At 43.9% G+C, this 71,746-nt stretch overlaps 2 protein-coding genes and 1 non-coding gene across 3 annotated transcripts; all 3 read right to left on the bottom strand.

Moving 5' to 3' along the window:
* Window positions 1-16,087: 16,087 nt before the first annotated feature.
* TMEM242 (transmembrane protein 242) lies at window positions 16,088-44,674 on the bottom strand. Its single transcript, XM_036084196.2, has 4 exons — window positions 44,340-44,674; window positions 43,670-43,770; window positions 38,391-38,528; window positions 16,088-16,611 (listed from the first exon to the last, which is right to left on the bottom strand). Exons 1-4 carry the CDS (start codon window positions 44,425-44,427, stop codon window positions 16,513-16,515), a joined length of 426 nt encoding a protein of 141 aa, XP_035940089.1. The 5' UTR covers window positions 44,428-44,674; the 3' UTR covers window positions 16,088-16,512.
* On the bottom strand, window positions 22,669-38,524 carry LOC118530608 (L-lactate dehydrogenase A-like 6A). The gene is made up of 2 exons (XM_036084195.2): window positions 38,391-38,524; window positions 22,669-25,084 (listed from the first exon to the last, which is right to left on the bottom strand). The coding sequence occupies exon 2, from the start codon at window positions 24,255-24,257 to the stop codon at window positions 23,130-23,132; it is 1,128 nt and encodes a 375-aa protein (XP_035940088.2). The 5' UTR covers window positions 24,258-25,084; window positions 38,391-38,524; the 3' UTR covers window positions 22,669-23,129.
* A 20,607-nt stretch (window positions 44,675-65,281) lies between the features above and the next one.
* LOC118530612 (small nucleolar RNA U3) lies at window positions 65,282-65,493 on the bottom strand. Its single transcript, XR_004914730.1, has one exon. It is a non-coding gene; the product is annotated as a small nucleolar RNA U3 (small nucleolar RNA).
* Window positions 65,494-71,746: the final 6,253 nt, after the last annotated feature.

Genomic DNA, 71,746 nt, shown 5'->3' with positions numbered 1-71,746 from the left:
AGAGCTCTTATTGTTTACATATTCATATCTTAACAGAGCAGATCGTAAGTTTCTGTCTTAAGCAGATGATAAAAAAACTGGATTATACTGAAGATCCCTGGTTCCTGTTAAAACAGAGACTGCCAAGCCTCACCCCAGCCTTTCCCGTTCAGTAGCTCTGGGATCGGGATCGATGATTTGCATTTCTAACTGGTTCTCAGGTGCTCCAGCTGCTGGCTCTGGAACCACACTTGAGAATCAGCACAGTTAAAACACCCATGCTCACACGGCTCACACGTGCGTGCTCACACGGCTCACACGTGCGCACACACACCGCAAACACATGCATAAACACTTGCAGGATGGAGCAATCCTTTTTTATGTAAAAATGCCTGTCAAAATAGAGCTTGGAATGTGAAGAAATAAAAATACAATAAACTGGTGAGATAGAAATATTAAAATCACTTTAGCCAGCTGAGAAGAGTAGCATCCTAATACTGGCCCAGAGATGTGAATTTGGGGCTTCCACTGAAAATATGAAAGTTTGAGGTTAAAGGAAACAGAAGCGGCCCTGGGTGGGGGGTGGAACAATTCTAGAACATAGAGGCCACAGTGACGGGCTGGGGTGAGGACCCGGGAAGAGAGGGATTCCTGCCCGAGGAAGAGGCCTGGAGGGCTGAGCTCCCAGGGGCAGACCAGCTTGGCCACGTTACGGTATGTCGATGCAGCCACCACCCGGGTTCAGACACAACCAGCGCCCCAGGTTTGGGGGGGCGGACAGGTGGGCAACTGAGTCAGAGGCCACCCTGGGGCCTCTGGTGGCCTGGGCTCGGAGCCGCCCCGGGGTGTTGCCAGGATTAAATGAGCTACACTGCATGTCTGCTTTAAAGTGCTCTTCTGGCTAAAGGGCCCGAGCGCAGATGTCTGCCCCTGCAGGGAAGAACAGGCCGCTTCAAGTTGTGTGTAACTATGTGTTCCTTTGTCCCAGACTAGAAAGAAGAAGTGTGGGAGGGCTGTGGGGTCGAAGCCCCTGCCCTGCCCCAGTCGTCCACCGCCTCCCCCTCAGCGCCTGGGACGCCCCTTCTGGCAGGCTGTTCATCCGAGGGCCTTTCCATTTCCAGACCTTCTGCTAAAGGTACAAGTGTCCCCAGGGCTTAGGTAAACACCGGGCTGTAGCTTCCAGGCCTGCGCGCCCCTGTTGCCCACCCCGATCTGGGATGTTCCGGTTAGCCCCTCGCCCTACAGCCCAGGAGTAGTTTTTAAGCTATTAAATCAGCCTTCCAAACATCCAGGGAGCAGCCAGAAAATGCAGGTGTCAAAATAGACCAGGTTTGGGGACCTCAGTATTCAGATGGAAAGAACCCTCATTTGAAGCCAATCCTAATGGTTCTAGACACACAGAATAGGGGCGTTTACCAAGAAGATACACTAAGACCTCAAAATTTCTTGAAACAGATCCTTCCTTGCCCTCACGACACATCCAGGACGTTAACGCAGGTCGTGTCCTATGGGTCAGAGGGGGTCTGCTTGAGTGGGTTTCCTACACCTGCTGCACCTAGACCCCCCCCCAGGGGAGTGTTTGGAAATCCCAGTGCCCGGAATGCACCCCAGACCAATGAAGTCAGATCTCTGAGGGGGGACCTGGGCATGTGCATTTTCAAATGCCCCAGCTGATTCTAATGGGCAGCCAAGTTTGAGAGTCAGTGGCCTGGTCTTGTTCAGGGTGAGAGAAGCCTGGTGAGCTTCTTCCTCCACCTGCTGGCTCTGCGGCTTCAGGGAAGCTGCCTGGAGCCTGAGTGGCTCAGTGCCCTCACCTGCGAAGTGGGTGAGTCAGGCTTCCTTCACAGGGTTGTCACGGGCATGGCAGGGAATGTGTGAGCGTACCCAAGGCACTGTGGTACCTGGTGAAAGGGAGATGCTATTATTTGTAATTTAAGAAACTGAGGCGCAGGGGCTTCATGTACACCCGTGTCTGGGTCCTGTTTCCCACGTGGAAAGTGAAACGGTCAGAGGAGAAAATGTCTCCGGTTCCTTTGAGCTCCAACACTCTGGGATTCTGCAGTCAGAAGGGCTGAAATGAGTCATGTCTTCCTCCCCACCCCCCGCCCCCCCAAACCTGGGAAAACGATCTGAATCCATGCTCAGCAAACTAAAGCAAAACAGCACATCGCCTACTGAGTGATTCTCCTCCCCACCTCCCCGAGTGCTCCTGGCCCCTCATTTCTGTTGCCTCTCCACCTCCTGCCCTTCTTTGTCACCAGGCCTTTCATGTCTGGGGCGGAAAGGACAGGGCCTAGGAGTGACCAGTCGAGGCCATGACCCCCAAGGCAGTGCTGCAGGCAGACCAAGGCTGGGGGGCTCTTGGACCCCAAGAGAGGGTGTTGACAAACATCTGGAGCAGGGGTGCTGGACCTTTGGGGTGGCTAATTATTTCTGGGGGCTGTCGTGTGCGTCATGGGGAGTTCAGCAGCATCTCCATGCACTAGATGCCAGGAGCAGTCCCCCCTCATGACAGTTAAAAGTGTCTCCAGACATTGCCACATGTCCCCAGGGGGGCAAAATCACCTGTTCCCCCCCCACCCATCCCAACACCACGATCTGGAGGCCCATCTTTCCTGTCCCACATGCAGAAAGAATGATGTTCCTTCATGTGTCAGTAAGATTCATTTTGTATTGCTCATATTTAAAGTCACACAAGAGAGAAGAAGCGCTCTCCAAAGGGCAGAGTTGTTTCAACTCAAAGGTGGGCAGGGAAGATTAGAGAAAAGGTACAGGAATGGGGTGTTCTTCAGAGTGCTCTTGAAAGGGACAGAGTGAAGCCTTGGGAGCTGCGGTGGGGAGGAGACCTCACCAACAGAGTTGACTGAGGGTGTGAGCAATGCTGGCCTCGGGGGCCCATGACCCTCCTGCTCCCAGAAACTTTCCCAGTCAGAGCCCTCGGCTGGGCAGGGCCTGGGGACTCCTGGGTGCGTTTTTCACTGCAGCCCCTCATAGAGAGATGTTCCCCTTGCATTGAGTGGAAACGCAGGTGACAGGGGCACTTGGGTGGTTCAGTAGTTAAGCATCTGACTCTTGATGTCGGCTCAGGTCATGATCTTGGGGTCCAGGGATGGAGCCCCCTGACCAGCTCTGAGCTCACTGTGGGGTCTGCTTGTCCTTCTCCCTCTGCTCCTCCCCCCACGTGCTCTCGCTCAAATTAAAAAAAAAAAAAATCTTAAAAAAAATAAAAAGCAGGTGACAGAGGTCAGTGAGAGGATGTGATTCCTATTTTGGAAAAATAGTATGTATCTCTCTACACACACACACACACACACACACACACGGGGCAAAATGTGACTGTAGATGCACCAAGATGTTAGTATGGTTAGGGGCAGAAACTGGGATTTCAGGTGGCTTTTTTCACTCATTCGCTTGTCTGTCATTTTTCTACGCTGAACATTGTAGTTACTGGGAGGAGGTAAAAAATCACTCAAAGGCAAACAGCTGGGAAAAGGCACGTGAAAACCCAAATTGCCAGAAACAGCGCCTGGGACACCAAGAGGCGGTTAAGAGAGGTGGGCCTGCCCCTGCAGCTAGGGACCCTCAGTGCGGAGGCCGCGCGACGTGCCGCCCCGGCGGGGAGGGGGGCGGTCCTAGGAAGGAGAGCGCGGAGGGCAGTGCGCTGGGTCGGGGGCAGCCAGGGGCCTTGTCAGGGGCGCACAGACGCTGCGCACCTTCGGGGACCTCGGTCCGGGCCTGGGGGGCGGGAGGAGGGCAGACCGCGGACACGGACCCCGGGGGGGGGGGCCGCACGCGTGAGCACGCGGCCGTGACCGCGCCTCTGGGCCGCGGGGGTCCGGAGGGTGCCCCGTGGGCGCCGGTCGCGGGATCGGGGCGGAAGAAGGAGAGAGAGAGCAAGGCCTCGTTCCGGCCCATTCCGCGGAGGACCTGGCGGGACTCGGGGAGCAGGGCGGCGGCTGCCCCCGGCTGCGAGGAGCCTGCGCCGCGGCCGCCGAGTCCCCAGACCGACAGCCGCCGCCCCGGCCCCGGCCCCCGACGGCGCCCCGGCCCGCCACACGCCGCGGCCGCGGGGCCCGGGCTCGGCCGCCCTCTGCTGGGGGAAGCGCGCAGGGCAGCCTCGGGTCCGGCCCGCGTGCCCTGCAGCCGGGGGGCTCCCCGAGGCACAGGGAGCACAGAAACGAGGGAAGACGCTGCACGGGGCTGGGGGACGGGGCTGGGGGTGGACGTGTGCACTGGTCTTAGAAGGAAAGGGCCTTGCGCTGCATCAGAGGAGGGCAGGAGAGGCTGACCTCGGCGTCGCACGGGGTCCCCCGACGTGAGGACATGTGCTCAGCATCTACTGCATGCGAAGTGCTGAGTGCGAGGGGGGCACGGGGAGGCGGAGGAGAGCGACGTGCACCCGACTCCTCCGGGAGCTGGCGCGGTATGAGAGGGACAGGCGGGCAAACCAGCTCAGTGGGGCGGCCGTGGGTAGTACAGGTGGCCGCAGAGAGCGGGCTCTGGGTCAGCTGGTGGGAGTGGAGCGAAAGGGTTGGGGGGGGGCATGTAGCCGCTTCCTGGGGCAGCTGCAATGGAAATGTACTTCCTCAAGGAGAAATTGATTCTGGAGGCCAGAAGCCACACTCTCTGTCTCCAGGGGGACTCTGTTCCATGCCCTTCTCTTAGCTTATGGTGTTCCCAGAAATCCTTGATGTCCAATGACTTGGAGACACATCTTTCCACTTCTGTCTCCAGCCTCACATGGCCAGCTTTCTCCTGTGCACCTGTGTCTCTTCCCCTGTTCTTAGGACACCAGTCATACTTGATAACATCTGTGAAGTCTCTATTTCCTGGGTGTTCAGGAATGTCCAGAGAGGAGCTCGGGGCTCCACTCCAGAGGCCGAGAAAACAGGGAGAGCCCGATGATCTCATCTAATCTGAGCGTCCCCGGGGAAGGCAGGACCCACAAAGGAAACACTTCCAACAGGTGGAGGCTGTGATTCTGGAAGGAGGCAGTTGGGGCCTGTCTCCTTCCCCACGAGGGACTGGACTTAGGGACTGTTTGGGGTTTAGATCAACAATATACTATAGGCAATAATTTTTTATTCCCAAAATTTAAAAAAAGGGCTTAATCACTTTTTCTAGTTAGAAGAGTGATCCATGCTCACAGGGGAAAAAACAAATCAAACAGTACCAAGAACATAAAGAAGGTTTTAAAAATCACCCAAACCTCAGCACCCAGTGGTAACTGCATGCAAACAGTTCGATGGCACTTCTCACGTTGAGAAGAATGCCACATGGCCAGCCTGCCTGAGCTGTGGCTTTTGCCAGCACTTAATAAATTTGGTTTTATAGATTCTTGTTAAGACTGTGCTTCTCTCAAAATTTGACCAGCAATTAGGACTTGCCTCTGCAAGTGGCAAGAGCTTTGCTCATGTAGCCCAGAAGATGAGGAAAGTGGCATCTTTATCGGCGAGCCTCGGTGAGCTCAGGGGGAGGAGGACCCAGGGCCAGGAGGCCAGGGACAGAAGCAGGAGATACCACCAGGGTGAATAATCAGGATCATGGCTGGAAGAACCAGCCTGTGACTGAGGGAGAGGGTCACACTCCAAGTTCAGGGCCAAATCGGGTGTGGACAGGAGTCGAAGGGAGAAGGTCAGAACAAAGCTCGTGAAAGACCCAGCTGTCAGTGGCAAGCTCTCCGGCACATGCACACACTTACTTTTGAACAACTTTCTATTCTGTGCTATTTTATCATATTCTATGCTGTGCCACGCCATTCCATTTCATTCCATTATTGCTTTCTATTACAACTACGAAATACTGATAGCATTAACTGGTAAAGTATCTAATCTCACAGGCTATGACTTCAAAAACTCAAGCCTGTAACAAAGGCCCATCCGTCCCTTTCTCACGTCCCTAGGTCAGAAGGTGCCTTTGTCCTGACCCTGGGTAGCTCAGGAGTCTCTCCTCAGTTAGAAGCAGAACGCCCTCTAGAGTTAATCGCATCCTTCATTTACCTCTCTGCACGCCCACCCTATCCTATCACCCAGGATGTCCCTCCTTCCTGGGGTCCCTCTCAGGGCGGCAGAAAGAAAAGGAACGACATTGGAATCTCTCTGCTAAAGTGTAAATTCCCCAAGACCCATCTTCTCCAACCAGAAGCGACTCTGTGCTAAGTTTCCCCGCCCCCGCACTTCAGCGATTCCCAGCTCGCTAAGAATAATCCCCAATTTTTAAACAATACTTAAGATACAGGTGAGGTGTTGCAAACAGCAATTGCTCCAAGTAACAATGTTTATAAACTGCTTTCCCTTGAAAAGTTTTCAGTTGGGAGTCCAGGATTACAGCAACCCAGGGTCTCCTGCAGAAACAGAAATTTTTGAAAACGTGTCGGTGCATAAAAGGTTTTATGTTGAATTTATCACAAATGCCACGTCAGGCCTTCAGATAACTCTAGAAATAAGAAAGCGACAATGGGAAGGTTTCAGCAGTATTTATTTTTTATTTATAATTTATACCCTGTCAGCTTCTAGAAAGGATTAGAGGTGGCATCCAATACAAGACATGTGTACAACATTAGGTTGCTAAAATGGGACTAGAAAATGGAAAAGTCATGCAGAAGGAGGAGGAAGCGAGGAAGGTGATAAAATTACTAGGACTCTAGGTTCAGCGTCGTGCTGAGCTTCCTGGTAGCTAAAGCAAGGATGGAAATGTGAAGCCCGTGTCAGCTTCATTATCGGAGTAAAGAAAAGCAAATCACAAGCAGTCCATTAGCGCTCTGAGGGACATCAGCGCTTCTCCGGCACTGTGTTCGATTGGTGGCAATTACAGGGGCTCTGGAGGAACGTGCCAGGAGGGTCCAGCTCTCACAGCCCGAGGCTAGAGGGTCAGGGTCAAGCACACACAGTGCACAGCTGAGGGAGGGCCTGGGCTCCGGTGGGGCGCGGGGGGCTGCAAAGGGGCAACCAGCCCAGCCCTGGACCCATCTTCTCCCAGAGGCCTGCCCCGCAGGTGTTCATAGCCCTAGGCCGGAGGCATGGCAGGGGTGCTGGTGGTGGCCTGGGGATCACTGGCCTCCTAGAGCTCTGCCCTGGGGCGGCGGGGGGGGGGGGGGGCGGGGGGGCGGGGCTGCAGCTGCACTGCTTGCAAGCTGCAATGGCCTTTCCCTCCTGGCGGGCCGCCAGGGCAGGTGGAGAGGGGGCTTTGCAGGTCAGAAGCGCAGTGGAATCCCAGCTCTGGCGTCCGTTAGATGTGTGACCTCGGGCGGGTTATTTCTCCTGGCTTGAGCCCCAGCCTGTGACCTTGGGAACAGTTCCATCCCCGGCCAAAGCCCCAGTTTCCTCTCCATCTCCTGGGGTGTTTATGAGGATTAAATGAGTTTAAAGATGCGCGTCTTCAGAACAGTTCCCCCCACACGGTAAATGCCATGCAGGTGCCAGGGTTCTTCTTCTTATTTGGATCCGTGGCTGTTCCTCCCTAAGTGGGTCTCACCCGAGTCCCCCTGCCTGTGGGACTCCGGAGTACAGAACCAGACCCGGTGCTCAGCGGGCGAGTGGCGCCGCCGCCTGCGGGACCGGACCCCCCCTTCCCTGGGCCCCGGGGCAGCTCAGACACCTCACCCCAGAGAGGACGCGGGGTCCCGCTCAGTTACAGCTCTGCCAGGCGCTCCCAGCTTCTCTCTTTTAAAAAAGAGGAAAGTTAGTGCCAATGAGACCTACCTATTAACGTGCAATCCTCAACCCACACCCTGCCGGCCCCCGCCCCTCAGGGCTCAGCAGTGTCTCCGGTCATTGGCGCCTCCTGCTGGTCGCCTGCGGTAGGTGCCTCCCCAAGGCAGGCCAAGGCCGGCTTCCAGTCCAATCTTAAAAAGGAGAGACTCTAATCATGGTATGGCCCCACCCAGCACCCACCAGCCACTTAATAATCGTGCTTTAAGTGAGTAAATGAATGAATGAAAGGAAATGCCAATTTCCTAAGATCACAAGCTCGGAAAACTCCATGGACTTCCCATTGCTGTTAGGCAAAACCCAAACTTCTCATCTGGCAGCCCAGCCTTGGATAAACTGACTCACTTCCCGGCCAGGGGCCCACGCCTCCTGCACGCCTCTCCTGCCCTCTGCACCCAGCTCCAAGGCCCGCCCTCCCCTGTCCTCTCCAGCTCATCCTCTCTGACCAGGTCTGGGGGAAGGACTCTCGTCCTCACTGTCCCCTAGGGGTAATCATCCCCATCTCGGCTATATTTACGTGACCTTGTCTCCTTTCCCAGTTATACCGTAAACAGTTGGGGACTGAGACCAGCCAGCCACTTCCAAGTGCTCCCTGCTCATTTCCGACGACCCCCTGAGCGTGTCTGGGGGTCCGCGTTGCCTGTAACCATATCACACCCGGGCCAGGGAGTGCAGGTGCTCATTGCACACCGGCAGCCAGATGAGAGTGAGGCTCCTGCCAGGCTGCCCCGGAGAGCATTCTAAGGGGACGAGGGAGGGGAAGGTGCAGAGTCAGGGCTTGGAGAGTGACAGCCACGCACATGTTTTGGGGGCAGGTGAGAGCAGAATCAGGAGGGTGGGACTAACTGTAGCTTTTGCAGGAGCTTGAGAAGGGGGCCTGTGGTAGGAAGTGAAGGATTAGCAAAGGTGCTTTCCTGCGACGCCTCCTCTCCCTAGAGCCGTGCTCAGACAGAGAGACAGAATGGGGCCCTGGTTCTCACTGTGGGCCTGATCCAGCACGTCAGCCTCCCCTGACACTTGACAGAAATGCAGATTCTCAGGCCCCACCCAGCCCACTGAATTGGAGGCTCTGGGGTGGGGCCAGGACCTGGGTTTTCTCAAGGGCTCCAAGTAAGGTTTGAGAACCATGGGTCTCGGCAGAGTAACGAAGGTGCACAAAGCCCTCTTTCCCCAATCCGAGCCCTTCCCTGCTCCCCTTGTGGCTGCCCAGCGGTCCCTGAGTGCTCAGGGGCATGCCAGGCTGGAGGGCGGGCTCTCTCCTGATGGTGCCTGGCTCACCAGCAGGTGTGGCCCCTGAAGCCCAGGCCAGAGAGGGCCCCCACCCTCCCCCCGAGGCTAAGATCCGGAGGCCCCAGCATTGGGAGGGTGGGGAGCATAGGAGAATGCTGCAGGAGGAGGCCCACGCTGCTCTCCAGGATCAGATCGAGTGTGCCTGTAACACAGGCAGGCTGCTTTGTTAAGCACTCCCCAGAACATGGTGATGTGGGAGTTCTCCTTCCACCCATTTTAGAGATGGAGACACTGGGCCTGCATGGGTCATTTGCCCAAAGTCATCCCAAGTGTAAGCGGAGGGGCTGGGCTTATGGTTAAGGTTGGGAGGTTGGAGGAGGGTTGGAGGGGCTTTGGAGGGTGGAGGCAGGTGGGGGAGGACCTAGGTGAGGGGACGCAGATCTTCCCTCACCACACCAGCTCCAGGAGATCCTCCTCAGGGAGGACAACCTGGTTACATGGGTACTCTGCGATTGTGAAGAATTTTTTAAATGTTTATAATGGCGTTTGTCATAAAGGAGTTTTAGCTGTGGAGAAAATGTTTATTGGCCTATCACAGTACTGAATCGACTCTTAGTAACTCACTGTGAACAAGGACGAGGTTTGGGAAGTGACTCCCCAGGGCCGGGAAGGACGCTGCTAGCTGAGGAAGGCTCTGGGCAGAGCTCCTGGGCCACACAGGGGATCCCACACTATGAGCCTCCAAAGAGGCTTGCAAAATCACGCATCAACCGGCCCTTGTTCTGAAAGGGGAAAAAAAAAAAAAGACAAAGCTAAGGCTACTTTAACCTGCCAACATGCTGCTCACTTGAGTCTCCTTTTGGAGAGCTAGGGCTGATCCTGGGGTAGGATCCACCTGAATAACCCCGGGAGAAGATAGATGTGAGCAGGTGTCCACAGGGGGTGGTGCAGGACACCTGACGAACACGAGAAGTGATCAAAAACCCAAGGACTGTGACTGCCCCCGGCCCCCCTGCCCCCCCCACGCCTTGACCTTCTGCCAGGTAAGGTGCTGAGAAGACTTCCCCCAGGTTGGAGTAAATGTTCCTCCGCTTATGCATAGGATCACGCTCCTGTCTTGTTTTGCCAGGTGTTCGTGAAGGGGGTGGAGGAGCGCCTGGAAGACTAAGGAGGCGGAGAGAGTCCAGCTGAGTCAGAAGCCAGGCCGAGAGGGAGGCCTCATCTTCTGGCAACTACGGAATAAACAGAGAAGGAAAAGGAGACGAGCGGAGGCTGTCCGGGAAGCTGCTTCCAAACCAGAGGTGCCTGGCATTCAGCAGGGGTCGCCTGAAGTGACCGAGTGGCAGACGGAACACTTGAAGGCACTCGGAGCGACCTGCCACCTGGGGCCTTGGGAATGGGTCCCCGGCCTACCGCCGGGAATGCCTCCTGCTCGGACAAGGCGCCCGCCTTCTGGCCCGCCCTGTGGCTGACACCCCCCACCCCGCCCCCGGGGTATGAGCACTGACCAGAGTGAGGCGGGGGGGACCTAGCTCCTGGGCCAGCGAACAGCTGATCTGGGAGGGTGATGTCCAAGTTCGGAGCCTCGGAGAATCAAGTCATCGCACCGGGTCAGGACGGCTCCGGGTCCGTTAAGACTCGGCCTGTCGTGTGCTGGAGAGAGCTGTTTTTAATTTCCATTCTTAAAGCCCAGGCACGGAGTGGGGCATCACACGTGGCTACCGGGTGGGAGGATATTAACCTGCCAGCGGAACTCTGCTAATAACCCCCACGGCCTCCCGGCAGGTGCCACCCAAGCAAAGCAGCTCACCTGAGCGGTTGTGCGAGGTCAATCAGGTGTGATGGCACTCAGTGCCGAGTGATTTAGCCACTGGCCGAGCAGTGAGAGGGGACGCGGGCACAAATTGGGTAGATTAGGTAGAATTATTAGACTTCTTGCTAGGGCGTGTTAGGTTCACGGGGAAGTGGCTGGTGGGGCGGCTTCGGTCTCACTTTTCCAGGCCAGGTGAGCTGAGCCCGCGGTGTGTGTGCCCTTCCTGCTCCCAGGTACTCGGGGTCAAACTCCAGCTCGGGGTCTCCGGGCACAAAATAAAATTCCTCGGCCGGAGACGCAGGAGGAAGCTTATGTTCAGATGCTGCTGCTAGACAGTGAGGTTTCTAAAGTGAGGTGAGAAGCGCCAGGGATTTTTTTTTTTATCTTTTGTTTTCAGAGAATGCTCCACCATCATTACTTCTGGGAACCTGACCAGCTTCTGCACGGCGACCTTCTCTGAGGCCAGACACAGGGTCATCCTGAGTAATACTTGCTCGCATGGCTCATCTCTGTTTCTTCCTGCTTAGTATGTCAGAGATGGTAAATGCATTAGGATCTTGCTTTTGATTTTTAATTTTTGGACCATCTGGTCATAAGACTGGGAGTTAGAAACCCCTGCAAGGGCCCAGAACCCACTGCAGATACTAATCTTTCATCATTCTCATGTGATTTTTATTTTTCTTGAGATTTGGTGGCTGAGGTCAATGTGGTCAGCATGAGTGAGAACGGGAGGGTCATCTGTCAGCTTCACCAGGAGCTGGATTTGTGGTCTTGGACGCAGGGACCTTCTTCCCAGTGAGGACGTCCCTCCCTCCCCCTGCCTCCTCTCTCCCTGCCTTTCCTCCCCCTTCCCCGTTCCTCTTTTCTTCTTTCCTTCTTGCTATCCCATCCCCTTCCCTCCCCACCTCCTTCCTCCTTTACCTCCCTCCCTTCCCGTAATTACTAAGGGCCTATTATGGGCTTAGTCCTGAACCTGGAGAGACTATGCAAGGATGAACGCCCGCTTCCCTGTTGGGGAGCAGGTGTTTTTCTCAGGTCTCACCAGACCTGTGTTTTTAACCTAGCCCTTCATTCCCTACTCCTTTGGTAATATTTGGAATATTGAGAAATTAAAGCAAAGGTACGCCTGTGAAGAATATGGATTCCACCCCCAAACTCATTGTCAGTAGACGTATCAGAGATGGCAAATGTGGACAATTCCCATAGGAACATCTTTGTATGTGAGAGATATTTGGAAAGACACAGGGAAAACGGCTACGCAAGTCGATTTGTTGAGTGAGAGCCCTAGGTTAAAGGGCCATCTGCCTCCAATTCTGGAAAAGCCTGAACAAGATCCAGGGGCCATCTCTCTTGACCGCTAGGGAGTTGCATAAAAAGAGTCTTCCCTTAGACAAGGATGTGGTAGGCTTGATGATGCAATGTTCCCACGGATACTTTACTACAATCATCTGTAATACAAATCTCTAAGAGAGTCAGGGCTGGCCCACAAGCAAGTTTCAAAGCAAAGGGTTTCCTCAATCATTCGTATCTTTTGACGAGAGGTCTTCTGTTAGCTTTGCATGAGATTTACGACACTCTAATTTTCTTAGCTTTGTAACCTCTATCCCAACTGAAGGATCTCTAAGTCACTGTGGCCACTTGTGTTCTCTTCAGACAGCGGGCCCAAGCTGGCTGGAGCCCCAAGGCTGTGGTTGGGAGCCTCGAGTTCCAGGCAGTCACCTGGATGTATGTGGTGGAGGGTCATCAGTCAGGCTGCAGACCTGGACTCCCACGCTAAGCCCGAGGCATCAGGCAGGGGCCGCATGAAGATGGATTTTGGAACGTTTTCAGGTGAGCAGGTAATAGGTGCTGTATAAATGTGCCAAGGTACTGAGGTTTGCCTTCTTAAGACAGTCCTTTAAGAACGGCCTTTAAGGGGCGCCTGGGTGGCTCAGTCGGTTAAGCAGCTGCCTTTGGCTCAGGTCATGGTCCCAGGGTCCTGGGATCGAGCCCCGCATCGGACTCCCTGCTTGGCGGAGGGCCTGCTTCTTCCTCTCCCTCTCCCTGCCACTCTGCCTACCTGTGCTCGCTATCTCTCTGTCAAATAAATAAATAAAAATCTTAAAAAAGAAAAAAGAACGGCCTTTAAGAATGGCGCCTGGGTGGCTCAGTTGGTTAAGCATCTGCCTGTGGCTCAGGTCATGATCTCAGGGTCCTGGGATTGAGCCCTACATCGGGCTCTCTGCCCCCCACCCACCCACCTCCCCGGCTCATGCTTGATTGCGCACTTTCTTTCAAAATAAAATCTTAAAAAAAAAAAATGGCTTTTACCCTTCTGTCATTGAGAACGTTCACATGATCTCTTGCCTGTGTTCACTATTGTTTTGTGTTCTTTTTTTTTAACTAACTAACTAACATTATCATTTGCCTCACCAAATGATAATGAGGCAAGCTTCTATGAGAAATACAAATTAGGTCCTGCATCACTCTACTACTTGGGCAGAAAAGTTGAGCTCTATGTGCTTCTTGGTCTAATTTTCTCCCAAACTGAGTTATCTACCATCAGACAGAATTTGCTAACAGCCTCACTCATTATTACAGATCGTCACTGCTTGCAAGAGATGCTTACTTTCCTCTTATATAAGCACAGCCTTTGATAATTAATCCTGATAACACCAATATAGAAACCCCAATACTTGACATATTATTCAATGGCTCTTGGCAGAAAGGAAAAGCATCTCACTTGAATATGATAAAATACTACAAGAATCTGTATTTTACTGCCTTTCGTGAGAAATTTAACTATTTGGTGAAATAATTTTATAGTCTACCTGGCTGATTTTACTTTATACTTAACTATTTGCTTTATTTTTAAAGAAGATACATGAAAATTGGTGACAATATACAATATTCTCCATGAACCAAACCTAGGAGAGATTAAATTTTGCCCCAAGTGAAATAGCTAAATTCAGTGGATTTTAATTACTTTTGTCCCCATGGGCTTCTTTTTTTCTTAATTTCTTAGGTTTTCCCCTTAGGTTGCATGATTAATTTGCAAGTTGAGTCCCATACTGTCCATGAAGCGAAGCAGAATGTATGACAGAGGAGGTGATTAGGTGCCACCTTTTGACTGAGCACTAAGCACGGTTTTTCCGACGTCGGCCTGTGTCAGTGCGACAGAACGAGGGTCACCTGTGGTCACACCTCAGTGCTGCTGGGCCCCGCAGTGGCTCACTCCAACTCCGGATCATTAGAATCCCGGTTTCTTGTGGAGATGGGCAGCTCGGCATCATGTGAGGCCCTTCCCGTGCCCTATTTTTCATTCTGGGGTTGTTTAGAAATCATATTTTCTTGACTCTGAAGATAAGAGCAGCCCATGGATACGTTTTTATGGGGCAGCAGTAACTTCCCGGAATACATGTGTTTTTCTTTTTTTGTTTCGTGAATGAATCCCGAGGCCTAGGAAGTCGCCCCGCCCTGCCCATCGCATTTTCTCTATATTGCTTTCTCTAATAGCTCTTTTGGTGCTGAGATTCTAAACGTAAAGCTTAACACTCAACCAGCGTAAGCAACATTCTTATGGAAAGCCGCCTTAATGTTGGCTTACGCATGAAATGGAAATGGCTTGTGTTATCCATCCTTTAAAAAATTTCTAGTGCTCAGCCTCCATGAAATGGATTGCTTATGGGGAGATAATGTCTGTTCTATTCCTTTTTAAGTCTGTGAAAAATGTCATCCTGGTTAATAGGGTGATTAAAACTCTTTATGCTCCAGGAGATAAATGTGATTATGTTTGTCATACTCTACCCAAGATAAAGACAGCAAAGAAGGCAAACTTGAAATTCCGTAACATTTCCTCTCTTCCATATCCAGGAACATTCAGAACTCAATACACAGATGGTACTTCACATAAAGAATAACATTATCTGTTAAACATTTTTCCTTTCCATTAACCAATTTAACAATATGCCTCTGGTATAAAAGGAATAGACAAATGACTAAATCTTCTGAGTTTGGACTGTAGAAAAATATCACTTCAGTCATATTGCTTGTTTTCCTTTAAACTTTCATCTGTGTTACTTCATTTCTGCTTTTAAAATGCAACTGCAGCCTACGCCTGGTGTATTCTAGGGAGTCTGTCCCCGTCAACCTTCCCTCTGCAGGTGATTCACGATCATTCTTTATGGGGCCACCTTGCCATCCCTCAAGGACGACAGACGTATATGAGAAGGGTTTGTAAACATGAGGCATGCCACAGAGGTATGTGTCCGAACATTCATTCCTCAGGCCTCCCATGTCCCAGGCCTGTGGGAATGGAGCATACCCACCATGCTCCTAGACTCAGGCCAGTAATATGGACACAACCTGTTCAGTTTGGCTCTTGCCTTTCCTTCCTTCCTCCCATTCAGAGGCTAGAAATCTTTTCTTAGCAGAGATTTAGTTAAAAATGAAAGCTGGGTGAAGAGTTTTAGCTACTCCATATGCCCTGATAAATTCCACAGTTCTTTCCTTTTAGTCCTGGATTTTTAACAGGTTACATATGAATCCCAGATGCTGCTTACACCTGTTTAATTAATTAACAACACAGCAACTTTAACAGGGTAACGCGGTCCAGAGAAAAATGTTACATTATGCACTTGACATTTCATTTAAAAATTTTCCTTAGAACTAAAAGGTTTCATTATAACAGAAAAATTTCAAATGTACTTTATTAAACCGGATTGCTAATTAGAGCCTAAGTAATTATAAAGAAATTGCACTACTGATATCCAACCATATATTTTGGGATATACTGACATATTAAACTACTTTCTTTAAAAAATGTTCATCTCCAGTAAAAATAATTGCATGTAGGCATTATCCTCTGTTTTCTCTAAGATATCATGGAGGACAGGAAAGGGCTGGGCCTATGTGTAAGAATCCATGAGGTGGCAGAACTAACTACTTAATATTGAGACTCAATACCTAGGTAACTTTCTGGTTAAAAATATTTGAGATAGGTGATAACTGGCCTATTTTTACATTAACAATTGAGATAAAACTACAAACTATTAGTCAATGTTTAGGGACACAGAACCAACTTCTCAAAAAAGAACGTTTTATATCCATTATATCATTATTATTTTAGATGACTACCTTTTCAGGTTAGCATAATCTGTTACTGGCTTCTTCGTCTCTATGTCTGAGAATTTCCAGGGCCTTGAGGTGAGCTCATCAGCTAACTGACAAGCAGGTGCAAATCCAGGGCTGCATTCAGGACAATAGGACACACCCGCTGGGGCCTGACAGACAGGGTTTCCCCGTTCACCTGTCACTGTGGAGTTGGCCTAACAGGAGGGAGCCTTCCATGTCCTGACAATCACATACCAACAAGAAAGGCTGTGGAAACTCATTTAATTAGACACATTGAGGTACTAGTGCTGGTAGGAGTTTGTCTATAATGATTTTCCATCGTCTGTTATTTTACATTTTTTTTTCAGGTACAAAACTTGGTTTTAGCTGTTACTAACAGAAGTATTTCCCTTGGGATCTTCTCCACCAAGAACTTATCCATATAATTATTTTGAAAGGATCCTCCTAATTTTGGGAAAACCTTAATACACACACACGCCCACATCAATGTTAAAGTAAAGCACACAGACCGTGGGCCTCCTGTGTGGACACTGAACGCCATCCATCCTGTGGGTTCAGTCACCAAGGTGCATGTTGCTGATGACAAATCAGGGGAGTCCCTTTGCTTCTGTGGTATCTCCAAAGCTACCCTTGCCATGACAGTTTTAGACTTTCCCCACCATGCTCATCTCATTTGGATTTCAATGTTTCCTCCCACTCAAGAGAAGATTTGGAGTTCTTGGGAATTGCTGGAAATATTGATTGCAGTTTCCTTCGAAAGTCTTTCATCTGAAAGAAGAAGAAAAATCAGTTATCAAAATTAAAAGAAGGGGAAAAGAGCCAAAGCAATTAGAGAGAGACCCTGTTGCTGCCCGAATGATGCTTCATTGCTTGTGGGTACAATAAAAGGTAAAGACTGCTCCAGCTACCTTAAAAGGAAATGAGACACCTCTTTTCTTCTTCCAAGAATTAATCTATGGGCTTTCAATTAACATAAAACGCCATTCTGAATCTGGAAGGCAACATAATTTGTCAACCCTCCATGATATTTATTTCCTACCAGAAGAATGCTGTGTATTGTTGGCTTTCATATATAAAGATGGGAGAATGGGAGTTCTGGGGTTTCTTTTTTGGGGGGGTTCTGTTTATCTTAAATATACCAAGAATTTTGGAGCCAAAAGGAAGAAGTGGAGAGAAGAAACTCAGTAGGAGGTTAATAAAGAATGAACCAGTGGATGGCAGATAAACTAGAATGTTCTCATATGCCAGACAGCGTTGAAGAATCTGTGTAGAGGTTTTACCGGCAGAGGTGGATCTGGAACCCAGGAGCTGGGGCAGGGGGCTGAAGATCTTCAATACGCAGTGTCAGCCCAGAGCACCTGGCTCACGTACGGAGCGCACGGCCCGAAGGGAGGGCAACGCTCATTTATGGGAGTTGGATAATCTTTACATTAGATAGTCCCAGCCACACAGTTGGATTCATTATTTTAATCTATCTGGTCCTGCTGTGAAGGTATCACTTCAGGACTACAGCGCCGCGTTATGATATTCTCATCAGCCATATCCTAACTGCATTTCTCAAGGATACGGATCCCCTCAGTCAGATCTGTGAAGCACCGTGGACTCACTGACAACACCAAGTCATTTCCTGGAGTGGTTATTTTGAGAGTCGGCTAATGTTTTTTTATTTCACTTCATTGTGAAGCCGATTCCTTACCTTGTTTCTAAATTCAGCAAGTGGGTCGTGTTCAGGACTTGTCAGTTCCTAGGCATTCGCTCCAGCTATTAGCAGCACGGACTCTGGGATCAGACAGACCTCTCTGTTCAAATCCTAACTCCACTACTTGGGAAAACTGCTTCCTCTCTCTAAGCAGTAGATTCCATGTGTGTAGAATGGCGATCATTAACCTGCTTACAGGGTGGTGAGGATGAAAGCACAGCACCTACCACATGGGGGCGCTCAATATATATTAGCTATTGTCATTATAGCATCATCAGTATTGTGTTCCAAAAACAAAGTCCACATGGATATACATAATATGGTGGGTTTGTTAAAAGCATTACTTTGTAGTTCAATATCATTTTGGTCTAAGTATTTTGACATTGGGAGATCCATAAGGTTACCCATTCTATGTAGTCTGTAGGAGGTCCATGCCAACCATCTCAATGTTTGGGTCCCAGACACCAGTACTCAAGACACACACGTCCATGGCACGTATGTCTCTCCCTATCCCTGTCTCCCATGCAGCTCTCTAGCTTGTACTGTGGCGAATCCTTCATGAGAGGTTGTCGACTAGAGGCAGTACTGGGGAGGGGTTGGAACCGTAGTTCCAAACAGCAGTTCTCAAATCGTGTCATGACATTTTGGTTGTCAAAATCACAGGGAACTGCTATTTGCACGGCAGGGGGGCAGATTCTAAATATCTAACATATTGCTTTGGGGACACCTGGGTGGCTCAGTCCATTAAGCGTCTGCTTTCGGCTCTGGTCATGATCCCGGGGTCCTGGGATCGAGCCCCACATCGGGCTCCCTGCTCAGCAGAGAGCCTGCTTCTCCCTCTCCCTCGTGCTCTCTCTCAAATAAATAAATAAAATCTTAAAAAAAAAAGAAAAGAAAAAGAATTGCGTTGTCTAAAATACCAACATTTTGGTATTGGCCCCGTTGAGGAATCTTTTGCATAGACTTTCTCAGTTCAAAGACCTCTCTGGCCAGGGTCTGCAATGTGCTGCCTAGTTCTTTCCCTTCACGTTTACTGGTTGAACATCTGTCACAACTAAACCTAACAACAGTTTTCAAATGGGGAGTCAGAGAGTGAGGACATGAAGAGAATCGTACCATTTCACCTTCTCAGGGATGTGGAACATGGGCAGTTGCTGAGAAGGGAGAAGCTGGGGAACGCAGATGAGGTCTGGGGAGGAGTAGAGTCACTGCTCTACTTTAGCATGGGGACCTGTGTTCTCATTTCCTCCTCTTGGACTGATTTTTTTTTTCTTGTCTTTAATTTCCCAAGTATTGTATCATTTACTTGCTCCCAGAGTCATAAATGAGTTACTGAACCACCGGAAGGAATCATATCTGAAAAAGAGCCAATTAGGAATAGACAGGCTTCAAAGAGAAGTAAAGGAAGGGAGGCAAGTAGATAAAGAACACCATTTAGGCCTCTTCTTTAATTTTACAGCTGTGGAAATGGAAACCCAGAGTCCACATTTAGGTTATAAACAGGGCTTCATGTTGCCTTAAACAAGGGTTTCCACAGCAGGTTTTTAAGTTTGTTCTATTTTTGTTATATGGATAGGAAATGAAAGCTTTTTTTTTTTTTTTTTTTTTTACCTCTGTCAATTTCTGATATGCAGTTCAGAGGTGTTGGTCTTATCAGTGATACTCTATCACAGGCCAACAGAACCTTCTCCTGCTTAAAAATGTGCTTGAAAAGATTTAGGGGTTGAGTTAATTTAAGCAAATTTAATTATAACACCAATGTACTGGATTCCACAATAACAATGACAGCTATTGCCATAAGCCATGCCCTACCTTATATCCCAAAAGTTCGGTGAGGATGGGGCATGCTGGGAACTAGTCTCTATCCAGTAACTCAGTTTTACTCTGCAGCATTTTGCAAACTCTGGGATCTCTTCTCTCCTCTTCCCCTCTTTCCTCTGATCAGGGAGAATCTGACCTTGGCTATGGGTCACAGGGCTACCCTTCTAAACAGGGCCACTGTGTGTACTGCACAACTCCAGGCGCTGCCCTCCACAAAGACTAAGACAGGAATGGCACCCCCTGGGCAACGAGCCTACTGCTCAAGAACCTCATCCTTAAGTCCCAGTGTTTGTGTCCACCAGTGATGGGTTGTCATATGATCAGAAAGTACTACTTTCTAAAGGCAGTTCTCAAATACAATGTCATGACAGTTGGGAAACCTATTATAAGTACTTTGTCACTAATATGGACATTCTGAAGACTGGGTAGGAGCAACCTTTTAGATATTAGAACAGATTCAAGATTATGCCTCTAATAATGTTACTCCTCATTCACATTACACCAGCTTTTTGAAGGGCCATATAGCTAGTATGCCAGGAGTGAAACACGGGATACTGCTGCGCATTTATCATGCATGTCTTGGCAGGAAAAAAAACATGAAGACTTTTGCTCTAATACACGGTGTGCCGAAAAACTCCTTAAAAGCTCAGGATATGTACCCAATTAATTTGAGAAAACCCTTACAGCATCTATTCTTAAAAAAATAAGCAGTTATTTGGAATTAAAAGCTCAAGTTGTAAAATGTCTTTGCCATTGACTAGCTCATTTAACTTCAATTACCTCTTGCAGGACTTCAGTGCTGGAGGTAGAATGATGAAAGCTTTATAGAACCAACTGATAAGAAAGCCTTTGGATATGTCAATAATTATGGTGCCAAGAGTAATTTTGAAAAACCTGGAAATTCAGCTTTTCCATAAAATGAAATAAGACTATAACTGTTACTTGAACAGGAATAAAAATGTCTGCCATTTGAGATTACCTAGGTGCCAGGCACTGTACCAAGCATCAGGCTATTATTTAGTGTTTATAATTCTATGTGGCAGAAATGAGAACCACCACTTTACATATGAGAAACCAGAGGTCAGAGAGGTTAACCCAGCCATGGTGACGTGCTTTCTAAGTACAACTGACTGAATGATGTCCCAGGCTCTTTCTCCATAGCCACTCTGGTTCTGTGACCTGGAGACTTGGTACCTCTATAACCTCTAATCACACACCCGCTTACACTAAAAATGACTTCAAAAGCATATATACTCTTACAATGGCTACTATTTTATTTAGAATGGTATGGCAGATTATTATCAATGTTCACTGATAACCAGAAATCACGTACTTCTCGATATAGGGAGGTTATACTTCTCCACCCTCTTGAAGTTAGGTAACCACATGACTAGTTCTGGCAAAAGAAATGTGCATCACTTGCAGGGTGAAGCATTTAATTGCAGCTTGGAATTAAATCCATGGAAATAATGGAAACCTGTTACTCCAGAGGTGCCTCAAGATCCAAACAATCTGAGGGACGAAGCCGCCTTGTGTAGGACAGCTCCCCTAGAGACTCAAGTAAACCCACAGTGGGTTTTACAAGAGAAATAAACTGTTGTTATTTTAAGCCACACATCTGGAGACTGTTTTTTCAATGTAGTATAACCCAGCCTATCCTGACTGACATAGTGAAGAGAATTACAAAACAGACCTAGGGCATTCTCTGATCCCCCTCAAAATTACACTAAACTTGGCCGAAACATGGCTGAATAAAAACTCAAGGGCTGGACAAACGGGAAGAGAAACTCTGTGCAGTTAAGCTTAAATAGCTCTTAGAATCAGCTGGAACCACCAAACCACCATTCTTCCCACTTTCAGAGAGCTCAGTACAACAATTAGTCCCATTATATGATACTACTTCCTGGGTAATCAGAACATTTCTAGATGTTTCCAATAAAATAGTATGGGAGTTCTGATCACTATGGTAAAGGGTCATTTTTTGGGGTGAATTGCTGTCCTAGGTCTATCAACTAAGCAGGACTGGCTTATTTTATTTTTTTAAATTTATTTGTCAGAGAGAGAGAGAGAACAAGCAGGGGGAGTGGCAGGCAGAGGGAGAAGCAGACTCTCCGCCGAGCAGGGAGCCCAATGTGGGACTTGATCCCAGGACCCTGGGATCATGACCTGAGGCAAAGGCAGACCCTTAACCAACTGAGCCCCCCAGGTGCCCCAGGACTGACTTCAGAGAGGAGATGCTGATACCTTTCAATTTTGTTTAGCCCTGCAGATATCCACATGGATCCTGAGATATGTTTGAACACACCATATTATTTAATATTCAATTGCATTAGGAAAGCTAACATGAATTTAAAAATCTTTCTCAGGGCACCTGGGTGGTGCAGCTGGTGAAGCATCCGACTCTTGGCTTCAGCTCAGGTCGTGATCTCAAGGTCGTGATCTCAAGGTCGTGAGATGGAGCCCTGCGTCAGGCTCTGTACTCAGCAGAGTCTGCTTGAGATTCTCTCTCCCTATACCTCCGTCCCTCCTGCTTGGGCTTGCTCTCTAAAATAAACAGATCTTTTAAAAAAATCTTATTTTCTAAGTTATTAGTGTATCATTTAGGTAAAGGTCTGATAAGCAGCTTCACTTTCTCCTAAACCCACACTATATCACACGCATAGTCTAGAATCTATAGTAAAGTCAACTGATTTAGGAATAAAAAGTGAATGTGTAACTTTCTGAGAAATAAAATCTCTGAAGTACTCATTAAAATAACCAATTTTTATGACAATGATTAACAACAGGGCAAAATTCGAAAACAAAAGCTTTCTGTTAATGTGAAGTAAACTGAGCAACAGGGATGACCCTGGAGCATCTTAGGGCCCGGGCCCACTCTGCTGATAAAACCAGGCCTAACAAGAACAGTCTGTAACACGCTTCCTGATTTAACCTGCTAACAGGTCAGGATCTCAGAGCCAGTTCCAAAATAATTTTAGTCAGGCTTTGTTTTTATCAACTCCAAAATTTAAGTATGTTTCCTTTCCCTGCTGAACAAATGACAGTAACACTTGCCATCTCTGTCAGGCCTCTTTCTAAAAGCTTTACATTTTACTGCATTAAACACTTTATAAGTGCTACCAACCAGATCACTCCTATTTTCATATTTTAACCTAATGATCCTGCTTCACTGGCATCCATACACGAGCATGTGTGTGCCCCTCCCCCCCAACAAACAGGACCTACTCACAGCCTCTGTTTTATAATGCCTTTTTTTTAAGGCCCAGCTGATAGTCACAGGGGAATGAAGACAGCTGACGGCTCCATTACAGAAAGTACTTCTGTATATACATTTATTTTTACATTGTAGAGGAAATTACAACATCTTAAAAACAGTATATAAATGAACACAGTAAGTATAAGCCATCCAGAATGAAAGAACATGTACTTAATGAAAATTATCATTTCTGTAACACAAACACCTACATCCTAATCCTTTTTGGACCAAAGAGCAACCGCAACCACACACACACAGCAAGTACTGGTACATTAGTGGTACAAAAACACCTTCTTTGATGCAATCACTTAATAATTGCAGGGAAAAAAATCATCCTGACATCTGGATACTAAACAAAAAAGCTGGGGGGCTAAATAAACAGGTAACTCACTCTACTTCCTTTCCTGTTTCCAACTTCTAGAAATTCAAGCTTATAAAAAAAAATTAGACATACAAAACCCTGTAACTACTACCCCTTCAGTAACTTCAGAAAGGTAGTTTCAAGCAACTTTAAAGCTTGAGCTCCTTCTGGATTTCCCAAAGTGTTTCCGCACTCTTCTTCAGACAAGCCTGTTCTTCAGTGGTCAGCGTTATCCTTATAAGGTCTGCAATACCACTCTCTCCCAAGATACATGGAACACTGAGGAATACTTCTTCGTTTATTCCATAGAGACCCTTAATTACGGTGGACACTGGATGCACTCTTCTAAGATTCTTCAAAATACTTTCTGTTAAATCAGCTACAGATAGGCCAATGGCCCAAGAAGTATAACCTTTCATTTTAATAATCTCATAGGCACTAGCAATCACATCTTTGTGGACATTCTTCCACTGCTCAGGATCTTGCTCAGTGCCTATATCTGAGTTCAGACTCTTCAGAGGGACACCGGCGATGTTCACTCCACTCCACACAGGGACACTCGAGTCTCCGTGCTCGCCAAGGACCCACCCGTGACAGCTCTCAGAGTGGATACCAAGCTTCTGCCCAATCAAGAAACGGAAACGGGCAGTGTCCAGATTACAACCACTTCCAATAACACGGTTTTGGGGAAATTCACTCAACTTCCAGGTCACATAAGTTAATATATCCACTGGATTGGAAACAACAATCATTTTGCAGCGAGGGCTATACTGGGTGATGCTGGAAATCATTAATTTAAAGATGTCCACGTTTCGCTGGACCAAATTAAGGCGTGTCTCCCCTTCTTCCTGGCGTGCCCCTGCTGTGACGACCACGAGGCTGGAGTTTGCAGTGACAAGGTAATCTCTGCTGGACACAATAGTCGGCATTTTCACGAAAGGGCTGCCATGCTGAAGATCCATGGTCTCACCCTTCAGTTTGTCTTCATCAACATCCACAAGGGCGAGTTCATCGGTCAAGCCCCTTAGCAGGATGCTGACAGCACAGGCCATGCCGACCGATCCGGTTCCTATAATGGAGACCTTGCTGTGATGAACGGCCTCCTCGGAAGTAAAACTCTTGATCAGCTCACCCTTGACGGTTGCCATCTCGGACACGGGGGTGACGGCCCAGGCGCCCGTGAGCGGGAGGCCCGCCGGCCGGCGGGGACACAGGGAATTCACTCTCCCAGCGCCCACTCTCCGGCCGGCCCGCAGGACTCCCACAGCCCACCTCATGGCCACTTACTCCAGAGATGGAGGAAGAGAACCGAGGGAAGCGACAGACAAGCTCTGAGGCGTGAAGGAAGGCGGCTGGTAACCGTTAGACTTCTCCTCCGCCTGCTACTGCGGCTGCGCAAGCCCGTGGCTGTTGGGAGGCACCCCCCCCCCCAGTCCACTACTGCGGCTGCGCGAGGCCGTGGAGTCGGAGGGCCCCGCAGCCCCTACTGCGGCTGCGCTTGGCGGCCAGCCCGCGGGGCATCTCAAGGGCCTCCAGGGAAGTACTCGCCTCGGACTGGGGTGGGGAAAGGGCTTCTCTAGCAAATGAATTCTGGAGTGAAAGTTTTATAAACACGAATTCTCTGCAATCTTTAACGTGTATGATGGCTCAACACAGATCCCTGGGATTACTGATTTTCTATTTTTGCTACAGATGCCAAGTAAAAATAATCCCAATAAGTACAGATAAAAATAGGGTTAAGTTTTCTGAACTGTATCCCTGCCGGGAAGAATAAGGTGTGTGTGCTCTGTCTCCAAATGGTCGCCTTCACCATTTCTCTGCATCTGTAGGAGAAGTGGGGCTCCTGTTTTATGTTGTATCCAATTTGAGAACTTTCTATTTGGAAAGGTCCCACTGCCTTTGTAGCAGTCACGACCATGACCCACAGCTGTGGGAAGTCACAGCAGCTGACAACAGGGGAAGTGGCCGACTGTGCGCTAGCTAGTCCAACAGTGAGAACTCACGGCGAGACGCTGTTACTTCTTTCTCATGCCAAAGGAAAGCCTGTGATTCAGAGTCCTGATTAAAAACGACTTCTCAAGTCGAAAGGTGGGGCGATAGCCTTCTATTAAAATGAAGACAGATCTTAAATGTCCTTAAAATGGCAAATTTTGACCAACGCACAAATCAGATAATTGATTAAAACAGTAAAACAAATATTAGCCAGTACACAACAGGGCATCAGTATATCTTGCCTTCCTCTGCATTTCTCTGGTCAGTCTTATGAACTTCCTTGGAAGTTACTAAGAAGATAGCAGCTTTACATCTGATGAAACATATATCCTCTAATAAACCCAGTAAACTACAAAAGTCCAAATAAAAATAATGGCACTTTCTCCCCACTTATAAATAGAATTCTGACCATATAATCATTCCTCAAAGTTCTCCTCTCCTTCTAAGCAAGCAATATGCTCTTCCTTAATAGGGCTCTTAGCATTCACAGCCCCCTCCCAGTCAGAAAACAAACAAACGAGCAAAAGCATTTCAGTTTCAGAACACCAAATCTTGACAAAATGAATATTTCATATTTCGGACTTGGAAAGCTATTCTTATTCTTTCTGCCACTGAAATGCCGTCCAGAAAGACAGGAATAATAAGCAAAGGAGTTGGTGAGGGCTGGAAAAGTGTGGCTATTAGTGGAGTTCTTGCAATCCTGTTTCAGTGTGACTCGGCACTCTAGCAGGGACCAGACACCCCATTTAGAGAGTATGGGGTCACAAGCTCCATGACACACACCATGGTGAGAGCACCACATACCTGAGTCCTCTCCACAATGGTGGTCAGATTTATGGTAACCATTTGTCAAACTGAAAACTGGAATTTTTAAAATGATCATCTTTATTTAATGATGGCTAACATCTTAGAGGGATCCTTTTAAAAGACCAACTTTTGACAGTTTCTTTTATCCCATTCATAACTGAAATGTTTTAACCTGATGCCTGTTCCCACCTTCTTCCTATAATGATTCCTTTGACCAGTCAAGTCATTTTCTAAGATAAGTGTTCTTGAGGATGAAATTCAAGCACATAAAGACTCTTAGCTAGATGACTTCTTTCTAAAGTAATTTTCTTTCTAGAGTTTGAACCTCTTCAGAAATAAAATCTCTGACAGCTGCCTCTTCAGTTTTTCCCCTTAGCCACAACTAAATCAATTTTGAGAAAATAACACTCTCCAAAATAAAAATACCTTAAACAAAGCAGCTTTTTATTTACAGTAAGTCTTGAGATAAGAAGGGAAGAACTAAGAAAGACAAAGAGATGTACATGACCTCCAGAGCAGATTTAGGTCTACTCAAAGATGTGCAAAGCTAAATACAGCCAGACAGCTCCCTAATGACCTGTCTTCGGTGGCTCTTTATTCCTTTTGAATGGAAAACCTAACTCAAATTATCTATTCAAAACACAGCATAATATTATAGCTGATGGCAGGATTATGCTTGATTATATCACTTAGGAGGGAGGAAGCAGGAAATGAAGATGACCAGCAAGTCTCTGGACCAGCAATGGCTGCAAGTAAGTCATTCTATTCTTGCTGTGTGGACTCTCACCCCAGCTCCCCTGCCCTTTTCCTATCTAGGAGTCTGGTTCAAGTATTCCATCTTCTCAGTCTTCAATCCCCCAAGCAGAAGTGACTTTTAAAAATCCTACGCCACCAGAGTCTTTTGTACCTCTCTCCATTGTAGGACTTATCACACGTTATTAAATGTAATTACTTGGGAATTTGTCACTCCAAAGAGATCACCTTGTATTTAGAGCCTATCACTACCCTCTAGGACAGAGCTTGGTGAGTGAATTCAGTAAATATTCATGGTAGAAAAGAACGAGTATAGAACCCAGTGAAGTAAGGCTAGAGGGCAGAAAGGTGAGAGAAATGGGAAGGCACAGCTGGAGAATCCACCTGGTGCCAAAGTTCTAAATTAAGGGGTAGGTAAAATGTGTAGTGCCTGTTTGGGGTTTCTTAGCAAGGCTGATGTATAAATTTCAGATAAAGATATGGATAAGCTAAAAGATTTAACTGTTTTCAAAGCCAAAGCCAATACCTACCAAGTCAGAACATACAAAAAGAAAGAAATTCTACAGTGCTAGAAACACAGTAAAACAAATATGCAATGGCAGAGAGAATATTTTCATTCTTAAAAAAAAAAATGTTTTGTTCTTTGGAAAGCTTTTAAAAAATAACCACTGCACAAAACTCCTGATATGAAAAAAAAAAAAAAAGCGCAAGAGAAGCTGCAATGAAAGCAGTATTAATTAATATTGTAAGCTATAAACTCACCAGCAAGCAGAGCATTATATAAACATAATTATCTTAAAAGTCTTCTTTGAGTGATTTAAAAATCATAAAATGCAAATGGTAGTTTTAAGTCGAATTAGTGGGCTGTGCTTCTATTGCTCTTATACTAAAATCTATATAACTTTGTAATCCTTGTGCGGGGGTCTTTACAAATACGAGCACCTTAAAGCATTTTCCTTTGTCCGTGATACTAGGAATCCTGGGGAGGGACAAAAGTAGGGCCACAAAGCTTTGTTTCCTGATAAAAGCAGACTGTCAAGTCAAAACACTGCAATCAACTTCCATTGATGGTATTCAAGTATCATAACAGGAATTGGCAAGTTCATCTAACAAAGTACCCAAATCTCACTTCTTCTGTTCTTTAAAGGCATCATCTACACATAATTTTTGATGCACTTAAAAGAGCCACATGTATTAATCATTCAAAAGGAAATATTTTAATGAAGCACAAAACATGAAAAACAAAGAAACTAAAACTCACTGGTAGGTGTTTAAATAGCCCAAATCGTAGCTTAAAACTGACAAAACTAAATTTTATGGATTTAGGCTTTAACTGCATAGGTGCAGTTTTATTAATTCACTCCAATTATTCTCTGCAGTTGGATTAATAGAAATAATACCACAGTCCTTGATAACAGTTCTATTCATCTAAACAAAATGACATGAAGAATATGTTTGTACACCGAAGTTACCTTCAATTTAGGTAGAAACTTAAATTTACCTGAAGATAGAAACTTACATTACCTTTATAGTCTCACAACTGCCAGAACGGATTAACTCCCTACTGTAACGGTTAGAGATTAGTTTGCCTCAAGACCCCATCTAGGCAAGGAACAGAGCCAGCAGCAGAACAGTAGGAAGAGGAAGGAGTGTTCAGTGGGGACATTAGCAAGGACAAGGCTCAGAGGCTAGAAGAACATGGCCTTTCAGCAAGGCTAGAACTCTGAGTGCAACAGAGAACCAGCCAGACTCTTGAGCGCAGCGGTGCGGACATTTGCACCAGATCCCTCTTTGTGGGGCCTGTCTTGGGCAGTGCAGGCCGCTGAACTGCATCCCTGGCCTCTATCCACTAGATGCCAGCAGCACCCCCACCGTTATGACAACCAAGACTGTCTGTGGATGTTGCCAAATATCTATCTTCTGTGGGGAGGGGAAGTCCAAATGCCCTCATTAAGAACCCGTGGGTTAAAGAATAAGTAGAAGCCAGATCACAGAGGGACCAAACCATTTCAAGGAACTTGGACTTTATTCTCAAGGGAAGAGTGAGCCATTGAAATGGCAGAAACTGTGATCAGATTTCATCCAACAGGTGTTTACTGGACACATCCTCTGTGCTAGGCACTCTTACAGGTGCTGAGGATACGACAGTGAACAAGACAAATGAGGTCTCTATTCTCTTAAAATTTACATTCTTTTTGTGAGGACACATAAAACAAGAAAATGGTCAATATAACTTCATTTTGCAATTGTGCTGTGTAAAGAAGAAAACAGGATACTGTCAGAGAGGAACTGGGTGGTGGGAGTAAAGAGGCTACTTTATTTTAGACCAGATGGTCTGGGGAAGCTTCTCTGAGGAGATGAAATAGAATTGGGTTGAAACTCTAAATGCCAACACAGAGCCACCACGCGAAGACCTGGGAAAGGAGTCCCCTAGAAAAGCTGGAGGAAGGTCCCTCAGCGGGGAGGCCAGTGTGCCACGGGGCGGTGTGGGAGGGGTGGCTGTTGGGCGAGAGGAGGTCAGTGGGCAGGTGGGGCTATATCTCATGAGACTTCTTTTTTTAAAGATTTTTTAAATTTTTATTTATTTGACAGAGAGACAGAGAGGGAGAAAGAACAAGCAGGGGGAGCGGCAGGCAGAGGGAGAGGGAGAGGGAGAAGCAGGCTCCCCGCTGAGCAGGGAGCCCGATGCGGGGCTCCATCCCAGGATCTTGGGATCACGACCTGAGCTGAAGGCAGACGCTTGACCGACTGAGCCCCCCAGGCATCCCCATCCCGTGAGACTTCTTCACTGGGAGCCACTGAAGAGTTTTTCAGAGGAGTGACATGATCTGACACTTTACAAATATCCCCAGCTGCTGTGTGGAGGAGAAGTTCCGGGGAAGTCGAGGAGAGGCCAGAAAGCTTTCACTATGCTAGGCAAAAGGTGAATGGAGGTGGAGGGAGATGCAAGGAGCCAGGCTGTGTTTAGCAGCACAGCCCACAAGTAGGACTTGCCCACAGACGACATGAAAGGAAGGAAGGGAAATGGGAGAAGCCCGGATGAGTCTCTGCTGGGTTTCTGGCTTGAACAGCTGGGGGCATGGGAGTGACTCGGACCGAAATGGGAAAGACGAGGGGAGCAGCAAGCCGGGAGGGGAGGTGGTGAGGAAACCGAGAGTTCTGGGTAAGACACAGGTTGCTGATGTGCCACTGGGACACACAACTGCTGACGTACGACATGCAGTTGCGGGGCAAACCCGACATCAGATTGTACAGACTGTTTTAAAATGCCGAGGACTATAGTTGAGGGGACTGAGGGACCGAGCACAGAAGGAAACCTGAAGGGTGCAAATACAAAGCCACTGGATAGCCCCATGTTTAGAGGTCTGCCGGGGAGCAGCCCGCAAAGATGTGCAAAAATAGCCAGTGAGGTCGAAGGTGTCTCAGAAGCCAAGAGACAGTGTTTCGTGGAGGAGAGAATGCTCAACTGTGCCAAACGTCATGGAGAGGCCAAGTAATGGGGTGATGAAGACAAGACCCGGGTGCGGCAACATGGAGGACATGGGGACCCTGACCAGCAGTCTCCCCCACAGCTGGGGAAGAGGCTGCAGTGGGGGGGGGGGTGCAGGCAGTGACCACGGCAGATCGCTCAGGAAATCTTTTCTAGGGAAGGGAAGGAGACGAACGGGCTGACAGGTGGAGCAAGAGGAGGAGCATCAAGACAGAATCTGTAGAGGCGGGAGAAACTGGAGCATGGCCATACACACTGCAGTGGAGGGAAAACTGACATTCAGCAAAGGCTGAGGATAATTCTGGGAGCAAGGTCCTCTGACAGATGGCCGTGGTGGGCCTTTGGGAGCAGCATGGACACCTTGCCCAGGGTGACATAAGAAAGGCCGAGTGAGGAAGAGATGCAGGGAGAAGTCTGGGGAAGATGAAGGCCAGAGCCTCTTGCAAAGTGTTGAGAAAGGACTATGGAGAGGCTGGGCTGGAGGCAGGGAAAACAGAGGTCCGTCGTGACAATCTTGGGACAGGGAGACACCTCCAACTACAATGGCAGTGGGAGTGTGGGAGAAACAAGACTTGGTGAGTGATTAGATACAGGGGTGAGAAAGAGTGTGGTCATGAACAGAATCCAGCTTTTCTCTCTGGGCAGCTCTATGGATGATGCTGCCGTTCACCGTGAGTGATCCAGGAGTAGGATGCAGGGTGGGGACGGGGTGAGGGGCAGTAAATAACATTCAGGTGGGAACACACATGATGCCTGCAGGACATCCAAGCATCAGTGTCCAGGCAAGTGGGTCTATGGGCAAGGAGCTCAGAGGTCAACTAGAGATGCAGACCTGGCAGCCTTCTGCGTGTGGATGAAGCCACCGAAGCAGATGGACTCTGTGAAGGAGAAAATTTAAGGGCAAAGCAAGGAACCTAGCGTAAAATGTATAAAATAAGGCAGCAGCATTTCAGAAGTAAATGGAATAGGGGAAGGAAAAAATAAGAGCCAAACTAGGATTGAGAAAAATTACAAAAAGAATAAAGAACTATAAAAGGCCAGAATCCATTAACATAAGAAGCAAACAATAACTGATATATCTAAGTCATCAAAACCTAGTAAAATTACGTTCGGCATAGTCTACATTGTGGAAAGATACATAGCACATTAAAAAAAAAGATTTCTTCTTAAAATTGTTAGAAATTATTCAGTTAGGAAAATTGTTGAGTGACCACTTCATTATCAGGTACACTGGTAAATGAATAATAATATATATATATATATCAACATACACATATAAAAATGTTTTATAGATTCTTAGATATTTCTAAGTGACCAACCAATAACAGGTACCTTTCACAACAAAGCGTAGGGGGAAGCGTAGGTTACCAGGTCTTCACTCCACAGTGCTTTATTTAGAGAGATCTGCTCATGGGAGTCCAATTTTCTATGCTCAGTATTAGAAATAAGGACAAAGAAAATGAAAACCGAAATGAAATCAAGGATACTTCTCCTCGAGTGGAATAAGGCTGGGAACATTCCTGAGGTGATTAAGCCTGATTTGTGTCAGGCTTTGAAACAAGAAGGCCTTCATGGCAGAGCTTATCTTTTCTAGTAATTGTTGCACATTCCCACTTTATAAAATGCTTGCGGCCCTACTTTACTTATAAAAGGAAACTGGTGGGTTTTTAGAAGAGGTATTTTGGCAATATGCCAAAAAAAAGCTGATTTTTTTTTTCCCTGCCCTCTTGGCTTAGGCCAACCTTAGGCCCCCCCCACAGAAAACAAAATACGACATTGGTCATTACCTCCCATTTTAAACTGAGCAAGTCCCTGTGATTCGGTCTCTCTGTCACCAAATTGCCCTTCCACATTACATCGAGTGCCTCTTACCACCAGATGCCAAGCCCATTAGAGCTGCAGTGAATGGGAAATAAGGGTTATAGAGATGTTCTTGTCACCTCAGACCTAAATTTAAGTGATGCACAGTGCCACTTCCAATTAATTTAAAAATGATTCCAGGAATATATTCCTCAATGCTTACACTGTTTGAAGGCCCTCAGCTTGACAGAACTATCTGTGCAAGATCATGATGACTCTGTGTTCTGGGCGTTCTAGTAAGTACTACCAGCAAGTGGAAGTGAAGCTGGGTCTGCTGACGTTATGGTTATCAGAGTAAGGAACTGAAGTTTGCTTCGGGGACAGAAGCTGGTAGAGACGTTTGGAAGCTCTCAAATTAGATTAGGCAAGGATGCAGAAGGGACGTATTTCAGTCACTTTTCAGACTTCCCCTGCAGATCCCTCAGAAGTGGCTACCATTAAACAATTTGCCAGGAGACGGATTTGTTTTTAACCTTTGACCGAAACCAAAGAAAAGTACAAAGCTTACAGTCTATTTCCTTCTTAGATATCTCAGATGTTAAAAACTTCTAAGCCTTTTCATAGTTTTATTTACATATGTGGTTCTAGCATTCACCTACAAATGTTGCTTCATTTGAGACGAATAACTTAAAAACTGTGTAGGAATAAACATATTTAATACAAGATCTACCAGAAATTAGCAAAAAGTCGAAAGAGATTTTACTGTAATTAGCAAAAGCCCTCAAAGCTGGTCATAAGGTCATTAAGAAATGAGTGTAAACCCGGCACGCCTGGGTGGCTCAGTCGTTAAGCGTCTGCCTTCGGCTCAGGTCATGGTCCCAGGGTCCTGGGATCGAGCCCCATCGGGCTCCCCGCTCTGCGGGAAGCCTGCTTCTCCCTCTCCCACTCCCCCTGCTTGTGTTCCCTCTCTCGCTGTCTCTGTCAAAAAATAAATAAAATTAAAAAAAAAAAAATCTTTCTTAGTATAAGAAAGACAGATGCCAATTTTTGGAGAAATATTTAAGATGTGTTTTATTTACATGTTTTACTTTTTGTTCTTAAGGAAAAGGAAGCCTGGGCTCTTGAGCAAGAAGCAACCTCTATCAGCAGATCAGGAGGCGACTGAGGCTGGAGATGTGTAAGACTTCAATCACAGATTATCTGCATAAAAGCCCTGAGAGATGCAGTAAAGGAAGAAAGAGATTATTTTCCATCTCTCAGATTGGCAAACATTTCAAAGTAGAAGAAGCCACTAATGGCGAGGGTGCTAGGAAAACTGCATGCACTGTCAGTATCTTCTAAGTGTATACATTTTGTGCTTAGCAATGGATATCAAAAACAGTTTTTAAATACCCCTGGATTCAACAATAACATTTGTCTTTAGGACAAATTTCCTGACCAAGAAAAGTACAAAAAGATGCATGCCTACAGAGGTTCACTATGGTGTTTAATAGTGAAAAATTACAATCTAAATGCTATTGGCAGGAGACTGATTAAGTAAATTATAATATAATGGAGCACCACGTAGCCATTAAAAGTGATGGAGATTTATATAGTCTACTGTGCAAAGACGTTCTTGTGGCTATTCAGTGAAAAAAGGTTCCAGAATAGAACAGTAAAACATTTATCTACAATTATATGAACAGGCTTATAGAAAGTCTGAAGGGATGTTTTTATTGTAATAAGTGATTATAACTCAGTGAGATTTCTGGTGATTTTTGTTTCCTTTTTTGTACTTTTCTACACTCTTTTTGTTGTTGTTGTTTTTACAATGAGTACCTAATTTTAACAAAAGAAACACAAAGCCATCTTTGTTTTAAAAAAGGTCCTAAACATGTTTTTCTTTAAAAATAAGCAATATATGTAAATAAAAACAAATACCTCTAATTACATGGTAAAAAACAAACTAAACTAAAAATTCCCTTTATTTACAAGTTAATTTTTAAATTTAAGTCTCTGGACAATTTAAAGTATTTCACAATAACTAAAAATGTTTTCATTCATGGTTTTATCACTATTGAGATTTTAGCTCCTCTGAGGGCAACAACTATAAATTATCTGTGAATTCTAACTATACCAGGTATCATGAATATATTAAATACAAGGTACAGTAAATGTTAGCAATGGTGATTCTGACTCGTACTCTGAGACAGCCTCACCTCCAACAAATGTTGAACGAGATGAGTCCACAGACATAAGCCCTAAAGCTCCCAGTCATATCAATCAGGAATTATTTATACATCCAACATTTTTCCTTCTAAGGGGAGAAAAAAAAGGCAAAATAGTCTAACCATAAATATGCTCAATCTTTTTAGAAATCCTTTCAATATAAATAAGAAAAGATACAAAAGTTAAGTCTTTGTGTTTGAGTAACATGTAAATAATTGTAAGTGGCATGGTGTTTTTTTTTAAGATTTTTTAAATTTATTTGAGAGAGAGAGAGCACGCAAGCACGCACAATGAGGGGGGAAGGAGGGGCAGAGGGAGAGGGAGAAGCAGACTCCCCGCTGAGCAGAGAGCCCAACACGGGGCTCAATCCCAGGAAATTGGGATCATGACCTGAGCTAAAGGCAGATGCTTAACTGGCTGAACCACCCCCAGGTGCCCTAGTTTTTTCTTTTGATAATTGGGGAATTACTAGTTGTTATCTCTAGAGATCCTTATTTACTCACTGACAAGCGTTTATTTCAACTACTCTAAACTTAAAATACTTGCCCCTAATAAAAAGAATCTAATCATACTGCCGCGGTGTGAACCTGGCCTGAACAGGGCAGTCTCCCAGGATCATCTGGGATCCTTTGGGATCATTAGCTGCATTAGGGGACCACAGACCCATAGTAAATGCTCATTCTTTTCACAATTAAGTTACTGTTATAAAATTAATGCTGCCTCAATCATAATCAGATGATAAAATACCATAATTCAAAGAAATTGGTGAATCCATACTGAGCAATCAGGCCTTGCTTGCTGGCCCCCCATGCTGGCAGGCCGGAACTGGTGAGGTGATCCCAGGCTGAATCTGGACTGGTTCGTACACGAAGGGAGGGAGGCTCCCACCTTAAATCCTGGGCACACCTACTGGCTTCAGTCTGCTGACAAGATAGCTCCACTAGCTCTCCTTTTTTTGGAATCTCTAATTAAATGATAACACTATTGTGTAAAATATAAATTTACATCTGATGTATTATACATGTTATATGTGAAATAAATTCCATAATAACTACGAATAAACAAAGTGTAAATCCAAAATATTTCTAAGAAACTGAAGAGCTTAGCTTCAAGCACTGCAGCATGCCCTTGTTTAGGCCAGCAGATGTAGCTGTGAATTAAAATAGGGAATGTGAACTGCTCTCCTTCAGCCAGGAGATGGCACCCTTCTTTTTTTTTGAACTGGGTTTATAATGACACTAATATGATTCAAGGTTGCTACCAACAATTATTTGACACTGGGATTGATTTTGATTTACCTGAATTTACCTAGAATAATCATATCAATTATTTATTGAGTGCAGAGACCTGGACCATTTCTGTCCAGCATTTTCTAAGATTGTTTTCTTTAGTCATGGAAAGATAACATTTCCCAGGACTCAGGACAATCTCACAATTATCCTCAAAACTCTCTAAAGGAGAACTGAAATGTAATACTGCTCTCCACAAGACTCAGAGTGGGTCATATAATAAGAATTTGCTTAGAGGGTCTTAAAACCGAAGGTGTCCATAATAACGGTCTACTGGGGAACCCTGTCTAGGCACGGTGCCTGGCTCAGGGTAGGCCCACAAATGTCTTTTGAATGAACAAATTAATAAACACTACTGCTTTTAAAAGGTGTGCCCTTGAAAAACTATCAGTGGTTCATTTTTCTGTGAGACTTCTCAGATATGGATATCAAACTGATATTCCTAATGACCTACAGGTAGGGGGACAGTACATTTGTATGCTCACGTTTTAGTTAAAGACATGAAGATATAAAAAGATTCCAAGTGTCCTTGTATTCAGTAGTGCCAATCAGAAAATAATTTTTCTTGCCCAACTATTTTATTTAGGCCATAAAACAAAGAAGTTCACATTCTAGAAACTAGAATAGCACCGGATAGTCCATAGTCTTGAGCATATAACTTAATCTAAATATCTTTACTTTGTTGGTCTACGAAAATTTGGATCAATTCATTATGACTCTTCTCATTCAAAGGCTATTTATATTTTAAAATATCTTAAAACTTTATTACTCAGTTTATGACCTACATTACTAAGTTCTGGAAACATCACCTAACAATTCCATGAAGTCAATATAAAGTGCTAACAGACCATCATTTTTATAGAAACTAAAAGCTTAATAACCTTATTATTAAGTATTTCATGCCCTCAAGTATATTTCACATGTAGTCAAAGAAGTTTTGTGAACTTCTAGGCAGCTGTGCTTCATTTTTAGCATAAATTAATAAAAAATAAAATCCAGCACTATTTTTTTTTAAAGGTAGGATTACTGTTAAAGCAATACATATTTAAGAACGTACAGAAAAGTAAAAAAAAAAATTCACTCCCACACCCATAATTCATCCACCCATTTATACCGGGCATATTTCCCCCCCGTTTTTTCCACCTGTTTTCAAATAACTGCTCTCATATTATATATACAAATGAATCCTGCTTTACCATTATACCCTAAGCATTTGTCTACTGAAGATGAAGGCTAAAAGGAGACCTTCTCTTTTATGAGGAAAGAATGGCCCGGTCCTATACCTGACTGATATTAATTACAATGTTGGGAGATGAGGCCCACATTGAAGATACCCAGGAAAACCTGTCAAGTTATCAAGAATGTGTGGATCACATCACGATCAAAACCGAATTTACCACCTCCTTCCTCCTCATTCTGGCTCCTTCCAACTACTCATTTATTTCCAATCTTAGCTAGGGGAGGTAACATTGGAAAAAAAAAAAATCTAGGTTCTAAAGACTATCAGACTTGGATCCAAATCTTGACTCTGTCAATGACAAGCTGTGTGATCTCGGACAAGTGACTTAACCTCTCTGAGTCCCAATTTCCTCATTTATAAAATGGGGGATATTACTAACTGCTTCATAGTTATTGTGAAGATTAAATAATCTGCTATGCCTAAAATGTCTGGTACAATGCCTGCAATGGAAGGAGAGATTTTATACTGGTCAAAAGCAAAACTGAGGTTAACAACAAAAATCATCCAAAATCCTCAGTCATGGGTTTTCTAACTTTTCCAAGTAAACACAACTTTATTGTTATAAACAATTACTAGCAGCAAAGTTACTTTAAAAATAAAGGTTAGTCGGACTAGAAGAAAAGCAACATCTATCTATCAGTATACTTTGAGTGAAAAGTACAATAATGCCTATGTTCAGTTATGATTAAACCAAATATAAAAAACTCAGTATGCCTATAATAATTATATTACTTATCACTCCCCCCTCCCTTGCAATTTCCCCGTCTACAGAATCACTCCCATCAGCATACTCAACATGCTGTTAATTCTCCCAACGTAAAAACAAAAACATAAACAAAAAAACACCTCTCTTGATCTCAGTCCCCCTTCCAGCTATGACCCCATCTCTTTCTTTCCCTGTAAAGCACAACTCAAGACGTGCCTGTACATACAATCTCCTCCATTCTTTTGGATCCACTCCACCCAGGCTTTACCCACCAAGGACTGCCATCAAGGCTAACTTGGCAAACTCCTGAGTCTCATCTTACATGATTTAACCCCACCATACACCTTCTTCACGTGGTGTCCAAGTCACCATTCTCCCGGTTCTCCTGGGTTTTCTCCTTTGGTAGGGAAATCTCCCTTGCTAATTTGCTCCGTATTTCCCAACCTCTAAACCTTGGGAGTGCCCAGAGCTCCTTCCTTGGACCTCTTTTCTCTTTACGTTCAATGCCTTGGTGAGCTCATCTAGTCTCCTGACTTTGAACACTACCCATATACTGAAGAGTCTCAAATTTACATCTTGACCTTGTACCTCTCCTCTGAATTCCAAACTTCTATATCTAACTGTTTGCTTGACTCTCCACTTAGCGATCTAACAGATATTTCAAACTCACAGGCCCCAGACTGAGCTCCTAGCATTATCCCTGAATACCTGCTCCTCTCACACTGGTTCCCATCCATCTTCCAACTGCTCAGGCCAAAAGCCTTGGAGATCCTTGACTTCATTTATTCTCTCACCTCTCACATCCGACGTATAACAAGTCCTTGTTGACTCTACCTTCAAAATATATCCAGAACCTCTTTACCTCAATTCCCTTGCTGCCACCTACTCCAAACCACCGTCAATTCTCACCTGTCACACATGTGCAGCCTTGTCCACAGAACTTCCTACCGGTAGTTTAAAAAAAGCCAATCATTCCTAATATACAGCTTTTTAACTTGAGGTATAAATTACACACACACACAAACACACACACACACACACACACACTTCTTGAAAAGGCATATTTAGACCACAGAAAGTGGAATAAACATTCCAGATACCAATTACAGGACTGTAGTTACTTACACTGTGAACTCCTAAAGCTTTCCAGACTGCGAAGCTGATCACACCAACCCCGCACCATGCATAAAGTGAGCCCCAACCCAGGGCTCGCAAGGCAAGGGAAGACCCGCTCTCTGGTAAGGCAGCTGTGGCCATACTTCCCTGCAATGAAGACAGAGAGGAAAAATCATCAGTTCGGAAAAAGTAATTATTTCAGGAGTGTTTGAAACTCATGACTCTCTGAATGTCACCGTAATTTTGGGAAGCCAGACCAACTGAAGTCCAAAAAGAAGCTTTGCTACTTAATAACTGCAGAGAAGTCACCCCTTCTCTGACTGACAGATATGTGAGTACTCAGGGCCTTGCCAGGAGCTGTGCTAGGTACTGGAGAGAAAAAGGCAAATAGAACTTCTTTCTGACTAAAGATCCCAGTCAATGGGGCGGCGGGGGGAGGACACAGACACATAAAAGTTAATTATGATCTAAATGGAATGTGCGACAATAGAACTGTACGCACAGGGCAGCACAGTCCCAGAGGAGGATACCTCATCTGTTGTTGCAATTAGAGGAAGCTTTAAGGAGGGGTTCCTCAAAGAGGTGAGCTAATCTAAGTCACTACAAAGACTTTTAAATACATATGCAAAATGCAGGGCACATAGTACAAACCCAGCTTATGGCAGCTAGTCATGAGAAACTAGAAAATAAACAATGACTCTCCTCTTGGGTTTCAAGGCATCATATTAAGGTAAAAATCTATACCATAATAACTGAACAACTTTCAGACTATCAGCATGAAAACTGGACTAGAGAAGAATAGGAATGCAATGCATGCTTCAAAAGGGAATATCCACCCCATCACTGAAAGCACCGATTACTGATTATTTTTTTCCAAAACTTTTCTTTGCTGTTTTTTGCCTATTAATTCTCCCAGAAAAGCCCTAAAACATTCTGTCAAGATTTCTCTGAGTCCCATTCATTGGCATTTTCATTAGAATGTCATCAAACTGATTAGCTAATGTGATAAGATAGCAAATTTATGTTTGGTCTTTCTTCTGGAAACAAATTTCCATTTACTCAAGCCTTTCCCTTTTTAGAATAATTTTCTTTATATTGCTCAACCCATGTTGAGCTGTAATTTCAGAGTGGTTCTCTAGATATCACAGATCTCATATAAATTCACTAACTTCTAACTGGCCTGAATTTTCATCCAGAAGCAGTAACGTTAACCAAATATTATTAAACCAGGGTCAACTTAAGTGCCTAAATTTTATTTTAGAAACTTAAGTTAAAAAATTCCTTATTTCCTTGGGAAGGACAGAAATTATATATGTGTTACATATGTACATGTGCTTTTAAAAGCCACCTTAGCTTACACCTTGCTCTGTTTATTCAATGAAGGACAAAGAAAAATGAATGTTCGTTCAGCACTTACTACTGCCTTTCCATTCCCAGTTTTCTAGCCTGATACTCAGCTAAGACAATGCAGTTAAGACTTTAAAGAAATGATGACCATCCTCCTGAAATAATAGCAATGTAGGCAGTCCCCAACTAAAAGCTGATCATTTTTAAAGTCCTGAGTTGCAATCTGAATCTGTATTATAGTTAATGTCTAGATTCCAAGCCAGTGGACAGAAATCTATTTAAATAAAAAATTGCTAAAAATAGTATAATTTCTTCTCCAAAAATAATCAAAGATGGAAAGAGTGCCATGGTGGGCAAATTGTTTAATCCATCAGTGCCTCAGTTTAATGGGGACAACATAATAACAGCATCTCATGGGGTTGTGATGGGGGTTCAATGAACCCCAACCCTTAAAACAGCAGGTAGCACATGGTAAGCATTCAAATGCTAGATATTATTATCACTATTAATGTCAGAGAAAACTGCCAGGCAGTACACTGCCTAAGTGGTATTCTTAAACTGGCGCTTGCTAAGTGTAAATGCATTAAATGCTCCAGAACCTCTGAGCCTCTCAAACAGAGTCTGGATCAATGGTAATGCTCTAATTCAGATGTTTCCCCAGAGGGGAGGCAGAACTTTACACAACATATTTAACCATCCAGAACAGTGGTTCTCAAACTTTCTGGTCTCAGGATCCATTTATACTTGGATCCCAAAGATTTCTGATTATGTGGCCTATACTTAATAATAATTAATATTTTAGAAATTAAAGCTAAGAAATTCTTAAATTTTAAGTATTAATTCATTTACAAATAAACCCAGTATAGATTAATATAAACCTACTTTTGGGACGCCTGGGTGGCTCAGTCAGTTAAGCGTCTGCCTTCGGCTCAGGTCATGATCCCAGGGTCCTGGGATCGAGTCCCACATCAGGCTCCTTGCTCAGCAGGGAGCCTGCTTCTCCCTCTGCCTGCTGCTTCCCCTGCTATGCTTTCTCTCTCTCTCTCTCTGACAAATAAATTAAAAATATATATATATAAACCTATTTTTATGAAAACAGGTACCTTACAAAACAAAAGAATTTAGTGCAAGGAGGCAATGTTTTACATTTTGATTAATCTTTTAAATGTTTGGCTTAACAAAGGACAGATGAATTTTCATAAATGCTTCTGTATTCAATCTGTTGCCATATGTTTTTTGATTGAAGAATCTGCAATAAAGTCCAGCCTTACAGAGATCTGTGGTTGGAAAAGGGACAAGTATTTTAATAGCCTTCCTTCTTTGATGCTCCACCAAAACTTCCCAAATAGCGGCATGCACTCTGGGATCTGAAGTCACACCGATGAGTTTTTTGTACTTTGTTACATTAAAATCCATTAGTCTATTTTGTATTTCTAATGGACCTTTTATCCATGCATTATGATCATTCAGAAAATACTGATTTACCAAGTTATGCAGATCTTTCCAATGTTGACACCATTTATTAAACATTTAAAATTTCACATCATTAACACTACCACCAATCTCATCAGAAAAGCCTTTACGTATTGAGTACCTATTAAGCTGACAATGGCAGATACAAGTTTCCTAAGATTTAATTTTCACTTGCAAGCTCCAATTTTATCATTGGTAACAAATACTGACAAGTGCTTGCTTGAAGAGACGACACAGGCTCATTTTGTTCATTTTGAAGAAAATGTCTGTCAAATACCCACTTCTGAATAACTATAGTCTGTCAGTTCCTCTTTCAAATAAAATATGTTATTACATGGGGAAAAAAGCAGCTAGTTCAGCATGCAATTTAATCACACCATTGCTTTTCCTGGAGAAAAACGTCTTTCTTTGATATAAATCGGAAAGGCTTTATGCGTACTTCCCATTTCTTCACATGGAATAGTAAAGAGGTATAATCAAGGGTTAAGATTTAATAAAATCAGTAATTCTACTGCTATAACAAGGAGACTCTTATGCAATGAGGGCTTTTTTTTTTTTTTTTTAAACTACAGATGCACGGTAGTGAAGACCACCAGGCCTGCCAGTACAGCTGGCTGCCACCACCTTGATTACACTAAGGCACCAGCACTCTTACCCCACGTGCTTCTCTACCATTAGTGCAAATGCCTCGCTATTAGTTAGGAAAATAGTTTTGACTTTACAGACCCCCAAACAGTCTCAAGGATCCCTAGGGTTCTATGGACCACAGCCTGACAAGCACCGTGTTTGATAGGGCATGTGTGACAATCAAATCTTAGAACCACAAAATAGAATGCCAAGTTGTAAATGTGGGTATGGGTTGTTTTTTTTTTTCCTGAGAATCCCTAGCTTTCATCAGATTCTCAGAAAGGTCTGTGACCCAAAGGTTAACCTGGTAATTTAGGCTTAGAAATGAATGCAAATTCTACTGTTAAAGCATCACTATCAGTTAGGCTTTACTGATTCCTTCTACAAGATATATTTCTGCACTGAAAATATTCTATAATACAGGGTGAAAATGACCACAGGGTTCATCACAGTGATTTGGGTAGCTCCATTTAAGCCTTGAGTATTCAGATGGAGAACAAAAGCACCTTAAATGTGGGCTTTTTCCTTTACAGTATCTACAGTGCTTAAGTATGATATCAGATTATTAAAAATGTAAGTGGAAAGGGAACTCGACTAGTTTACGATTTTTCACATAACACTCTTCTTCCAAGCAAACATCGAATTATAATTATATAGTTAATTGCGTCAATATTTAATATCTGTCTCCTGCACAGATGCTAGCTTCCTGAAGGGCAAGCATTGGTTCATTTTTGTTATCTCTTGCACCGAGCTAGCACAGTGCCTGACACATAAAAGATCCCAAGTTAACATCTGAAGCAATGAAATGATGGCTAAATAAACCATACGGGATGGACAGGGCAGAGACAGGACAACACATGCTAACAAGTAACTGCAAGTCTACAAGTCAATGAGAAGAAACAATCCTCAACAGCTGGGGTATGACCACATGAGTGATTACTCAATCTTGCTCATGGAGTTAAGAATTTTCTGCCTTAAGAAGCTTATGGTCAGTCAACCCAAACTGATTGAGCACTTATGTGTCAGGCACTTTTCTGGGGAGCGGGGATGAAGCAGCACAAAGCACGTGTGATCTCTGGGCTCAAGGAGCTGATCCATGTTTTTCATCAATGATAAGATGCACTTTACTTCAACAATTGAACATTTTTGAAAGAGAAAGCCCTCTGGTGGGGCGCCTGGCTGGCTCAGTCAATAGAACATGAGACTCTTGATCTGGGTGGAGAGCTTAAATAAATAAATAAATAGAAATGCCTCTGGCAATCAGTATTGTGTCAAGAATTTAACTGGCATTTTTTTTTCCTTAGTGGTATACATAAAATACCAGGGCCTCTTACAACTGACAGGGAATTACCCAGATTTAGACTTAGTCATGTTGTGAATAGGAAATGTACTGGATGAGCTTTCAAAGTCTTGTTCTGCTAAAATTTAAGAAAAAGAAAGCACATAACTAAATACTTCTTTCTTTCTTTTTTCTTTCTTTTTAAAAGATTTTATTTATTTATTTGAGAGAGAAAGTGCACAGAGGGAGAGGGAGAAGCAGGCTCTCCACTGGAAAGAGCCCCACGTGGGGCTTGATCTCAGGACCCCGAGATCATGACCGGGGTTGAAGGCAGACACTTAACCAACTGAGCCACCCAGGAGTCCCTAAATACTTCTTTCTAAATGAAAATAAAGACCACTGATTAATTTGTACATTTCCTGAATCTATGAGATGTATATAGGTTTACTTCTTAAAACAATATGAAAGGCCACCAACATTTTATTTACTTCTCCTATGCACAACAGCTGCCAATTATCTGTAAACAATAACAACGCTATAAATGGATTTCCGTGCCACAAACCTTATTGAACCATTCAGGGCTCTTCTTTTTAGCCAATGATAACGTTGTAACAAATCCGGCTAGCATTCCCGCGGCAGCCGCAGTACCAAGGAAAACCCCACCTGCCAAGAGTTTTGGGGGTAGGGCGTGGAGGGGGAGGAGAGAGATTAAAGAGAGAGAGAAAAAAAACACAACACAACACCTTAAGAAGACGTACCCAAGTAAGTCCAGACACTATTTAAATTACATTTTAAGTCACTTTTGAAATTTGAGAACGAAAGCTAGACAGCTCTGGCCATAAAGGTAAACGACAGCGGTGCGAAACCTGCGTGACCTCCTGACCTCTGGTTCCTGAGATCATTCTGCGGGACCGTTCCCAAGTGCTGAGAATTGGCCCGGGGTCCCTTCCCCTCTTCCCGGGGACGGTTTGAAGTTTCTCCCGGGGAGGAAAACAAGCTAGTGGAAGGTAGGGGAAGGCACAAGAGAAACTATAGAGGGGATGGGGGAAACACAGCACACAGCTCAGGGGAGACTCCACCCCGCACGACCCCTGACTGGCCGATCCCCACCAGCTAAACTCAGGGGCAACCCAAGGGAAGGTCTCCCAGGGCGGCGGGGGGGGTGGGAATGGCGGCTCCAGCGCAGGCCCCGGAAGAGCTCGCCCCGACACCAGCACCTCACCACACCACACCTTTCACCAGGAAAAGCCGATCGTCTGTGGATCCCGGAGTGTCGAGACCAGAGGACGGCGGCCCAGGCCCGGCACCGGTTGTCTCCATGTTTAGAAGCCTCCACCACTGGGTCCGACGCCAACCGGTTCCGGGGGGAAGCGAGAGCGAGGCGGAGGAGAAAGGTTCCGCTACCACCTCTCCCTGTGCGTTCTGAATACTGGTCCCGGGAGCGGCCGCTGACCCCAAACCCTCTCTCCTCCCCCACCGACCCGCGAGGAAAACGTGGTGGCTGCACGTGGGTGTCCCCACCCCAGCCCCGGGGGGTGGTGTCCTCCCAGGCCGCCCCAGGTTGGGCCGTTTGCCTGCTCCACGGTGACGGTCGCCGCCCTTGAATAGTGTGTCTGTGTGAAACAGTGCTCGGCTCTGACGGTAGGAGGCAGTGAGCGGTTGCTGATGGCGCCGCGAGCCAGGGCCGGCGGGGGTCAAGACCCTGCAGCTCCGTTTCCTGATCAGCCTTCCGTCACGTGCAGGGATTTAACCAGCGCTAAGATTTCACGATTCTAAAAAGCAGACCTCCGTCTTCTCTCTGTACTTTTCTGGGAGATTTCGTAGCAGTGCTCGCTTGAGGTGTAAGGGACAGGTTTTATCCGTGGAGGAGAGTCAGCCCGCAGCTCGGCTGTGAGACACCTCCTTCCCCGCCCTTTGATTGATGGACCTACCAAGAGAGGTGCGGAACCGAAGTGAGACAACCCAGCGGGGGCAGCTGAGGACCACCCTGAGGGGCTAACACGGACGGCGAGCCTGCGCTGGAGCCCTTCTTGCGGGGAGACGCTGGTGCGGGCCGCCCCCCGACGGCGCTGGGGCTTCCCAGTCTGGGAGGCTGATGTGCCAAAGCGGTGGATTCTATAAATGGTCACCGAGAGGAAGAGGCTGGAAGTCATAGAAAATCTTTTCAGCCTCTCAAACACCGACACATGACATCATCCTTTAAAACGAGACAGCCTGTCATTTGTTCATTCTGAACACACGCACAAAAGCCATGAACTTCTTGAGGACGGGGATGGGGATTTTTGTTCAATTTTAGGTTCTCTGGCTCTCAACTCCTTACCCGGTCACACGTAATAAATTTTGGGTGAATGAGTAAATGGATGCATTAGTTAATTGCAATTAGTAGCTCAAACCTGGGTTCAGGTCCTAAGTCACTTCTCGGCTCTGTGAACTTGGCTGAGTTATTTAGGCCCTTTGCCTCAGTTTCCTCATATATAAGAGAAACTGACAGTGCCTGCCTTATAAGTTGCTGTGAGAATTAAAGGAAGCAATATAAATAAAGAAGGTAGCATAGTGCCTGGCACAAACAGAAACTCACTACCTGTTCGCTCTAGCTAGCATACCTTTCAATTCCAGTGGAATTGCAGTGTTGCCTATGGAAAATTTTAAATTATAGATGCCCAGGGCCTACTGCTGAAGATGATTGCTTGAAGGTCCAGGCAGGGCAGTTTAAAAGCTCGGGGGGGGGGGGGGGGGCGGCTCTCTCTCTCAAAAAAAAAATTAATTAAAAAAATTAGGGGTGCCTGGGTGGCTCAGTCAGTTAAGGTCCTGAGATTGAGCTCTGCCCAGTGCGCAGCTTGCTTAAGATTCTCCCTCTCCCGCTGCCCCTCCCCCCCCAAAATATATAAAAGATATTTTTAAAAAAACCTCCACGGGAGATTCGGATGATCAGTCAGGTTGAGAACTACGGCTCTGTTCAAATTTCTGGGTGGATGAACCACACAGAATTTATCTAAACTGTGGATGCCTTGGAAACACAAGGCCAGAGTCTGAAAGGGCCCTTTCAACAGGCAAATGCTGTGCTAACTTGTTTACAGTCTTTAGGACTCATCCTTTCTCCTTCCCCTCATACGAAAGGGTGATCACAGCAGCTAACATTTACTGAGTGCTTTCTATATATCTAGCATTGTGCTAAGTGCCTCAAATATGTTATCTCATTTAATTTTCTTCATAAACTCAGATTAATTAGCTTGCTCAACTCACACAGCTGTTAAAAAGCAGAGCCAGGATATAAAAGCAGCTCTATTTTTAAAAGCAATGAAAGCAAAAAGAAATAAGTGGGGCTACCACAGGCCGAAAACTTCTACACGGCAAAGACACCATCAACAAAGTGAAAAGACGACCTACTGCATAGGAGCAAATATTTGCAAATCATATACCTGATAAGCGGCTAATATCCAATATATAAGAAACTCATAGGACTCAATAACAAAAAGAAAAAAGAAAAACACACACATGGGCAGAGGATCTGAATAGACATTTTTCCAAAGAAGACATATAGCTGGCCACAGACACATGAAAAGATCTCTCCATCATTAATCATCAGGGAAATACAAATCAAATCCACAGTGAAAATCACCTCACATTTGTTAGAACGGCTCTTATAAAAAGACAAGAGAGAACAAGTGTCACTAAGGATGTGGAGAAAAGAGAACCCTCCCGCACTGTTGGTAGGAATGTAAATTGATGTAGCCACAATGGAAAACAGCACAGATGCTCCTCAAAAAATTAAAAATAGACCTACCATATGATCTAGCAATTCCACTCTGGATATTTATCTGAAGAGAGTGAAAACACTATTTTGAAAAGCTATACCCATGTTCATTGTAGCATTATTCAATAGCCAACATACGGAAACAACCTCAATGTCCCTCAATGGATGAATGGATAAAGAAATTGTGGTATACATATTTAATGGAATATTCAGCCATAAAACAAATGAAATCTTGCCATTTGCAACAGCATGGATGGACCTCAAGGGCATTATGTTAAGTGAAATAAGTCAGACAAAGAAAGACAAATACTGTATGATCTCTCCTGTATGTGGAATCTAAAAGAACAAAATAAAAATTAAAAAAAGAACAAACAAGAAATAAGCTCATAGATACAGAGAACAGATTGGTGGTTGCCAGAGGCAAAGGGGTAGAGAGTAGGAGAAATGGGTGAAAGAGGTAAAAAATTAAGTAGAAAATAAATAAATAAATAAATAAATAAATAAATAAATAAATGTAGTTCTGTCCAAGTCCTTATCCCCACCCAGTGGTCCCTAAGCTTGAGCTTGATAACTGGAATTCCCCTGAAGGGCCTCACTCCCAGAGTTCTTGATTCAGTGGGTCTGTGTGGGGCCTGAGAACTTTCATGTCTAACAGGTTGGCAGGTGATGCTGATGCCGCTGGTTAGAGAGGTCCTCTCTCTGCTTTGCTCTTACAGTTTACACCTCTTAAAGCCACACCATCCACTTTAACCCTTGGAATTCTCTTCTCCCAACACTGCTCAGAGAGAAAATGTACAGGCTCCCTAACTCCCCGTGTTTGCTGGTCTCTCCCCCCATCCCCCGGAAAACCACAGAAATTTTTAATTTTAAGAATTATATTACTATTTACTAAAAGGAACAGAAGAGAGAGAACACGTGTTTAAATTTAGGGATGTTACAGCGTCCTGTACTCTAGAGCCTTTTTTCCATTTTGAGGCAATAACAACAACCTGTGCTGGACCCATGTCTGCTTCTGTTCCAAGGGCTGCACCTCACGAACATCTACCTTCATTCTAATTCCCCAAAGTAAAGGACAACATTCCTCCTTCCCACACGTAAGCTCAACTTCCCAGGACACAGAGGGTGCAGAGGTAATGAGAGCAAACCAATGGGTCATCTTTGCCATGGTGAGTGATTTGCACTTTGAGGATCCTTGTCAGCTACAGGCCTTGAGAGGAGAAACTGAGAGCCCCTTGGACGAGGTGACCTTATTGTGTGGGGAACTTCCCACCCATTCCTCACGGGCCCTAGGCTCCTGTCATTTGCTCTGTTCCATATTCGGGAAGATGGTGATTCCAAGGCCTGGAAAGCCTGCGTGGGGAGTCCCTGGCCTTGAGATTAGAACCACATTCCAGGCATCCCCAATTAGGACGCTTAAAGAAAATGCATTTTAAAGACAACGTTAACCAAGATCTCCTATTTCTGCAGTTCACACCATTAGGTACTTCAGGTGCCATCGAATTAACTGGCCTGCTCTCAGGACCCTCAAATCCTACCTAGACTGGTTTCTGTAAGAATGTGTGATGCAAGCTCCAAACAGGTGACTTGCAGGTGTTTGGAACATGGTGTCTCAGCAAGATAGGGATTGTTAGTTTTGAAACAGCAAGATGGGGCATATTCTAAGCATGGGCCCCCATGGTCAGAAATTTGCAGAAGTTTGGTGCCCCGTGCATGTGAGCAGGACTGTTGTTTCAAGGGAAGCATGATTCCCTTTTAGGAAAATGTAATAGAAATGTCTTGCAAGCAAAGAGGCTGCTGGGAAAGCAAGCTCATCTGAGACAGACTCTGTTGCTATTTTGGTGTTTGTTTTAGTCTGCTGAAAGTCCATACCATCTATGCATCTGACCACATTCTTATTTCAAACCTTTGGGCCCCTGTAGATTCTATTTCAAGTTTTGACAGCTAGAAAACCTGTTAGCATTACAGTTTCCCAGAATGTGGGTACCCTCGCTCTCTCTAGTTCCAAACACTGACAGGCTTTTTTCCCATCTATTTTTAAAACATATTTCTTTGGAGCTTCAATTTCTCCCTGTTTAAAATATGAGGCTGAATTCTTTTTTAAAATCGGATAAGCGTCACATATTGGTCATTCTTCTCACTGCTACTTGATATAAGATAGTTGTCAAAAATAGAGTGCAGAGATCTTTAAAAGTTATTGCCTAATTAAGTGTGTACATAGGAAAAAGATCTGCTGGGCTTTATGCAGAATTATTAACAGAGGTTACCTTGAGGGAAGGGGGGGAGGTGAAACTTTCTAATTGTATTTCATCTTTCTGTCCTAGTGAGCAAAATGCTGACCAAAGCAACGGTTTTACATATTTCTATAACGTTTGAAAAAATTTAGCAAGAAACTTATATTACTTTTATGAAAAGGAAAAAAGGAAGAAAAACAATGAAAATACTTCAAAAATGTATCACATCATTTAAAGAGATCGATGTTTTTTTCTGTTTAAGTAGAAATATTATGTAGGTTTCCAGAGTAACTCACCAAACTCTTCAGCAGGATATCCAGTGACAACACTCTTGGATAGCAAGGAAGTAAGAGTGAGAAACATATGTCCCTCGGAGAGAATTTAGGCTGGCTGAGAGCCCTTGCCAAATTTGTATCCCCCAGTCTGATGTTACCAGAGCCTCTCGAATTCTTCCCAGTATCTGCTCTGGACTCCCAGAGTTATAGGTACGTTGAAGTGCACTATAATCAATACCGTGCAAAGAAGTGCTAAGTATGGTAATAATTCCTCTTCAGTGAGCTGAAACTTGACTTTCAAAGGTTGCATCTCATTACTCACTTCCGGCATCTCATTACTTGTCTCTTAGAATAGTATTCTATAACAGCCCCAGGTTGAATAATAGAAGTCTGTCTTCATCACAGTAAATGGAAGTGGCCATTATAGGTACCCTCCTTTCAATTTTTCTTTATGGTAGAGAGTATCTTTCCTATCTCCTTCTATGTTAGCAGTTAGATTGTTACTGTTAATGATAGACCAGAAACCTTTTTGAAAGCTGTTCTATTTCGTGAGCCACAGATATTTTCTTATAAAAGAGCGATGCATATAATTTCCTTTAATGACATTCCTCTATGTTGTGAGGATCAGATATGCTCACATGTGTTCAAGCATTTTGTAAATTGTCAAGTGTTCTGGCAATAAACGCGTTCTTATTTTTAGTCCCATGCATGTCCCAGTCAGAGAAAAACCCTTTAACACTGCCAAAAGTAAAATATATTTCCATATATGCATTTCATTTTGCCAGTATTTCGTACACAGGCACATATGTTTCATTAATGCTTATTGTGCTTATTGTATTTATTTTTATGAATTATTCTCTCCTGATGTATTAAAGACTATAAACTACAAAGTGACTAAAAGCAGGTTCTATCACATGTGTGATGACGGAGTGACTACACAAATTACTGAAGCCTTTTTTACCAAATACCATGGTTAGATTGATTTTCGTTCTCATTCATTCAGCAAGGTTTAACTGAATACCTATCATAGTCTCAGGCGCTGGATTTACTCTGGTGAAAGAAAGAGGCATAGTCCTTGGCTCGTTGGAGCTTAGAGTTCCACGACCCTCTATTTTCTAAGTCGGTGACAATTTCATCAAAGCATCTTTCCGTTTTCACCTTCGGGGTTGATATTCTTCCTAACCGCATTTCTTCTACTTTCTGCCTTAACAAGTAAAATATGGACTAAAGCAACATTTTTATTTCCTGCTTGTGACCCCTGCAGTACTTCAAGTCACTCCTCTGAATATCAACTGTGGTTGCACAACGTGGATCTAGAACACCTAGGAGATGGGTCTGCGATTGCGCTGAGTCTAGACAGCCCAGGTCTTGGAACTTAGAGGGAAAGGGCTATTTCCCAGAAGTAGGCTCAGCAACTGAAGCCCCACAAATGATTCAGAAGCAAGTAGGCTTGTCCTGGGGGACAAAGCACATGCCTATGGGGTCCTGGCAAGAGAGGTCTGCAGTCCTGGTGGTCTGGTTGTGAGATGAAGCAGGCTGTCTAAGCAGTTAACATGGTGTTCCAGAATCCGGGGCAAAGGAGGGAGTTCAGAACTTCAGGCGGGAAGGCTAGCACCACCAAGAGATTTGCCCATGGATAACAGCATCCTGACCCTCTGCAGAACCGAAGACCTAGTAACTAACTGCTAAATGCAAAGGCACAACCCAGTCAAAATGAAGAGACCATGATCTAGCGCCCAGCTGTGATAGAGTTAGTGGGCTTCTGGTACTGGGTCAGCGAGGAGAGTTGAGAGGTCCACAGTCCAGAAATAGAGTCCATAAATTCAGGTCAGGATGAAGGCTGGGTCTATAAGTGGGTCTATAGGTGGGTCTAGAGGCAGATCTAGAGATGGAGGGCTGGAGGACAGGGAGGGAAGCAGACAGGGCCCCTGCCTTTAGTTGTGTGACTTGTTTATGTGCACACGGGTCTCCAACCCAGAGGACAGGGGCTAGAAACCAGCCTGCTCACCAAGCCTGGTACCCTGGTGCAGGGCACCCACTGCCTCTGGAAAAGGTCACCTTTTCTGTTCACAAAATGGTACCACCTGGGCCAGTATGGGATTTGAAAACATGATGTTCAGAGGCTAGGAGCCAATTTAAAAAATATCCCAACTAATGGTATTATAATATATATATATATAATATATATAATAATGTATAATAATACCCTAATACCTTGTATTAAGACAGAAAAAAATATGAGAAAGATTCCAAAGTATCCAGGGCTGGAGTGTCAGAAAGAACTGTGTGGTGCTAAAATGCATATAGATTCGAAGTACCTTTGGAATTCAGAGAATATGTCAGAAAAATGTTGCTTCTGAAGAGTGCCAGCATGCTTAAACTCCTTGAATTTACATTTAAAAAATACACCTGTGGCCTTTCAACAATTTTTTTTTGTAATTTTGGCTCACCAACTATTGTTCTCTCTGTGTTACAAAAGAAGCGTCTACAGTTACTTTTCACTGGGCAGTATACTTTCATTTTAGTAATGTATTTTACTGAGATTTGACCCCTTTGATTTATTCTTGCGTGTAAAAGCAATAATCTCTTAGAATGTGATTATACAGTGTGATAAAATATTTCACCATATAGTAAATTACATGCCATTTAAAAGATGATGTCTTATTTAGGTCAACTGTACCAGGACCCAATGCCCTTTTTAAAACAGTCAAAGCATTTGATGGATTCATTGCGGAGTGCACTATAAATAAATACAACCTCAAATTCCAGACAATGAAAATGTGCTAGGGGATACATCAAAGCTATGACCAAGGTAGAAAGAGAGAAAGATAGAAAGAGCCTGGACTAGTTTTCTGGAAGCCAACCCTGCCGGGGCATCATTGTCTCCATATCTCTTAATATGGGCTTCATTTGCCTCCTCCATAAAAGGGAGGATTGCATAGATCAGCACTAAGAAAGTAGCTTTCATAGCATGTCAGTTCCAGAAGCTGTTAGGTGTTACCTGGGGGAAAAAAAGGTTTTGTGCTCAAATAAGTTTGGCAAAGAAAATATAACGGTTTCTTTGCTTTGGGTCTTCTCAGAGTTGTCAAGAGGACACAGTTAGCAGTGATTCTCTAATTGATTTGGCCAAAGAACCCTCCATTTAGGAGTATCTTGCGTACCTTAGACTATAGTTTGAGAAAGACTGACTTAGTTGGTCACTAGGATTGTTTCTACTCCCCCAAATTCTGATTCTAGCTCAGTTTGGAGAAAAACGAGGTTATTCTGTTTAGAGGGTAGAAAGCAATGCCTCGCCTTCCTCTTGCAGCTCAAGGGCAGATCTAAAATTTAATGTCTCCACTCCAATGCAGTTCATCTGAACCTACCGGGTGGTCAGAAGAGTGAAGACCAGATTTCACTCAGGGGTCGAAGCTTCCATTCTACTCAAGCCAAAAATAATTTCTCACTTTCCCATGTCAAATTTAAAGCTATTCTTCGCATTCTAAGAGAGAAGAAAGAGAGCTATTTGTCGAGGGGGGGGGGGGGAGCCAAAATGGTCATGAATAATCTACTTCATTCCAGTCAATTAGGAAGAAAAATGCAGTCCCCAAAGCACATTCTGAATTGGTATAGACTGACTTACAGTAGAATTAGATTTACTATTTCAAGCCCTGCTATATATTTATCCTTATTTGGTTGCTTTTCTCAGTGTTGCATGACTTTATGGAAATGGGAGTGACCTTTTGAGGTCACGGAGCAGATCATCTTGTGTCCAGGAAGGATTTCACTCAAATGCTCCTAATGACAGATCCAGCAGGAGGTCCATCTTGACTTCTGATCGTAGAGCAACCAGTTGGCTTCAGCACATCCTATCTACACGTAATTTCTCTTAAAGGAGCTCAGTGTGCTGTGGTCCTGGGAGCCATTGGTCCTGGAGGAATTCAGTCTGCCAATCTCATCCTCAGCTTCTCAGAAAACTGGCTCTAGGCGGTTCCACCTGCAGAGGCTTCTGAGTTTCATGTCACATGGTCCAGTGGTCCTGGCCATAGCAAAGTGGACCAGGATCACCATCAGACCCAAAGACAGTCATCTGTGGGCCAGCAACTCTGCCCAGGAGGAGCCCCACTTACTACCTGCTTCACATATTTTAGCTACTCTCTGTCTCTCAATTCTGCTCCTCCCTCCCTGCCTGTCCTGAAGCTGTCCTCTAAGGTGTCCTACTCAGCCTGCCTTCCTCTGGCTGCCACACTGTCCCTGGAGGGGTCTTTCATGGTGTGGTCGCTACCCCTTACACCTCTTTGCCAGAAGTAGAAAAACGCACCCTCTCTCACATAAAATTGTCCCACATGAGTAAACCATTGAATGCTTGCACACTTGGCGCCACATGCTTTCCCACTCACACACCCTCTGGAAGCCAAGGCCCACATGGTTGCCAGGAGCTGAGCAGCTGGCTACACTTCCTATTTTTTTTTTTAAAGACTTATTTATGTATTTTAGAGCGAGAAAGAAAGAGCATGAGTTCAGGGAGGGAGAGAAGCAGACTCCCTGTTGAGCCTGGAGCTGGACGTGGGGCTCAATCTCACAACCCTGAGATCACGACCTGAGCGAAAATCAAGAGGTAGGCGCTTAACCGACTGCACCATCCAGGCTCCCCTATATTTCCCATTTTTACTTGCGTTGAGTTCTGATGCTCCCACCCCCACCGCCAGCCCATCATGCTGGTCACTCCAGGGGCCATATCCTAGGCTAGGTCCTGGCTTCTCCCCATCTGCCCTGCTCCACTGCAGCACAGCACCCGTAACCGACCACATCCCTGGCGGGTCAACCAGAACTCTGGGCACTACTGTACTCGCATTTCAGAAGACTTTTGACAAAATCCCTCATTTCATAACTTTATTAATAAGGTTTGGATGTTTTTGAAGCTGGCTGAGCCCCTGGTGCCCAAAGAGTCTTGATTTATGTATCACCTGGAAGGAACCCCCCGAGGCCATGCTGCAGGTCTCTCTCCTCAGCCCTGGCCATTTCAACATATTTGTAAGTGACTTGAACCTAGACCCTGGAAGCCATGCCTATTACATTTTACAGATGGCACAGAACAGGAAGCTTTAATTATTGAATGAGTGAGATGAATGAGAGAAATGTCTTAAGATGGCTTAGGCAGACTCAACAAAAGTCTAAAACAAATAAAATGGGCTTTAACAAAGACAAATCAAGTTTGCAGAAAATAACCAAGTGCAGGATGGGGGAGATTTGGCTTAGAGCACTTCCTGTGAAAAAGACATGGATCATTTACTTGGCCTGTGTGAGGACTCACATCCTCAGAATGCAGGGCAGGTGTAGGGAACAGTGACTGGGAGATAGGGGAAATCTTAACCATGTGGTCTAAGAAAAAAGAGTTGAAGGTAAGTGTTAGAGAAAGAGGTAGAGTCTCTCCGGAACCATGGGGAAAAGATAGACTAGGTAGATTTTGTTTCAAATAAAAACCTTTTAAAAATTTGAAATGTCCCCCAAATGGAATGAGGAACTTGAATTATATTGTTTTCTATCACTAAGACTTTCTGAGCAGAAGTTGGATTAACATCTAATGGACATGATATAGAAGAAATTCATGGCCTAGTGACAAGGTAGAAATTCCAAGAAGGTTTATGTTGCAGCTCTGTTAGCTCAGCTCTGCTGTCTCTGAAACTTGGGTTTGTCAGCAGAGTGAGAGCTGATTTATCTCTCCAGGAAGAATCACATTAATCAGGCTCTTGAGTCCAAATGCCAATTTAATACTGTGAAGAGATGCCCCAATAAAAATGGGCAATGAATATGAATAGGAATATATAAAACTCAGATGCCTAATAAATCCATGAGAAAAATTTTAGCTTCACTAGTAATCAGAAAAATACAAATTAAAATAATGACCTAAGGATTTATCACCTATAAAAATTGGCAAACACTGGAACAATTATAATATTTTCTGGAAAGCAATCTGGCAAAATGTATCAAAAGTCTTGGAATGCCCATGCCCTTTGGGAGTCTGTGCAGAGAAATGGTTAATGAGGTGCAAAGATTTGCTGCAAGTCTGTCTCCTGTAGTGCTTTTGGTAATTGAAAAATGATGGAAATGGCAGAAATGTGCAATAATAGAGCTCTGGTTAAATAAAAGGTAGGATTTCCCACCTTAAAAATATGTATGCATTAATCTGCTGTGGAGGTATATTTGTCAACACACAAAGATGTTCATTATTTTTTGGTGAAGTCGAAAAACACCTCAGTAAGGATGAAATATTGCTATTTTTGTTACTATGTATGTTTGTGTATTTATGTGTGTGAAAATGGCACAGGAGAAAATAAATCAAGGCATTAACGTCATCCCTGGGCTTGGTCCACATTTTCTGATTATTTTTGTAATAAACATGTATTGTGGGGCTGGGTGGCCCAGTCAGTTAAGCATCTGCCTTCAGCTCAGGTCATGATCCCAGCGTCCTGGGATCAAGTCCCACATCAGGCTCTTTGCTCAGTGGGGAGCCTGCTTCTCCCTCTGCCTGCCTCTTTCTCTCTCTCTGACAAATAAATAAAATCTTTAAAAAAATGTATTGAAATAAGAAATAAGAAAATATCATTACTATAAAAACATTCCTTGGTGAGCACAGAGTTGAAACATAGGGAATGAAGAATTGATGATTTCATGGTATCTGACTGAGAGAAGCTGAGGTGTTTGTCTCACTAGAAGGATATCAGAACATTCTGAGTTATTCGAGCTTGTTCTTCTGTAAGCTAATTCATGGAGCACAGTTGATGTCTGTTTCTGTGATTCTCCTTTTCCTGGCCTCTTCTGACTGATGTATTTTTGCTTTAGGTAGTCTCTAATCCAGTTCAGCTAAAGCCACGCCTTACAGTTCTAAGGGTCCTTCAACTTATAAGGTGACTTTGCATTTCTCTGTTCTGATCCAGGACATGTGATTTAAAGTTGAGCTCTCTGAGACTCATCTTAGTTTCCTGATTTCCAAGATCTGGAGGAGGGGGGGGAGATGGGGGTAGGCCTCATGGTAGCTCCTAAATGTTGGCTGAGGGGTAGGCGTTGGATTCCTCTTGAAAGACAATTAGTAATTTGCCTTAAAGGGAGGGAGCTTGGAGAAGATAGAAAGAGCAATGACGGCAGGATCTTCTGACAACTTGACTCTGAACTCCTGTGCTGACTTCTAACTTCTCATTTTTCATATTTCTTAATACATCAGCCATGTATTATAGCAGCAAGGATTGTATTCCCTTTACTGTATTCCTTACTTCCAAGTAATACTAAAAATGGCTATTTCCCTCAAGGCAATTATCATGACCTTGCAAAAGCTACATGTGCCAGTTGGAAATTCTTTAGATGTTCTTTTTTAATGACGGCAAATATTTTATTAAACTAAGAGCATGGCTGAGAGGGAAGTAGGCTGCATGGGAAAATATTGAAGTTTATTATAATTACATCTAGCAACCAGGGTCGCAGCAAGAGATAAGAAACCTCTCAGGCAGTTCAACAGAAGATTCTTTAATGAAGGGGCTCTTTGCAGAGGAATGGGCAGGGTTACAGAACCACTAAGAGAGGTCAAGGCACCTAGAGACTACAGCAGTAGGAAGCGGTGATGAACCCTAGGCCTGAGGGGAAGTGGGGATTTGGAGCCAGGCAGAAGGTGCTCTCCCTGACAGGAGGTGCTGTTGTGGAAGGATGTTGCCACTCCCAGAACCAGGCACCAAATCATGAAGCAAACAGGGAAAAACTGCCCTGCTTCCTGCCCTCCACCGTCCTCTGGTGTCATCTGTTGGCCACATCCTAACAGAAATCCGCTGAAAGGGACACCATGAAAGCTCTTTGGAGCACAAAGAAGACAGGAAGGGTGAGAAATGTATCTGAGGGCACACGTAGAGAATGACTGGCTCATTCCCTGAAGGAAAGTTTTGTTCTTTGAAAGGAGATAACACATCAAGGACAATTTTGGCAAGCTTTAGTTATGGTTCTTCAAGGTTCCTCTGTGCATGGTTTCAGGAATGTATCATTTTCAAGAGATTAAAAAAACAACAACAAAAGACAAACACCCCCCCCAGCTCAAGCTCAGTGGAGTCTCAGAGAAATATATTATTATGGATTGAATGTGTCCCCTCAAAATTTGTATGAGGAAACTGTAACCCCCAGGGTGAGGGTATTTGGAAGTGAAGCCTTTGGGAGGTAATTAGGTGCGGAGGAAGTCATGAGGGTGGGGCCCTCAGGATGGGATCAGTGTCCTTATAAGAGGATGAAGAGACCAGAGCCCTCTCTCTCTCTCTCTCTCTCTCTCTCTCTGTCTATCATGTGGACACAGTGAGAGGGTAGCTGTCTGCAAGCCAGGAAGAGAATCCTCACGGGAACCTGACCATGCTGACACCCTAATCTTGGACGTCCAGCCTCGGGAACTGTGAGAAATAAATTCCTGTTGTTTAATCCATTCCATCTGTGGTATTCAATGATGGCAGCCTGAGCTAACTAAGACACATACCTAAAATTAAAGACAGTACTAGCTATCATTTATCAAGCACAGGCTCTGTGCCAGGCTTTGTACTGAGTGCTTTACCTGAATGAGTTTGTTTAATCCCCACACCTGTGGGGTAGGTACTCTTATCTCTGTTCAGCATGGGAAGAAACTGTTGTCCAAGGAATTTCTCATCTCTTGCTCCAGGTCACTCAGCCAGTTAGGGCGGAAGCCTTCTGTTCCCGGAGGGTAGACTGTTGGAGCAGCGGGTGCTGCCACAAAGTGGGCCCCAGTGTGCAAATGCCCAGGGTGCAGAGGGTAGATGTTGGGGTCCTCAGCTACAGGGGGGCTGTGTGGATCTTGGAGATGATTGGGGTTCCAGTTGTGTGCTTACATATTTGCTGGTTTTCTCCCATTGGGATGACAGCAGGAACCTGGTAGGTCTTATTCATCACTGTATCTGTACTTCCTGGTACACAGTAAGGGCTTGATGATATTTGAGAAGTGAATACCTGACCTGCACCTGATAGAATCAATGTTCATAACTTACATTCAGTTTATTTATTTCTCCAGTCACTTCGTGGTGACTTTCATCAATAGGAAGCCTACCTGTTTTTGTTTGTATTTATTTATTTATTTATTTATTTACTTATTTTATTTTTTTAGTAGGTTCCACACCCAGTGGAGCTCCACACCCAACATGGGGCTCAACCTCCCAACCCTGAGATCAAGACCTGAGCTGAGATCAAGAGTCGGATAGCTTAATGGACTGAACCACCCAGGACCCCTGAAGCCTACCTGTTTTTAGATCAGTGGTTTACAGGGGTATTTGAAAGAGAGAAAGTTTGCCACTTCTGGTCTGGATTATCAAGGCCCACTGGAGAAGGCACTGTGAGGGGACACTGGCATCATTAGCATGATCACAGACCCAGGCGGGGCAGACACATGCGGAGAACCGTAGAACCAATCAGATGTCGATTAGATGTCTATAAGCTTTAGGGCCTGGCCCCTGGGGAAGATGAAAAGAATACAAATTCAAACAGGCAGTGAGGGACTAGACAAAGCTAACTGAGATCTTAATGGGGATGGGGGTTTCCATTATGCCCCATCAGGTAGTAATGTGGAAAGAAATTTTGGAAGATTATGCTATCTCCTGAACCCAGGTAGCAAGAGCTTTAAGATTAACACCCTAGGCAAGATGAGGACTTGGAGTCCCTTGTTGTCTGACTACAAGAAAACTCACAGGTCCACCACTGATGCAGGTAGGACTGCCCGGGACAAATGCAGTCTTCTCTAGGACTCAGTTGCCTGGCCAGTAGTGATTCTAATACCTTGAGAAGACAAAACAAGTTGTTTTGGGGTGATGAAATTGTGCCCTCAATGGACGGACTGTATTTCCAGCCCTAGGAACGTTTAGAATTAGGTGTTGAAGTAAATCAAACCATAATATTCATACTTTTGTGTAGTTCAGGAATACGTTTGAAATCATTGAGAAAATCTGGATGTACTTGGATTTCATTGTAATAAGAGAATTGGATGTATTGGAACAAAGACAGACTAGCCTTGTGATCCCAATTTAAAATGTGTAATTAAGTAATTGATTTTAGACTTGTGCTTTATATAAAGTATAAAAATCTGATTAAATTTATAAACAGTATTTGAATGTTTAAGTGAACTGGAGAGTCACAGTAGTTATAGGTTTAATTTATTAGATTTATTACAGTTGTATAAGTACTTGGAAAGGCTTTGCTGCTTAGGGTAGGCATTTGAAGTAGTTCAAAAGAAAATTGAATAAGTTACATTTGTACCTGCAGTTTAACATATTTGAGGGGATTTAATTAACCAAGATGTAAATGGGCATGATTGTTTAAGGGAGTTTAGTCTGTTCAACTTCATATAATTGGCCATTAATGAAAGAAAAAGTGGAATTATTCTGGTTTTACTAGATGTGTAAGTAGACTAAGAGTTGTAATTTGAACTTGGAAGCCCAAGGAAAACTCATCTTGAAAATCCAGCATGCCTTTCTCCTTTTCAGTCTCCTAAGGCCTTTGCACAGGAGGCTCTGGGGTCCCTGTGGCTTTATGAGATCCGTGGAGGGGCTGCCCACGCAGCCTGGGGGATGAGCAGTGAGATGTGCTCCTGCCTCTCTAGAAGGGATCAGGGACTTACCCTGCTTCAAGGATCAAAAGGAGATCTGGTTCTGCTTCTGGGGCAGGTGCACTGCCAGAAAGCCAGGCAGGCTCTTCCAAAAAAAAGAGGGCCTCAGAGAATGGGGCCAGCATGGGATGAAATCAGACCATACTTGACAGGGCCGGAGAGACCACCCCCTAAGCCCCAAAGTTTTTCTAACTTAAATTTGCCTTCAGCTACTAAAACTCATGAGTGAGTCCTTGCACAAGATTTTTATTAAGATTGAGTGGAAGATCTATTTCAGAGAGAGGAAATGATGTTATAAAAGACTCAGAAATATGATTGGGCCTCTTCTGGGAAAGCCTCCCTATTCTCCCAAGTTGAGATAGAAGCATATTTTCCATATTCCCCAAGTGCAGCTGCCGAACCTTCACACATTCCTTCCCCGTTCTGTCTTGGGATCATTGGTTGTTAGGTTTCTCTTCCTTTCTAGACCAAGAGCTCCTCAAGGGCAGGAACTATGTCTTTTTTTTTTTTTTTTTTTTTTTTTGGTAGTCCCAGCACCTAGTCCAATCCCAGATACTCAGCAGACACTGAGTAGATGCCTGTTGTATGACTAAAGGAATAGTCCAGGTATAAGAGATATGGGCTTGAATGCACAATGGACAAGGTGGATGGACCCTCAGTACTTATTTCAATTTCCTTCTGGTGACCTTCCTGTACTGCAGAGGCCAGAAAGCCAAAGCTATATTCCCAGACTCCCATGCAAACAGTGTTCTGCATGTGGATTTCATTCTACCAAATTCATGCACTCCAGTGAAGTGGGAAGAGAGATGAGGGCCATCTTCACCAGAGATCCACCTGAGTGTTCTTGCTCTGGGGGTCGTTCCTGGAGGTCCGCCTGAAGAAGGCTTCTCCAGCCTCCCAATAATTCCTTAAGCCTTGGATTCCCTGTATTAAATCTCTTTCTGCTCAAGATAACTGCAGTGGTTTCTGTTTCCTGCCTCCAAACTCTGATTGACATAACAGAAAGGAGAGTGGGACCAAGTTGAAGGAAAATTCAAAGGAAGGCTCAATAGGACTTGACAACACGATGTGGGGAACAAGGAAGATAAGGCAATGAGAGGTGCCATGAAATGTAATTGGAAATGAGAAGCACCACAAGCCCAGATATGTGGGGTAGGTGAGTTGTTCAGTTTTAGTCTGCATCCACCATGCTAGTGGATCATGTAAGTACAGATGTCTATGTGAGGATTGGAGAATGAAATCAGCAAATACCAAGGCAAATTCTAGTCACTAAAAGTGTGTGTGTGTGGGGGGGGGAGGTAGATAAGCTCCCTGAAAAAGACATTGTAGAGAATAGAACCAAGAACCACTTCTTACTCATTTTTACACTTTTATAATAGAAGTATAATATACAGTAAAGGGCACACATCTTGGATACTCAGTTCAATGAATTTTTATGAAGTGGACACAAATGAGTAGATCAAAATATGAAACATTGATGGCACCCAGAAACCTCCTTCACACTTCCTTCCAGCCAAATACCTTTCCAAAGGTAACCATTATTCTGATCGCTGTCACTGTGGATTTTTCCTAGTTTTTGAACTTTCTATAAATGAAATCATACAGTATACATTTTTTTGTCCTGTGTCTGTTTTTTTAAACTTAACATGGTATTTGTGAGATTCATCCATGCTGAACATTTACCAATAGTTTGTTTGTTTTCACTGCTGTATAGTACTCCATTCCACAATTTATTTATGTATTCTATTCTTGATGGATATCTGTGTTATTTTTAGTTTGGGGCTATTATGAATAGTGCTACAATGAACATTCTTCCTGTGTATGTCTTTTGATGCATTTCTGTTGGGTACATACCTAGGAGTGGAATTGTTTGGGAATAGTTATGTGTTCAGCAGATTCTGCCAAATCATTCTTCCAAAGTGGTTTTTTCAGTTAGTTTTTGCTGCATAACAAACCACCTGAAAATGCAGTGGCTTAAAACAATAACTCATTGTTCCCTGGATCAGTGCAGTGGACTGGAGTCATCTGGGATGGTTCTTTTGTGCTCCGTGTGTGTGTCAGCTGGATTCAGTCCTGCATTAGCAGTCAGCTGGTGGCTGGTGGCTCCATTCACTTGTCTGGTAGTTGGCTGGTCGTCAGTAGGAGCAATGGGGCTAACTTAGCAATGGGGCAGCCATAATCCAGCAAGCTGGTCTGGGTTCATTCACATGGTGATGGTGGCAGTTTGCCAGGAGCAGCAAAAGGGAGCAAACTCCAACATACCACGTCTTTTCAAGCCTTTTCTGGTGTCACATTTGCTAATGTCCTATTGGCCAAGGTACGTCACATGGCCAAGCCCAGATTCAAGGAACAAATGGAGAAATAGAACTTTTGGAGGGAGAAACTGCAACATTAGTTGCAAATTGTATGTGTCAATTGCAAACACATACACAGATGGGTATAGCCTGTGGCCATTTTTAAATATGCCACAGCATTGCCCTGATTTATAACCCCACCGGCAGGCATGAGAGATCAGTTGTTCATGTCCTCACCCATACCTGGGATTGTTTATCTTTTTCATTTTAACCATTCTGCTGGGTGAATGGTGGCATTTTATTGTGTTTTTAAATTTTTATTTTCCTGATGACTACTGATACCAAATATCTTTCTCGTGCTGATTGTCCATTTGGATGCACTTTTTTTGAAAGAGCCTATTCAAGCCTTTTGTCCATTTTATATTAGACATTAAATTTGTCTTCTCAGTTTTTTATAGGACACACACACACATATACATATAGATTCATTACTTATATATGCTTACATCTTACCACTTGCTTTTTCATTATTTTCATTATTTAATGGTGTCTTTTGATAAAAGAAGTTATTAATTTTAATAAAGTCCAGTTTTCCACATTTTTTTTACTTTTAGTGCCTTTCATGTCCTGTTTGAGAACTCTTTGCCTACCACAGGTGATGAAGATATTGCCCTAGGTTATCTTAGATTAGCTGTATCATTTTACCTTTCCCATTTAGGGCTAATGATCCACCTGGAATTGATTTTGGGGTGTAGGTAGGGGATTAAGGTTAATTTTGTCCCATCTTGATACACTACCATTTATTGAAAAGGCCACCTGTTTTCCTTAACTCTGTTATATTGCAGTGACCTATTTTGCTTCCTTATCTAATTTACCTTTCCAATCAATCTTAAGATCTGTCAGTGTAAGTCTTCCAACTTTCTTTTCTTCACCAAGCTTATTTTTGCCTTTTTTTTTTTTTTTTGGCCCTTGCATTTCCATATAAATTTTAAAATCAATTTGTCAATTTCCAATTTGTCAGCCACCTTCAGGCATTTTTTAAAATGGAGATTGCACTGAGCATCGAGTCTATTCATTGGTTTGAGTAGAATTAATCCTTAAAATATTGGGTCTTCTAATCCATGAACTTGGTATATTCTTTCATTTATTAAGGTCTATTTAAAATGCTCTCAGGAATGTTTTGTAGTGTTCAGCAAAGAGAGTTCACACATCTTCTGTTGGATTTATTCTTATCTATTTGACAATTTTTTGCTGTTATTGTAAGTGATATTGTTTTTTAAATTTCATTTTTTTTTTTTTTTTTTTTTGGCTAGCACACAGAAATACAGTGTTTGCCTCCAAGGTGTCTTACTGTTGCCCTTTTGAACTTTTTTTTTTTTTAGATTTTATTTATTTATTTGAGAGAGAGAGAGAGTGGTTGAGAGAGAGCACGAGCAGAGGGAAGACAAGGGGCAGAGGGAGAAGCAGACTCCCTGATGAGCAGGGAGCCTGATGCAGGGCTCCATCCTGGGACTCTGGATCATGACCTGAGCCGAAGGCAGACACTTAACCAACTGAGTCACCCAGGCGCCCCTATTGTTGCCCTTTTGAAGGAAATAGGTCTTTTTTCTCTATACTATATGACTTTTCCCCCTTAGCTCTTGTTTTCAGTCTTACTATGACATGTCTTGGTGTGGTTTACTTCTGTATTTATCTTGCTTCAAGGTCACAGAACTTCTTGAATCTGTGACTTCATGTCTTCTGTCAGTTTTGGGAAATAGTTTCTGCCCTGTTCTTTCTCCTCTCCAGGGGCTGTAATTACACATGTATTCAAGTTTTCCACTATCTACCATATATCTCTTTCACTCTTTTCAGGCTTCGCTTCTCTGTGCTTCAATCTGAGTTTTTTTAATGGATCTATCTTCCAGTTTGCTAACTCTCTCTTCTGCTTATAATCCATCATTAAATCCAGTTTTAGAGCTCTCAATTCAGTCATTGCACTTTTCAGTCTAGAATTGCCATTTAATGCTTTTTAAAAATAGATAGCAGTTCTTGGTGAAATCCTCCATATATTTATCTATTTCCATGACCATTTCAATCACAGTTACTTTAAAGTCAGGGTCTGAGAACCTTAATATCTGGATCACATGTGTTTCTCTTTCTATTGTCTTGGCTTTTTTCCCTTAAATCTTAGTCATTGGTCATATTCTCTGGTATGCCTGGTAATTTGGACTGAATGATGGGAATCGTGTGTAACAAATCATAGAGACTCTAGATGATGACTACCTTCCTACAGAGAGGATTTAATTTGATTTCAGCAAGCAGATCACCATGACCCAATCAGGAATTGAGCTGATTGGAGCTGAGTTTCAGTATTTGTAAGGGCTCTTCTATCCCTGAATTATTGCACCTTTTCCTAGGTTATGGTCCTTCAGGGGTCTCAGCTGAAAGTTTGGGGTGTGTGCCAGGACTCCTGAACTCCAAGTTTTGTCTTCCTAGCATCATAGACCACTAAAGTCCCTGATGACCTAGTCCGAGAAATTGTCTGTTGCGTGGTTGCTTGGTTTCTTCCTCTGGGACTTTGTCTAATTAGTTCAGGGGAAGGTCAATGCCTTGAGGGGAAATTGCACAGGGAATATGGAATTCACTTCTCTGGGATGCTGGATCCCCACATCCTTTCAGTTTGAGATCCCTGAATTCTACTTTTCATCTCCCTAGCCCGGTGAGACTCCTATAGCATTTGATCACTTAATGTACATCCGTATATACGTCCGTACGCACATCCGTATGCACGTCCGTATGCACATCCGTATGCATGCATGCATGCCTGCATGTGTGTGTGTGTGTGTGTGTGTCTGGCCTCTATACTTCAGCAAATTCCCTGCGGAATAGCAGTGCTAACTATCTGGCTCACTTTTGTTTATTTAATTTCTCTTCAGGATCTTGACCACTTAAGTCATGGCTGTTTTGGTTACTCTCCATTGTTTTAATAGCTGTTTAATTTATTTATTTTTTATTTTTTATTTTTTCACTCAGACAGCATCCCTTCCCTCTAACTTCTCCAAGAGAGAAGAAGAACGATCATCAAAGACAAAGGGCCGATACAAAAGCAACACCCAGAGCCAACTTCATGCTCAGGAAAGGATACTGCGCCTCCTCCTCGTGGTTTTGGGTACTCTACACGTTCAGAGAAACTTCTCTAGTAACAAACTATAGAAATGATCCCTGAAAGTATAGTCTTAATAGCTGTTTAATTTAGAGGCAGTGTTTTTATGGCTATTTTTCTGGGAAAGTTAGTCTAATACAAGCTACTCATTCATAGGGGCAAATAGAAGTTTCCCATTCCTTAATGGTTAAAGAAGAATAATACGTTGTCAGAAATACGTATTATGTGAAGGGAACCTTCTTTCTCTCCTGCGCAAGCATGGAAGTCTTCTTGTGATTTTTATGTACTTTCTGAGTATCACTGCTGTATTTGACATTTGACCTCAAACAGATTTGGAGAGTTCTCGTCACAGCTGCTGTAACTTTCCATTAGTCCCCGAGGACCTGAAGTTCCTCAAACTGATCTCTGGGGAACAGAATGGTTCTCCTTGGCTGCTTAGCCACTGGGAGTGTGGCTGTGGCAGCATTAAATGATTCTCCAAGAGTATGCAGGGACTAATCTTGAAGAATCCACTGGGATAAAATATGGGTTTCTGTCATCCAAAGCTGAGCAAGAAAAACCAGCTTAAATAAATAATTCTCTGTTAAAACATGGCTGTTGCCATGCCTAGGGAAACGGTTTCCATAGGAAACAATAATAAAAATAGCATTATTTTTAAACTGGGGGGAAAATGACACTTTAGGTATCCAGATTTTAAAATAATATAACAGAGGAAATGTTTGGAGATTCAGCTATTTCGGTTTTTCAGAGTTCTTGCTACATTCTTTAGATTATATTACCTGGAACTACAAAGTGGATCGTACCTCCAGTGTCCACTGAACGCATTCTGGGAGGGTTGAAAGTAAGGGCTGTCAGTGGGAGGTGATCTATCCTACTCTTAGGAACAATTCAAGCCACAATCATTTTAGAATCTTATTTTATTGTCATTCTAGATATAAGTTCCCCCAATTATATAATCTAAACTGTTCTTAAAACTAAACTCCTCAAGAGATGGGGACGGGGGACCCCTGAGTGGCGCAGTACGTTAAATGTCTGACTCTTGGTTCTGGATCAGGTCATGACTGCATGGTCATGAGATTGAGCCCCACGTTGGGCTCTGTGCTCTGTGTGGACTCTGCTTGAGATTCTCTCTCTCCCTCTTCCTCTTCCCTCATGCTCGTGTGCTCTCTCTCTCCAATAAATAAATAAATAAATCTTAAGAAAAAGATGGAGAAGATCTAGTTCTTCATATTGTGCATGTGCTTGAAAGAGGTAATGAAACATCTTCAGTCTTTTCTTTGGGTCAAATATATGAAACTCTGGCACTGCGATCAAATCTATCTATCTATATTTCTTTCTTTCTTTTTTTCCCCTGGTCTAATGAGAGCTTTTTTCTTTAGTTGTTGAGGTATCTTTCAGCAGACTGAGTTACCAATGGTCATAAACTTTTTTCTCATAAGAGATAATTTGCTTTTGATAAGACCAAATGACTCTTTCCAATTTTTCCTCAATATCTTTGGCTTATTTTCTATAGGTATCCAGAAATTACTCTGCGCTTAAGAAACCCTTCTTAAAAAACATGTCCTCTCTCTTCTGATTATGAAATGGGAGACATCTGATTGTGCGCGATATGAACAGTGTTATTAATATTTTAAAAACTGATTTATTTTAACAATTACTTTCTGCTTTCTGATGGAGCAGCTCAGCCAGTTAGAGACTGATTCTGAGGTTAGATGTGAGTGCTACAGAGTTTTGGGAGAACGTCCAAAGGGACTTTCCCATCAAGGTTCATGCCCTGGCTCACGATGTGAACTCGACTGCTCAATTCCTCTATCCTCCAACTTTCGGGACACAAAGAATTTTAGAATTTTATTTACCAGATGACAATTAAAGGTGAACTCAGCTCACATAGGACAGAGCTGTACTCAGAAAGGCCTTCAGGGATGCCTGGCTGGCTCAGTCAGAAGAGCATCTGACTCTTGATCTTGAGGTCATGAGTTCGAGCCCCACACAGGGTGCAGAGAATACTTTAAAAATGAATAAATAAAATTTAAAAAAAAAGAAAAAGAAAGAAAGAAAGGCCTCCCGCATGAATTCGGGTTGCCTCAAACGATGCCTGCCCTAGCGGCCAGTCCACACAGCACTCAGAGATACCGATCCAAAGGCAAGAGGCCACGGTCCTTTACTGACATCCCACAGCTGACTAGCAATGACAACACGCTCTGGCGTCTGAGCCTGGGAGCATGAGCAGCTCTGCGCAAGGCTGGTGTTCGCAAGGAAGTAAAGATGGCGGCGGGAAACAGGTGGTGGTGCCCGGCTAGCTAGAGCCAGCTGGGAAAGAGCTGGGAAGGAAGAACACAAAGAAAGGTAGAAAAGACAGACGTCGTCTTGATTTTATGGCAAAAGGCATCTCCACTTGTTAACTCTCTCTTTTCAGAAATCTTCTGATTGCCCAGCCGGGAGCGGACACCCAGCCCCTCTCCTACAGCATCTATTTTCTGCTTTTAAGTGTTGTTCAGTCTGTATGTGCCTGATTGTAGGACCCTGGTGCAGGGTCCTCAGGGGATGTAATAATGTCTAAGATCACTTTGTGCCCTGAGTAGTGGCCAAGAAGTCACCTTAAATCAAGTAGTTTGTGTGGTCTCAAGCAAATAACACAAGTTTTCTCAGCCTCAGTCTCATCTATAGACAGGGGATAATAATAGTAGCTACCTAATTGGGATTGTGTAGAAATGGAATTAAATATTTCAAGTAAAGTACGTAGTATGCTGCTTGGCCCATGACATTCAAATACATACATTGGTAAATGTAATATAATATAATGTAAATATAATATATATTATATACCAATGTAATATAAATATAAATATAATACATATATATGTCATAACACTGACGATACGTCATCCCAGAGCTACCTGGCTAAGATGAAGGAAGAAACATCAGTGCCTGGCACACTTTCTAAACACATGCCCTCTCTCTCCCTCTCTCCTTCTGTCTTATTGTGCCCTCATCCAAGGGAACCTGGCTAAGAGGTACAGAAACTAGACAAGAAAGCATGTTCCTCAAAGTCATATCAGTTTAGAAACGCTTTCTTGTCACATTATGGAACCTTTCTAATAGCAAAGTGCTAGTTGCTGCCAGCACCTTTGTCATTCTAGAGAGGCTACTAAGTGATTTCATTGTCAAGGCCTTTGGTTTATAGAAGCATCTTTCCCATTAAGCAAAGACTCCGGGCTAATTGACAGATTACACTAGAGTGGGTCCAGAAACATCTTTAGGTACCGTGCAGAATACAGCAGCTTGGTACATGTTGCTAAGGTACTCTTCTCTGGGTTTCTAGGGTAACTGGCATCTCAGCATCTCTGGGTTTGTCTTCAGGCTATTCCTGGTATGATAATGACAGTCTGCTTCTATACCTGAAGGTCTGTCATTGTTCTCACTATTCATGGCTTTGCTGCATTCCTTCCTCACTGCCAATTCTTCCCACAAACCCTTACAAACTGGCCTCACCACTCTTGGAAACGGCTCTCTGAGGACAGCATGACCTTCTGGCTTCCAAATGCAATGTTGTCCTGCCAGACTCCATGCAGCTCTTTGCAGCCTTGAACCCTGGTTAGCACCCTGTTCCTTCTAAAACCTTGCCCTCCATTGGCTTCTTTGGAATATACTCTGGGTTTTTCTCCTCTCTGACCAATCTTTCCTTGTTACCTTTGCTTGCTTCCACCTTCTGTCCCTTAAATATCAACATTCCCCAAGGTTCTGCCCTGAGCTACATTCTTTTCTTGCTCTATATATTTATTCCCACTTGAATTCATCCACTCACATACTTACTAAAATAATGGACCAATGCAGAAAAGCCTAATGGAGAAAGTTTTTTAAAAATCACACAAAACATCAGAGATAACATTTGTCATCTTTCTATCTATATTTATGCATTTAGTTGCACGGTTTTATAAAAATTGGATCATTCTATACACGTGTCTGCTTTTTTTAACTAGACATTACAGTTTGAATATTATAGGTTAACACAGGATTTTTACCGTCATTTTAAATGTACTATGTTGTATTAGTTTGCTAGTTCTGCTGTAACCGTAACAAAGTACCACAGACTGGATGGTTTAAACAATAAAAATTTATTTTCTCACACGTCTGAAAGCAAGAAGTTTGAGGTCAAGGTGACAGAAGGGTTGGTTTCTTCTGAGGTCTCTCTCCTTTGCTTGTAGATGGCTGTCTTCTCTGTGTTCTCATGTGATTTTCCTCTTTGTATGTCTTTGAAAATGGATTATAGCCCACTGTTTTTGAAAGCCCTACCTCTAAATACAGTCACATTCTGAGGTACTGGGAATTAGGACTTCAACAAATGAATTTTTGGGGTAGGGGACACACTTCAGCCCATAACACATGTATTTTAAAAAATAATTCTTCATTCGTGCCATTTTTTTCAAATATTTAAACAATGCCATGATAGTTGTCTTTCATCTTTCGTTTTGGAATTTTCTTTTTATCCCGTTGGTTGAGAATGAGTAGAGTTTCCATAAAGGTCCAGACCAAATGTCAGCTTGCTCATGAAACTGTCCACAAGTAGTTATTCCTTTATCTGTGGCCATTTGCTCTGCTGTGTGTACCATCACTGTGGCAAATGTCTGCCTGTGGGGGTGTCCTTAGTTATCTTTTGGTTACTAAACATCCGAGACTAGATCTTGTGCATCTCTGCTTCCCCATCATCTATGGCACATGCCTTGGACTCTGAGGATGATGAATGAGATATAGTTCAGTGACAATCCTGAAATTCTTAGCTACCCCAAATTTTTAAGGTTCAAACCTTACATTTTTCATATCATTTAGACTCCTTTTGTCTCTCTTTTCTTCTCAGTTCTCCCCTTCCATAGTTTTTTTTTTTTTCCAGCCTACAAGAAATTTTTTAACTCTTTGCCTTGAGCTCACTGAACATCTGTGTTGATCTAGATAGTTAGATTGGTTTCACTGTAAAGATACCCAAGCTAAGAAAATGGATTTTTTTTTTTTTACCCACTTTCCCTTTTGCTAGGGGGATAGTAAATATTTATCAGATAAGAGCTGGTTGAGATGAAGTACCATGTTAAGTTTTTCTTGTGGTAATGGTTTTACATGTGGACAGAGCTGTTCACGGGGCCTGACATTAATTAATGTGTAACTTAGCACTGGACCTTATTTACATTGTTCTAGTAAACTAAACATGTCTTTCTTCTTTTTCAGGTATTTCTTTTAACCTCTGTTGGACAGCTCCCATTTTTTGCCTAAACCTCAATTTTTAACCCTGTGAATAAAATGCTGTTCTCTCTCTCAGTATGTGGATGCTGACTTCCCTCATCAAAGAGGACAAAGCCAGGAAGAGACTCACTAACTATACGATAGAAAATGTCAAAAAGGAAATCCTTTACATTTGGTGGTTTCCAGAGGTTAGATTTTTACCTGAGAAAATATATTGTCTGGAAATTCTTCTATGTATTTCTAAATAAATTGGGGTATGGAAGTAAAAAGGCAATCCTGTTATTCCAAAAAATAATTAAGAAATATTGCATGGATATAAAAAAGCTTAGATAATAATATAATAAAAATATAATAATCTCTTCTCTATCGACTGTACAGCTTAAACTCTTGATCCTCTTTTTCTTTTTCCTTCACTCCTTCCCTTGCTTAAAAAAAATACACTGAATTTTGTGTTTACCATCCCTTTGGATTTTTTTTGGAATTTTAGTATCCATGTATATGAGCACAAATAATATATCCTATTAAAATTCATATAAAAGATACCATATATATTTAAGCTTCTGCAACTTTCTTTTTCATTTAATATTATTTTTAAAATTTATGTTTATCCTTATACTTCTAATTATTCCATCTCATTCTGTATAATATGCTATTGTATGAATAGTCCACTTTTTTTTTTAGAGAGAGAGAGTGTGTGTGGGTGTGTGAGTGGGGAAGGGGGGAAGGAGGGGCAGAAGGAGAGGGAAAGAGAGAAATCTTAAGCAGACTCCACACCCAGCTCAGAGCCCAAGGTAGGGCTAGATCTCAGGACCCTGAGATCATGGCCTTAGCTGAAATCAAGGGTCGGAGGCTTAACTGACTGAGCCACCCAGGTGCTCTTAGTCTACTGTTTTTTTTTTTTTTTTAAGATTTATTTATTTATTTATTCATGAGAGACAGAGAGAGAGCGAGAGAAGCAGAGGGAGAAGCAGGCTCCCAAGGAGCAGGGAGCCCGATGCGGGACTCGATCCCAGGACCCTGGGATCATGACCTGAGCCGAAGGCAGACGCTTAACCATCTGAGCCACCCAGGTGTCCTTAGTCTACTGTTTTTTTAA

This window comes from Halichoerus grypus, chromosome 9 (genome assembly GCF_964656455.1).
Source record: "Halichoerus grypus chromosome 9, mHalGry1.hap1.1, whole genome shotgun sequence".
Classification (NCBI taxonomy): Eukaryota; Metazoa; Chordata; class Mammalia; order Carnivora; family Phocidae; genus Halichoerus; species Halichoerus grypus.
Note: the sequence above shows the minus strand (reverse complement) of the source record. Positions and strands in the feature narration are given on the sequence as shown.

Bases quoted from the DNA above. Each gene is read 5' to 3' on its own strand.
- TMEM242 (XM_036084196.2), bottom strand. From the start codon at position 44,427: ATGGAGACAACCGGTGCCGGGCCTGGGCCGCCGTCCTCTGGTCTCGAC. The intron at 43,771-44,339 runs GTGTGGTGTGGT...AACTCTTGGCAG, and splicing joins TCGGCTTTTCCTGGTGAAAG to GTGGGGTTTTCCTTGGTACT. The intron at 16,612-38,390 runs GTAAGTAACTAC...TTCTTCTTTCAG, and splicing joins AAGCTTTAGGAGTTCACAGT to ATGAAAGACTTTCGAAGGAA.
- LOC118530608 (XM_036084195.2), bottom strand. From the start codon at position 24,257: ATGAGGTGGGCTGTGGGAGTCCTGCGGGCCGGCCGGAGAGTGGGCGCT.